Here is a 72,089-nt window from a genome sequence, read left to right as displayed (position 1 = left end):
CAAACATGTGGAAGAAGGTGCTCTGGTCAGATGAAACCAAAATCCAACTGTTTGGCCACAATGCAAAACGATGTTTGGCATAAAAGCAACACAGCTCATTACCCTGAACACACCATCCCTACTGTCAAACATGGTGGTGGCAGCATCATGGTTTGGACCTGCTTTTCATCAGCAGGGACAGGGAAGATGGTCAAAATTGATGGGAAGATGGATGGGACCAAATACAGGACCATTCTGGAAGAAAACCTGTTGGAGTCTGCAAGAGACCTGAGACTGGGACGATAAAGCCAAGTCTACAATGGAATGGTTCACAAATAAACATATCCAGGTGTTGGAATGGCCAAGTCAAAGTCCAGACCTGAATCCAATCGAGAATCTGTGGAAAGAGCTGAAGACTGCAGTTCACGAACGCTCTCCATCCAACCTCACTGAGCTCCAGCTGTTTTACAAGGAAGAATGGGCAAGAATTTCAGTCTCTTGATGTGAAAACTGATAGAGACATACAGGTCCTTCTCAAAATATTAGCATATTGTGATAAAGTTCATTATTTTCCATAATGTCATGATGGAAATTTAACATTCATATATTTTAGATTCATTGCACACTAACTGAAATATTTCAGGTCTTTTATTGTCTTAATACGGATGATTTTGGCATACAGCTCATGAAAACCCAAAATTCCTATCTCACAAAATTAGCATATCATTAAAAGGGTCTCTAAATGAGCTATGAACCTAATCATCTGAATCAACGAGTTAACTCTAAACACCTGCAAAAGATTCCTGAGGCCTTTAAAACTCCCAGCCTGGTTCATCACTCAAAACCCCAATCATGGGTAAGACTGCCGACCTGACTGCTGTCCAGAAGGCCACTATTGACACCCTCAAGCAAGAGGGTAAGACACAGAAAGAAATTTCTGAACGAATAGGCTGTTCCCAGAGTGCTGTATCAAGGCACCTCAGTGGGAAGTCTGTGGGAAGGAAAGAGTGTGGCAGAAAACGCTGCACAACGAGAAGAGGTGACCGGACCCTGAGGAAGATTGTGGAGAAGGGCCGATTCCAGACCTTGGGGGACCTGCGGAAGCAGTGGACTGAGTCTGGAGTAGAAACATCCAGAGCCACCGTGCACAGGCGTGTGCAGGAAATGGGCTACAGGTGCCGCATTCCCCAGGTCAAGTCACTTTTGAACCAGAAACAGCGGCAGAAGCGCCTGACCTGGGCTACAGAGAAGCAGCACTGGACTGTTGCTCAGTGGTCCAAAGTACTTTTTTCGGATTAAATCAAATTCTGCATGTCATTCGGAAATCAAGGTGCCAGAGTCTGGAGGAAGACTGGGGAGAAGGAAATGCCAAAATGCCAGAAGTCCAGTGTCAAGTACCCACAGTCAGTGATGGTCTGGGGTGCCGTGTCAGCTGCTGGTGTTGGTCCACTGTGTTTTATCAAGGGCAGGGATCAATGCAGCTAGCTATCAGGAGATTTTGGAGCACTTCATGCTTCCATCATGCTGAAAAGCTTTATGGAGATGAAGATTTCATTTTTCAGCATGACCTGGCACCTGCTCACAGTGCCAAAACCACTGGTAAATGGTTTACTGACCATGGTATCACTGTGCTCAATTGGCCTGCCAACTCTCCTGACCTGAACCCCATAGAGAATCTGTGGGATATTGTGAAGAGAACGTTGAGAGACTCAAGACCCAACACTCTGGATGAGCTAAAGGCCGCTATCGAAGCATCCTGGGCCTCCATAAGACCTCAGCAGTGCCACAGGCTGATTGCCTCCATGCCACGCCGCATTGAAGCAGTCATTTCTGCCAAAGGATTCCCGACCAAGTATTGAGTGCATAACTGTACATGATTATTTGAAGGTTGACGTTTTTTGTAATAAAAACACTTTTCTTTTATTGGTCGGATGAAATATGCAAATTTTGTGAGATAGGAATTTTGGGTTTTCATGAGCTGTATGCCAAAATCATCCGTGTTAAGACAATAAAAGACCTGAAATATTTCAGTTAGTGTGCAATTAATCTAAAATATATGAATGTTAAATTTTCATCATGACATTATGGAAAATAATGAACTTTATCACAATATGCTAATATTTTGAGAAGGACCTGTACCCCAAGAGACTTGCAGCTGTAATTGCAGCAAAGGGTGGCGCTACAAAATATTAACGCAAGGGGGCCGAATATTGCACGCCCCACTTTTCAGTTTTTTATTTGTTAAACAAGTTTGACACATCCAATAAATTTCATTCCACTTCATGATTGTGTCTCACTTGTTGTTGATTCTTCACAAAAAATTAGAATTTTATTTCTTTATGTTTGAAGCCTGAAATGTGGCAAGAGGTTGACCAGTTCAAGGTGGCCGAGTACTTTAGCAAGGCACTGTATGTTGCAAGACTACACCTTGCCAATTACTAACCTTCTTTTCCCACAAAGGTTCACATTTTAAGTTACTAGAAAATGTTACTTTTAGAGGCAAGCCCAAAACCCCTTCAAGAATACTGTTGTAGCTTAACATTGCCCCCTAGGTGAGTTCAGGTGCATTGAACACAAGCAGACGTTTACAGTGGAAAATACTGATAATGGTAGAAAGTCATCTTGAATCTAATAGGCAAAAGTGTATAAATATTATGTCCCCACTTCCCAGTCTGGAATACTGTACGTAACTCCTCTCCTCTCCTTTGGCTGTTGTTCGCTAACGTTAGCCCAGTACATCATATGCTTTGGAACCAGCAAACCGTTTGCCTGTGTTGGCAAACTTGAACGCACATCTGGCTTCAGGAAGTCTTATGGCATCCATAATGATAACCATCAAGTTGAAGAGGATGCCTTTACTTCATTTCAAACTGTAAACGCTACGTGTTTCTGTCATGATCTAAAATCTGATGGAGTGTTGAAACAAACCGGCAGTGGTGTACGTAAGCTACTAGGCTATGTCCGACCAACTGTATGTATTATTGCTAATAAGATATCTAGCAAATACTGTGGGTGATAAAGATAAACTACCCTACTCATGCAGTTTTTAATGCAACAATTTCTTCACATTCTTACCTTGGTCCTTCTCATGCTTTTCCTCATCATCTTCTCTTTTTTTGCTAAATTGTGCCTCTGATGGCTTTTGCTTCTTCATGATAGCAGTACTAGCAGTGACACTAAGAGGAGACCGTGGGGGAGGGGCGACAGGAGGGCGCAGCGGATTGGGAAATTTACAAGTGTAAATTGGCCTCTTGGTTACTAATCTAAATTTAGTTTACAGACGTCTTTGGAATTTTAGAACACGAGTCTTATTTACAGAATGGTTTAGGATGGTGTGTAATGTTTGTAGCGGTTTTGCTGTGCTAAATACCACAAAATTCTCATCACAGAAAAAAAATCGTAATTAATAAAAAAAAAGAATCCTCTAGCACCCTTTCCGTGGTTGCAGCCCTAGGCAATTGCCTATGTTACCTATGCGACAACATGGCCCTACCTCACCCAGTTATAAACCGGTTCCCAGTCTTTGCTGTAGCTGCATTTTCTTTTCCTTTACATACTTACATACCATTATATTCTGCATACTGATGTAAGCTACAAGAAAATCCTTTTTTTGTTCTGTCGTGACATAAGAATATTTATAGATTCTATTCTGTTGTCACGCAGGTTGGTCATGATGTGGGACGCTGCTGCGTTTTTTGATTGATATGGCTCTGTGATGAATGCAGCTCGTCTTTCTTTACATTTCAGAAAACCGCCTGTTGAATAATTTTTTTACTTGTCTGAATATGTCCAAGTCAAGTGTGGGACATTGTTTCTGAGGGACACTAGGGCACGAGTGACATATGCAGCACAGTTCAGTTGTGAAATAATGTTTGTTCTTACTCAAAAGGGGGAGATGTTGTGGAAAGAGTTAACTAACGTACAATGTATCAGCCAATACGAATGAATTGAAAAAGACCCGGATATTAACAGAGCTAGTGAAGCTAAATAAAGTGCACAGTCACCTTACTCCCTGCATTGTTAATAAGACAACATGGTGTCAAAAGTAACAACAGAATAAGCGGCTGACTCCTGACCATCGGGAGAAAGTGCAAGTTTCCGCCTTCGTGTGTTAGAAGAACGACACGAAAGCAGCTGGCGTGTGCTTGCTAGTCAGCGGAGGGTGAGTGCATGAAAATGACTGTGAAACGACACTGATCCCTGCCGTAGGCGTTATCCAGCTGGCTCCTCTAGGTAAATTTGACTTTGGTAACGCGAGCAAGTGGCCAAAATGGATAAGACGTTTTGAACTCTTCAAAATCGCATCATACCTGAATAAACAGTCGCAAGGATATCAAGTAAATACACTGATGTACACACTGGGGGATGAAGCTGAGGATATATTGAATGGCCTGCCTCTAGAGGAGGATAAAATGAAGTCGTACGAAGAAGTGAAAAGGGCTTTCGAGAGACAATGTGTGAGCAAAAGGAATATTATTTTTGAATGTGCATGGTTCAATAGAAGCAACCAAGAGCCAGGAGAAAGTGTCAGAGAAAGTTGTCAAGAGTCACTGGAGATGGATCCTGAACTCACACTAGCAAAAAGTGCCCCACTACGAGGAAATAAAAATCAGCAGCATATACAGGTGTTGGACAATGAAACTGAAACACCTGTCATTTTAGTGTGGGAGGTTTCATGGCTAAATTGGACCAGCCTGGTAGCCAGTCTTCATTGATTGCACATTGCACCAGTAAGAGCAGAGTGTGAAGGTTCAATTAGCAGGGTAAGAGCACAGTTTTGCTCAAAATATTGAAATGCACACAACATTATGGGTGACATACCAGAGTTCAAAAGAGGACAAATTGGTGCACGTCTTTCTGGCGCATATGTGACCAAGACAGCAAGTCTTTGTGATGTATCAAGAGCCACGGTATCCAGGGTAATGTCAGCATACCACCAAGAAGGACGAACCACATCCAACAGGATTAACTGTGGACGCAAGAGGAGGCTGTCTGAAAGGGATGTTCTGGTGCTAACCCGGATTGTATCCAAAAAACATAAAACCACGGCTTCCCAAATCACGGCAGAATTAAATGTGCACCTCAACTCTCCTGTTTCCACCAGAACTGTCCGTCGGGAGCTCCACAGGGTCAATATACACGGCCGGGCTGCTATAGCCAAACCTTTGGTCACTCATGCCAATGCCAAACGTCGGTGTCAATGGTGCAAGGAGCACAAATCTTGGGCTGTGGACAATGTGAAACATGTATTGTTCTCTGATGAGTCCACCTTTACAGTTTTCCCCACATCCGGGAGAGTTACGGTGTGGAGAAGCCCCAAAGAAGCGTACCATCCAGACAGTTGCATGCCCAGAGTGAAGCATGGGGGTGGATCAGTGATGGTTTGGGCTGCCATATCATGGCATTCCCTTGGCCCAATACTTGTGCTAGATGGGCACGTCACTGCCAAGGACTACCGAACCATTTTTGAGGACCATGTGCATCCAATGGTTCAAACATTGTGTCCTGAAGGTGGTGCCGTGTATCAGGATGACAATGCACCAATACACACAGCAAGACTGGTGAAAGATTGGTTTGATAAACATGAAAGTGAAGTTGAACATCTCCCATGGCCTGCACAGTCACCAGATCTAAATATTATTGAGCCACTTTGGGGTGTTCTGGAGGAGCGAGTCAGGAAACGTTTTCCTCCACCAGTATCACGTAGTGACCTGGCCACTATCCTGCAAGACGAATGGCCTAAAATCCCTCTGACCACTGTGCAGGACTTGTATATATCATTCCCAAGACGAATTGACGCTGTATTGGCTGCAAAAGGAGGTCCTACACCATACTAATAAATTATTGTGGTCTAAAACCAGGTGTTTCAGTTTCATTGTCCAACCCCTGTACTATGTGGCAGAATGGCTGAAGGGCAGGCTGGCAATTTGGATGCTATGACAAGGAGGAAGCAGTCACAAAAAGGGGCTTACGATCAATAATGCAGCACAAGTCAGAAAATAAAAATAAAGACTCAAGCTGTTGGAGATTTGGAAACGGACGACATCCATGGGAAAAATGTCCCACCAAAGCTGCATAGTGTTGCAAATGTAAGAGAAAAGAACATTGCACGAAGATGTCGTGCTGCAAGAGGTGTCAATGAGATCCAAGGGGATTCAACAGATGATCCGGATAATGTGAGATAATGATTGAGATCAACAGTGTAGATAATGAGTGGAGAGAGACTCTAGAATTAAATGGAGAGAAAAAAGAATTCAAGCTTGACACTGGAGCTGGAGTATCAGCTATACCAAAACACCACAACTCTACAGATAAGCATAGGACACTCCTGATTCATAAGTTTCCTTTGTATGGTCCAGGCAGACAGCGATTGGATGTAAGAGGATCTTCCAAGGGATAACTGGAAATCAGAAATAGGACAACTGAACACGATGTTTATGTTGTGGCCAAACAGATGAGACTGCTGTTAGGCCTGATAGCCATGGAGGCTTTGTCACTTTTTAAACATTTCTACACCGTACATGTGGGGGAAGACATGAGTAGTAGTTACCCCACTGTGTTCAAAGGACTCTGCAAGCTGGAAGATCCATACAAGATAAAACTAGAACCAAATGCCACAACATATGCCCTGTCTGCCCCACGTTGAGTACCCATCCAGCTAAGAGATAAAGTCAAGGCAGATTTGGATGGATCAGAGACAATGGGGGTGGTATCTAACCTCACTAAATCCACTCCATGGTGTGCAGGGCTAGTAGTGGTGCCCAAACCTGGCTTAAAAGAGAACCTCACACTGTGCGTTGATTTAACATCTGTAAACCAGTGGGTCAGAGCGAAAGAGACTTATTTTACCTGCTGTTGATGACACTCTACATACACTGTCACGAGCAAAAGGTTTTTCAAAACTGGATGCCACATCAGGATTCTGGCAAATTCCTCTTGCTAAGGACAGTGTACACCTAACAACGTTCATCACCCATTTGGTCGCTATTGTTTCAGAAGGCTGCCATTTGGGACTTCCTCTACCCCACAGGATTTTCAGTGACAGATGTCACAGATCCTGGAGGACTGTGCTTTGACGGTGCCATGCAGATGACATTTTGGTGTATGGCATGGATCAAGCTGAACATGACAGCAAGTTGCAAGAGGCTCTCAGGGGACTGAGGGACCAAGGACTTTCCCTGAACAAAGATAAGTGTGAGTTTTCCAAGAGCAAAGTCATGTTTCCTGGACACCGATTTACTGCTGATAGAGTGAACCTGGACCCGGGCAAAGTGAGGACCATACTGGACATACCAGAACCAACATGTGTTGCGGATGTAAGGAGAATAATGGGCATGGCTAATTACTTAGACATGTTTCTCCTGCATCTTTCATCATTCTCTCGTCCTCTAAATGAACTACTGTCAGAGAAAAGACAGTGGTGTTAGGGAGCACCCCAGCAAGCAGCTTTTTAGAAACTGAAGGCAGAGCTCAGCTCACCGAGAGTTCTAGCTGTATACTCATTCAATGCAGGGACAAGCGTGTCAGCAGATGCATCGTCCTTTGGCTTTGGAGCTGTCCTCCTTCAGAGACAGCCAGTGGGTGGAGACTGGCGATCAACAGTCTTCATCTCTGGAGCTCTGTTAGATGTCGAGAAACATTAGGCTCAGATTGAGAAGGAGGCACTGGCTGACCTGGGCAGGCAAGCGTCTTCAATCATACCTAGTGGGCATGAAGTTTACATTAGAGATGGATCACAAACCCCTTGTCCCTTTATTGAGCACCAGACCACTGGATGCACTCCCACCACAAATCCTGAGATTCAGAGAGCTGAAATTCACGTATGATATCATGCATGTTCCTGGAAAGCAGCTCCTTGCTGCAGACATCCTCTCAAGGTCACCTTTAGGCCACACAGCCACTCAGGCAGAGATACAGCGGGAAGCCGACATAAGAATATTTGTAGATTCTATTAGACAGTCCCTTCCAGCTACTGAGGCTAGATTGCAACAGCTGGCACAGAAATTGAAAGAAGACTCCATCTGCAGCAAACTCATTTACTACTGCCAGACACAGTGGCCTGATAAAGCTCATGTTCCACCTGACATCAAACAAAACTGTAAGGTAAGGCCGTATCTCTCCCTGGCTGGGGATCTTCTCTTGAAAGGACAAGGGATTGTCATCCCTGGCTCAATTAGAGAGGAGACACTCAACATCATCCACAAGGGCCACCGAGGAATAGTTAAGTGTTGTGGTATAGCCCGTGAATCGGTTTGGTGGCCAGGGGCTCTCTTCTGCCATCAGCCAGAAGGTTAAACACTGCCCTATGTGTACCAAACACAGAGCAACGTAGAGGGAGCCACTGTTGACTACTCCTGTGGCTGAGAAGCTGTGGCAACGTGTGGGAAAGGACATATTTATATGGGACAATAATACTTACCTTGTGGTTGGTAACTATTTCTCTTGATACATTGAGGTTGCCTACCTCAATGGTGCAACAGCCAGTACCGTAATGGCAGCCATGAAGAACATCTTTGGTCGGAAAGGGGGACAAGAGGTGTTAATGTCAGACAATGGGTAGCAGTACCCTTGTATCCTTCTTAGGGACTCTGCCGCTGAATACGGCTTCACTCATTTTACCAGTAGCCATCGCTACCCATTGGCAAATGGGGAAGTGGAACGGGCAGTGGGGCCAATAAAAGGCTTGTAGAAGGAAGGAGGTGACTATGCTAAAGCGCTTCTCATTTACCGAGCTACTTCGTTAGAGAATGGCCATTCTCCAGCACATTTCCTCATGGAGAGACAAATTCGACCCCCCCCCCCCCCCCCCCCCCCGCCAAAACTGTTGTCTCCACACTAGCATCATCAGTTTCATTGAAAGGAGACACTACATCAAACTCCATAGAGCACATCACCAACCCAAAGTTGAACTCAGGCCAGAGTGTGTGGCTCTACAGAGAACTCCTATGGAATAATTATACAGCAGACAGCAGCCCCAAGGTCATACCTCATTAAAACAGATGAGGCGAACTCGATCACCTCTGACAGCAACCCAACAGTCATCTGTAGAGGATGCGGTTTCTCAAAGTGCTGATAATAAGGCAGATACATATACAGGTCCTTCTCAAAATATTAGCATATTGTGATAAAGTTCATTATTTTCCATAATGTCATGATGAAAATTTAACATTCATATATTTTAGATTCATTGCACACTAACTGAAATATTTCAGGTCTTTTATTGTCTTAATACGGATGATTTTGGCATACAGCTCATGAAAACCCAAAATTCCTATCTCACAAAATTAGCATATCATTAAAAGGGTCTCTAAACGAGCTATGAACCTAATCATCTGAATCAACGAGTTAACTCTAAACACCTGCAAAGGATTCCTGAGGCCTTTAAAACTCCCAGCCTGGTTCATCACTCAAAACCCCAATCATGGGTAAGACTGCCGACCTGACTGCTGTCCAGAAGGCCACTATTGACACCCTCAAGCAAGAGGGTAAGACACAGAAAGAAATTTCTGAACGGATAGGCTGTTCCCAGAGTGCTGTATCAAGGCACTTCAGTGGGAAGTCTGTGGGAAGGAAAAAGTGTGGCAGAAAACGCTGCACAACGAGAAGAGGTGACCGGACCCTGAGGAAGATTGTGGAGAAGGGCCGATTCCAGACCTTGGGGGACCTGCGGAAGCAGTGGACTGAGTCTGGAGTAGAAACATCCAGAGCCACCGTGCACAGGCGTGTGCAGGAATGGGCTACAGGTGCCGCATTCCCCAGGTCAAGCCACTTTTGAACCAGAAACAGTGGCAGAAGCGCCTGACCTGGGCTACAGAGAAGCAGCACTGGACTGTTGCTCAGTGGTCCAAAGTACTTTTTTCGGATGAAAGCAAATTCTGCATGTCATTCGGAAATCAAGGTGCCAGAATCTGGAGGAAGACTGGGGAGAAGGAAATGCCAAAATGCCAGAAGTCCAGTGTCAAGTACCCACAGTCAGTGATGGTCTGGGGTGCCGTGTCAGCTGCTGGTGTTGGTCCACTGTGTTTTATCAAGGGTAGGGTCAATGCAGCTAGCTATCAGGAGATTTTGGAGCACTTCATGCTTCCATCTGCTGAAAAGCTTTATGGAGATGAAGATTTCATTTTTCAGCACGACCTGGCACCTGCTCACAGTGCCAAAACCACTGGTAAATGGTTTACTGACCATGGTATCACTGTGCTCAATTGGCCTGCCAACTCTCCTGACCTGAACCCCATAGAGAATCTGTGGGATATTGTGAAGAGAACGTTAAGAGACTCAAGACCCAACACTCTGGATGATCTAAAGGCCGCTATCGAAGCATCCTGGGCCTCCATAAGACCTCAGCAGTGCCACAGGCTGATTGCCTCCATGCCACGCCGCATTGAAGCAGTCATTTCTGCCAAAGGATTCCTGACCAAGTATTGAGTGCATAACTGTACATGATTATTTGAAGGTTGACGTTTTTTGTATTAAAAACACTTTTCTTTTATTGGTCGGATGAAATATGCAAATTTTGTGAGATAGGAATTTTGGGTTTTCATGAGCTGTATGCCAAAATCATCCATATTAAGACAATAAAAGACCTGAAATATTTCAGTTAGTGTGCAATGAATCTAAAATATATGAATGTTAAATTTTCATCATGACATTATAGAAAATAATGAACTTTATCACAATATGCTAATTTTTTGAGAAGCACCTGTAATGTACAGCTACCTGAAGGCAATGTATATGTCACAAAAGAAGTAGAAAACCTGCAGGGATTTTGAGTATATAGGAACCGAACCAGCCATTTTTTTCATTTTAAGTTTTTATGGTTCAGTAAGATTTATGTGGGTATTCAGTAATAAAGAAACATAGGTGTATTGTTAATTGGTTGGGGCAAGTGTTTGTTCTTACTCAAAAGGGGAAATTAACTAATGTATCAGCTAATAAGAATGTATTGAAAAAGACCCAGATGTTAGCAGAACCTGTGAACTTAAATAAAGTACACAGTAACCTTACGCCTCGCCTCTTTATTATGGTAACACAACAGGCACAAACATAAAGCATGTGCTCACACAGAACAACTTCAAACTCAGCCTTCGCACTGCGAGGCGCCCTGTGCAACTGAACAACAGAGAAGAAATAATCTCTGGTCAGGGTGGAGGCTGAGATGGCAGACCTGCTGCTGTGAACAGTGACAACAAAGGTTACAAACTGTAAAGGTCTAACGATGAGCAGAGCAGATCAGCAACTCCTGAGGAGGATCATAATAAAAGGAAACAAATAAGCGGCTGGACCACGTGTAAGGGGAGGATAGAAGAAGCTAATTATCACCGAGCCTCTCTAAATGCTCCCGCTCAGCAGCCAATCCCAGAGACACGGACCTGTCTCTGGGTAACTCCTGATAGCCCCTCACGTCTGGAGGAACATCCTCCCTCCACAGTAGCTGCCACGGGCAGCCTGATACCAGCTACTGCATGTTCGGGAACCACTGTGCGCCAGTGCGCTTTGAGAATCAATGATACCTGTTCCTTCTGAACCAATCTTAGAGCCATGGGATCAGCAGAAAAGGAGGAAAAGCACAAATGAACATCTTCGACCACGGACTGTGAACAAAGGCGTCCACTCCTACAGGTAGAGGTGGCAAGAGTACTCACATTCTTTACTTAAGTAGAAGTATTGATACCTGTGTAAAAAAGGTAGGATTTAGTTCAGGACACGCTCCCAGGCATGGGATGCAAGCAGGAAAATAAGGACGACACAACTCTAAGGCCTAAAATATCTATAACTTATATAACAATAAGAGGCTTTTGTACAAAACCAGCCTCAGCAGAAGCTGGTTCTCAAAGTTCATAGAATCAAAACGTGCCCCTTTGGTTGTGAAAATGAGTCCTGTAGTCCTAAAAAGCCTCTATCAGGAATCTGAGACAGGCAGGGATGGGTTGAGCTTCAGTGACAAACTACACACTGCTAGGAAAGCCTTAAGAATATCCATGGTATCGGCTGGGCAGGCCAGGCCAGTGTGACACATTTCAGTCTTTAGATGAGGGGGACTTATTTTCCATCATCTATCAGGGCAATCCAGCTTTACCACAAGTTGCTCCTTCAGATGGCTTTTGATGAAGCCAAGTCCTGTGGAATAAAAAACCAAAGGAGTTTATGATTTCCCACCAACTGCATCATATTTGCAATACCTCAACCAAATGATCTTAATGTAATTAGATTACAATACCTGTCAATTCTTAATGTCTGATAAAACTGATTTAAATGACTGAATTCATGGTCTACTAAGTGTGAAATCATTACATGAATTCATAATGACTTGATCATTTAACTTTGTTGTACTTCATGATATATCCTATAATAATTCAGTCATTTGGTCATACACAAAGAGAAGAGTGAAATAGTTCAGTGGACGGTGTTGTACATGCTAGTTGTACTTCCACTGAAGTAGAAGTACAACTAGCATGTTTTCATTTTAGGGAATTGAAACAGATGACTACTACTGGAACATTTTATGTTAGCATTCTTTTCGGTATGAAAGTCCTTTCTGTCAGAAAACATTTTAAAATCCAAATCACCATTTCAACCATAAAAAACGTTCGGATCTCCCAACAGTGGCATGTTAGCAGTGAATTAGCACTAGCTCCGGTCTATATGCTGCTAATGTCATCATAATAGCCTGTCCATTTAACATTACCAACATTGCAAACCGACCAACTTGCTAAATTAGCTCGTAATACATAAAAATGCACGCTCACCTGCTATGTGTTTTTAAAGATTTGAAGGGAAATTTTTGAACGCCAGAGGCTTAGTGCTTGGATCGGCACAAAACACTTTTATTCACCTTGAATCATTATTGGAGCCGACAAAATAATAAGACCATTGATGGGAAATGTCATGCTTCTCGGAAACTCTTCTATCATCGTTAAGGTCCCTCAGGGCACTGTCCTCATGTGTGATTATCTGTCACAAACCGTGCTCCTGCTGGACGCCTTCTCTCTGCACAGTTGATTTTCCCTCTGTTTTGTTGCGGATTTTACTTCATGTCTTTGACAGAAGTAACGCGCCTGTTTTGAGAAAGTAACGAGTAGAAAGTACATATATTTATGTTAAATGTAGGGAGTAAATGTAAAAAGTCTTCAGAAAAATAAATACTCAAGTAAAATGCCGGAAAAAGCTACTTAATAACAACGAAGTAATTATACTTCGTTACTTGACACCTCTGCCTACAGGTGGGTCCTCCCGTGGGCTGCCACAGCTGGCACTGCGTGGTCTCCTATGTAGCGAACAGATCCACTCCTGCGCGGCCAAATCTTCTCCAGGTCTGAGATCAGGTCAAGATGCAGGCTCCAGGCACTGTGTCGAGGACCACTCCTCTGTTCAGGAGCCCAGGAATGTACGCTACTCTGATGGAGAGCAGATGTGCTTGCGCTCAGCACAGCAGAATAAATATAAATATATATATATAAAAATACACAACATTAAGCACACACAAAAATAAAAGAATCAACAGGGATTGGTAATATGTACACTTGGAATGTATATTTAACAATTATCAACCGAGGATAAATTTAGTTTGCTTCTGACGTTTAATAATCTTTTTGATCTGGGGCTTTAGCCCAGGAAGCCCATGTAATGACACGCCTGGTTTCCACGCCAGCGCATATCATCATATGAAATTGATTAGTATTATGTCTTCAGTACAGGGGCCAGGACCCGTTCTAGAGGAGGCCTTGGCCCTGTTGGCCCCTGTGTAGAACCACCCATGCAACACAGGGCAGGTGGCATAGACAAGCAAGGGTTGCGACTACCCCAGTTAGTAGGACCCCAGGTAAACCCACAGAATAATCACATGCTTGACACAGAGAAGATCTTGAGGCAACACAAAGGAACAGCAGCTCCAAGGCCAGAGATGCATGGAAAGACACAGGACACTAAGCCCCCTCTAGAGGTGGGTTGCTTTATTCAGATACAACTTTGCTCACCCAAGTGGTGCTGCCATATTATTTGTAGAGAGCAGAGATTTCCTCCTTCAGCCCCTCCAAACAAGCCATACTTGCTCAGTATCTTTCTAATTAAGCTGTTGTGAGGTTGGCATGCTAGCTGAGGCCTGTAGAACTTGAGGCTTTGCCGTTTCTCAATGCATTTCAGTTTGACCTGAGAGTGAACTTGCTGTAACAATCCATTTTGATGAAGATTGGCAGCTCTCTCCACATTGAAAATGATAGATGTCAAATTGAAATGGCATCTTTACCAGGATCTGTCCAGATTAATAATCACCAACAACTGCTTCTTTGATGTCATTGCGAATTAGGAAAGACAGCATTATCAGCTCATACAGTGGGGAGAACAAGTATTTAATACACTGCCGATTTTGCAGGTTTTCCCACTTGCAAAGCATGTAGAAATCTTTAATTTTTATCATAGTTACTCTTCAACTGTGTGACAAAATCTAAAACAAAAATCCAGAAAATCACATTGCATGATTTTGAAGTAATTAATTTGCATTTATTGTATGACATAAATATTTGATCACCTAACAACCAGTAGGAATCCTGGCTCTCACAGGCCTGTTGGTTCTTCTTTAAGAAGTCCTCCTGTTCTCCACTCATTACCTGTATTAAATGCACCTGTTTGAACTCGTTATCTGTATGAAAGACACCTGTCCACACACTCAATCAAACAAACTCCAATCTCTCCACAATGGCCAAGACCAGGACACGGAGAGCAGCGTGCTTGGGGTAGGCCCCTTCGAAAAAGGAGATTGGGGAAAGCTAGGTGCTTGAACCGGTCGGCGGAGCGCGAAACTTCGATCTGAAAACGTTGGTCTACTTAGAACCCCACAGTGGTAGAAATTATTTACTTTTGGAAGTGGCAGTAAAAGGCATAAACTGGTATGTGAATGGTTCAGAATGGATACACAGGAGGATAATATGGACTTTGATGAATGGACGCCAGTAAGTAGAGGGAGAGGACACGGAAGAGGTAAAGCAGAAGAAGGAAAAATGTTAGACAGCCAAAGGAGTAAAAGAGAGTTGGAAGAAAACAGTTCTGAAGAAGAGAGAGTAGTTAGGAGGAAAATCAGAAGGGAAGAATGTAAAATAATATTAAAGATAAAAAATGAAGAAGAAAAAGAGAACCTGAGTCCTATTTCACTATCTAGAGAAATTAAAAAAAAGATAGGAGATGTTGAAATGGTGAAGGTCTTGAGAGATGGAAATATACTGGTGGTGTGTAAAACTGAAGAACAAAGAAGAAAGGCTTTACAAGTTGAAAACATTTGCAAGAAAACGGTGACAGAGAGGAAGATTATAGGAGAAGATAAAATCATTCGGGGGGTAATTTATGGCATTCCTATGGAGGAAGATATAGACAAGTAAAAAAAAAGCATTGTTGGTGCAAAGGTAAAAAATCTCAAAAGACTGACAAAAAATGTAAATGGTGAAAGAGTAGGAAGCCTGTCAATTTTAATAGATTTTGAAGAAAAGGTATTGCCACAAAATGTTAAAATAGGATATCTGAGTTTTCCTGTGAGGCCTTTCATTCCTCCACCACTAAGATGTTTTAAATGTCAGAGATATGGTCATATAGCAGCTGTATGAAAAGGAAAACAAAGATGTCCAAAGTGTGGAGAAGATCACAGAATTGAAGATTGTGGGGAAGAAGTGCAGGAAAAATGTTGCAATTGTGGAGGGAAACATAGAGTTACATTCAGAGGATGTGAGGTAAGGAAGAAAGCAAAAGAAATCCAACAAATTAAAATGACTAAAAACATAAGCTATGCTGAAGCAGTTAAAAATGTACAGAAAGAAAGAACAAGGGATGAAGGTCAAATTAGGATTCCAGATTATCAGCAGAGAAAAGTAGAATCAGAAGAAAATTTTACAATGTCTGTGGAAAAACTGATATTATTCATAGCTTATGTCATTAACTGCACTGAACAGGCTAAACACAAAACAGAAAAGATTAAAATAATAGTCAGAGGAGCAGAAAAGTTCTTAGGATTTAAAGAAGGATCTTGGGAAAACATTAATAAAAAGTTGGAAACAGATGGAAGGCAAGGAGGAACCCCAACTGATAGAAATATATGATAATATTACAGTGGAATGAAAGAAGTTTAATCGCTAATGGACAGGAATTTAAATGGTATATAGATGGAATTGAAGAAAAACCAGAAATTATATGTATACAGGAGACATGGATAAAGCCAAACCTAGATTTTGTGTTTAAAGGTATAATAGTATCAGAAGGGATAGACTAGAAGGAAGTGGAGGAGGATGTGGAATATTTATAAAAGAAGGGATACAATATCAGATATTAGGAAAAGGCAAAGAGTTAGAATATATAGTAGTTGAAATTTACAATAAAAAGGAAAAATGTAAAATAATAAATTTTTATAATCCATGTAAAATATTATCATTTGAGTTGATGGATGAATTAATGGGATACTTAGAAGGAAAAGTAATCTGGTGTGGAGATTTTAATGCTAACAGCACATTATGGGGAAAATGTAATGATAAAAATGGACAAGTTATTGAAGAAATAATGGAAATAAAAAATTTGGTATGTATAAATGATGGAAAAGGAACAAGAATTAATGTAAAAACAGGTACAGAATCTGTGATTGATTTAACAATAGTATCAAATTGTTTAGCTAATAACTGTGAGTGGAACATTGACAAAGATACAACAGTAGGTAGTGATCATTACCCCATTAAAATCATAACAGGAATATTAATAAATAACAGGAATACAGGATTATATAAAAGATGGAACTTTAATAAGGCTGATTGGGAAAAATTTAAATATTTAAGTCAAAAGAAATTGGAAGAAATAGATGAGTCAATTGATATAAATAGTTTAAATATAAATATCTGTAAAAAAATATTACAGGCTGCAGAAGAATCAATAAAAAAAGGAGGAAGAAAGAACGATAAAAAAATTGTGCCATGGTGGACAAAAGATTGTAGTGAAGTAATAAAATTAAGAAATAAAGCATTTAAAATGTTAAAAAGTAACTCAATTTATCAGAACCTAATTGAGTACAAAAGAAAGCAGGCAAAGGTAAGAAAGATCATTAAACATACAAAAAGAGAATATTGGACAAACTTTTGTAATACCGTAGGGAGAGAAACAAAAATTGATCAAATTTGGAAAACGATTAAAAGAATGAAGGGTATTAGAAAAGAATATGGATATCCTATATTAAAAATAGATAATGCATTTATAACGGAAGATAAAGAAAAAGCAGAAATATTAGCTAAAACATTTAGTAAAATTCATAGTTCAAATAATATTAGTGAAGAGGGAAAGAAAGGTAGGGAAATCACAAAGATGAAATATAAAGAATTAATGCAAAATAATGTAGATACAAATAAATTAATAAATGAACCATTTACACAAGGAGAATTGAACTTTGTAACCAGGAAAACAAAAAATACATCACCTGGAAAAGATCAAATTTACTATACAATGATAAAACATCTCAATGGCAAAGCAAAAGACAAAATATTAGAATTATACAATAAAGTCTGGGAGGAGGGAGAGCTGCCACAGAGCTGGAAGGAAGCAATAATTATTCCAATAGCTAAACCAGGAAAAGATAACACAAAACCAGAAAATTATAGACCGATCGCATTAACATCAAATATTTGTAAAATAATGGAAAAAATGATTAATAATAGATTAACATATTATTTAAATATTAATGGGTATATATCTAGAAATCAAAATGGGTTTAGAAAAGGGAGAAGCACAAATGACTCTGCATTATGTTTAGAATATGAAATTAGGAGAGCACAAATAAACAAAGAAAATGTAGTAGCTGTATTTTTTGATATAGAAAAAGCTTATGACATGATGTGGGTTGAAGGATTATTAATTAAATTAAATAAAATGGGTATTACTGGAAAAATGTATAACTGGATTAAAGATTTTTTATCAAATAGAACAATACAAGTAAGAATTGGTCGAGAATTGTCAGGTAAATATATAATAGATAATGGTACTCCTCAAGGAAGTATTATAAGTCCGTTATTGTTTTCTATAATGATAAATGATGTATTTAAAAATATTGGTAAGGAAGTCGGTTGTTCACTATTTGCAGATGATGGAGCTATATGGAAAAGGGGTCGTAATATCAAACTTATTGAAAAGAAAATACAGGATGAGATTATTAGAATAGAACAATGGGCAAATCAATGGGGATTTAAATTCTCAGTGGAAAAAAATAAATTATGGTGTTTACACAGAAAAGGAAAAGAGAAAATATAAAACTAAAATTATACAATCAAGTTTTAGAACAAGTAAAAAATATAAAATTTTTAGGTATATGGTTTGATGAAAAAATTATATGGAAAGTACATATAGAAAAAATCATAGATAAATGCCAAAAAATATTAAACATTATGAGATGTATGGCTGGTATTGATTGGGGAGCAGATCGAACATCATTAAAAAGAATTTATACAGGATTAATTAGATCAAATATTGATTATGGAAGTATAATTTATGGATCAGCAGCAAACACACATCTTATAAAATTAGACAATATACAACATCAAGCTTTAAGAATTTGTACAGGACCAATCAGAACCAGTCCAATAGCAGCACTTCAGGTAGAGATGGGAGAGATGCCATTAGATCTAAGAAGGAAACAGTTAGTAATAAATTACTGGATAAACTTACAAAGCAATAATCCGGATCATCCCACACTTGATATTTTAAAACCATGCTGGGAAAAAGAAAAAAAACAAGTTAAGAGTTTTGGTTGGATTATCAATAATATAGCAGAAAAATTTCAAATATATGAAAAAGAAATAAGTTCAAGGTTGCCTTTGCCAGTAGTGCCACCGTGGCTGTTACTAGAAGCAGTGGTGGATATGGCATTGATGGAAAAGAAAAAGGATCCAAAATGTAGATTAGATTCAAGTTTAATACAAGAATATATAAACAATTACTATCATTATGTCCAGATTTACACAGACGCATCAAAAACAGATGAGAAAATAGGAGTAGCATTTATAATACCAGAATTTAAAATAAAAGTAGGAAAAAGAATTACAGATGGATTATCGATATATTCAGGAGAATTATTAGCAATATTGTTAGCAGTGCAGTGGGTGGAGGATATAAAACCATTAAAAACAATCATTTGTTCAGACTCAAGTTCAGCATTAATAACTATAAAACATAATCATTCAGAGGGTAGACCAGACATTTTGTTGGAAATAAAACTTACTTTATTTAGAATACAAAGAATGGGATTAATATTAGTGTTTTTATGGGTACCAGCACATGTAGGAGTTGGAGGGAATGAGAAGGTGGACAGGATGGCAAAGAAGGCAACACAAAACATTAGCTTTATAATAAATATTAGTAGGTCAGAGGCAAGAAATATAATTAAACAGAGAATCAGGAAAGAGTGGCAAAAAAGGTGGGATGAAGAAAAGAAAAGAAGATGGTTTTACAGAATCAACAAGATAGTAGGAGAAGTAAGAACAGGAAGAAGGAGTAGAAAAGAGGAAAGATTAATTACAAGATTAAGACTAGGACATACAGGACTTAATTCTACATTGTTCAAGATAAAGAAACATAATACAGGAAAATGTGATTATTGTGGAGAGGAGGAAACAATAGAACATGTAATATTGAAGTGTCAGAAATATGAACAAGAAAGAACAATTTTAAGGAGAGAATTTGTAGGTATTAAAGAAAATTTTATATTGAGAGATACTTTGCAAAGAAGTTTAGGTAGCAAACATATTCAAATTATAATTAGATTTTTCAAAAGCACTAAATTAATAAATAAAATTTGATTGTTGTAATAGTAAATAAGATTTAAAACCATGAAGAACCACACTCCATACCAGTCGGTGGCGGTAATGCACATCTTCAAGTTATTTGCCAACTGCCAAAAAACAACACAGAAGAAGAAGAAGATGGCCAAGACCAGAGAGCTGTGTGAGGGGATCAGGTATAAAATAGTAGACCTGCACAAGGCAGGGATGGACTACAGGAAAATAGCCAAGCAGCTTGGTGAGAAGACAACTGTTGGAGCAATGATAAGAAAATGGAAGAAGTTCAAGATGACGGTCAGTCTCCCTCCCTCTAAGGCTTCATGCAAGATCTCACCTCGTGGAGCATCAGTGATCATGAGGAAGGTGAAGGAGAAGCCCAGAACTACACGGCAGGACCAAGTCAATGACCTGAAGAGAGCTGGGACCACAGTCTCAAAGAAGAACATTAGTAACACACTACGCTGCCATGGATTAAAATCCTGCAGCACACGTAAGGTCCTCCTGCTCAAGCCAGCGCATGTCCAGGTCCAACTGAAGTTTGTCAATGACCATCTGGATGATCCAGAGGAGGAATGGGAGAAGGTCATGTGGTCTGATGAGACAAGAATAGAGCTTTTTGGTCTAAACTCCAGTCACTGTGTTTGGAGGAAGGAGGAGGATGAGTAGAACCCCAAGAACACCATCCCTACCGTGAAGCATGGAGGTGGAAACATCATTCTTTGGGGATGTTTTTCTGCGAACGGAACAGGACGACTGCACCGCATTCAGGGGAGGATGGATGGGGCCATGTATCAGGAGATCTTAGCCAACAACCTCCTTCCCTCAGTAAGGGCATTGAAGATGGGTCGTAGCTGTGTCTTCCAGCATGACAACGACCCGAAGCACACAGCCAGGACAACTAAGGAGTGGCTCCATAAGAAGCATCTCAAGGTCCTGAAGTGGCCTAGCTAGTCTCCAGACCTGAACTCAATCGCAAATCTTTGGAGGGTGTTGAAAGTCCGCATAGCCCAGCGACAGCCCCGTAACCTGAAGGATCTGGAGAAGATCTGTAATGAGGACTGGTCCAGAATCCCTGTTTCAGTGTGTGCAATCCTCGTCAAGAACTACAGGAAACGTCTGATACCTGTAATTGCTAACTAAGGTTTCTGTACCAAATATTAAGTTTAGTTTTTTTGTTGTATCAAATACTGATGTCATGCAATAAAATGTAAATTACTTCAAATCATACGATGTGGAAGCAAATCATTATCATATTTCAAATGAAAAAGCATTTCCAGAATGCTTTTTCATTTTAAGAATGTGGCTGCATTATTTGACCCATAAATTAAATTAATAATCAATCATCCTATTTGCTTTTTCTTCTTCATGACTGCACATTTTATGCCATAATCAAAAAGAAAACAAAGCAGACATTGCTTTTCCATTTTCGTGGTCTGACCGCAAAGTACTGCCCAGAACTCGAAAACGAAAAAGCATTCCGAGCGGCGGGCGCAGCAGAGTGACGTCAGCAGCCGCTCTTCCTCAGCTCCCTGCTGACCGAGCTACCCATCTTGTTCGGTAGGGGGCGCTGTGCACATCTGCATTGCATTACATTGCAAACGTGCCGAGAAATTGATTGAATTGCAGCAGAGCTGAGCTCAATTTGTGGCAGTGGCAGGAAGAACTGGTAGTTCCGCCATAGCCTGCCGCAGGGTGGCACGGGATTCCGCGAGGATGCCAGAAGGTGCCAGACCGGCCGTAAAAGTTGCCAATGCAGTTGCCGCTGTTTTTGTGGAAGCTGATGCTGATTATCGGCAAATGGGTTGTCATTATTGTTATAGCCTGTTACCTTTAAATAATGATTTCATTATTGATTATTATTTAATAAACAGCTTTAGACCCATAACATAAGGTGATTGTATTTACTTGACATGGAAAATAAATAGCACTATGTGTATGTGTGACGTGTTGAAAGGATGACGAAGATTTATTGCACAAACAGCCGGTTTATTATAGAGCATGAGCGGCTATTCTGAATTATCACTCTCAGAAAAATATAAATAAATGCTTAAAAACACGCTGGATGTCTCAGGCCATAAGGATGCCACAGCCTGCCACCGGAACTACCAGTTCTTCCTGCCACTGCCACAAATTGAGCTCGGCCCTGCTGCAATTCAATCAATTTCTCGGCACGTTTGCAATGTAATGCAATGCAGATGTGCACAGCCCCCCCTACCGAACAAGATGGGTAGCTCGGTCAGCAGGGAGCTGAGGAAGAGCGGCTGCGGACGTCACTCTGCTGCGCCCGCAGCTCGGAATGCTTTTTCGTTTTCGAGTTCTGGGCAGTACTTTATGGGCAGACCACGAAAATGGAAAAGCAATGTCTGCTTTGTTTTCTTTTTGATTATGGCATAAAATGTGCAGTCATGAAGAAGAAAAAGCAAATAGGATGATTGATTATTAATTTAATTTATGGGTCAAATAATGCAGCCGCATTCTTAAAATGAAAAAGCATTTCTGGAAATGCTTTTTCATTTGAAATATGATAACGATTTGCTTCCATACCTGTGTGCTCCAGAGAGGCAAGCCACAAAAATTCCTGCTTTTATATAAGTGGTCTCACTGATAATCAGGTCATCACATTTCTCTTTAATATCTAATGAAAACAGCATGCAGCATGCAGGGTAAATCTACTGTTTTGTAAACCTTAGTCATTTTTACTGTCCTGATAAATAAACCCTTAGATGTTACTTTCTTTTATCCCTAATTATGGGATTATTTTTTGTCCATTATTCATCTCTATGGTTTGAATCGAATTCAATAGCAAAGACTATTGTTGGCCTCCTCAAAGGTGAGCTTTTAAAACAGATCAACGTTTAGCCTCCAGGGCAGAATGCAAGACAGTTTTAACACTTAAGAATCAAAGGGTCATTATAAGCCGTGTAATATAAGGTGCTCACAAAATTGCTGGCCACTGAATGATGGTGTCCTACACAGCACTGCAAATGGAAAGGAAAATTTATTAATTTACATCTTTGTGGTTAACTTACAGTTTCACACAGATCAGTGACTTATGCCATAGAAGGAAGGAAAAAACAGGCAGCAGCAGCTTGGGTTTTACAGCCACAAATACAGAGAACAAGACACAGCAGCAGTATGTATCCCCCTTTACTGACACAAGGGTAAACTGAATGAGTTAACAGTTATTTGGAAAGGTTCATTGAATAAATTCAGTTTTGTCTATAACCTGACATAAATAACCAAGTACACCAGGAGGCGCTGTTGTACAGAGGTTTACAATCAATAAACGATCAATCAGCTCCATTTTACAAGTGCCAAAACAAACAGCTTTCTGTGGACTTTCTGCAGTTGGACACAAATGTGTGGCTGTAACATCTTTAACATCATTAAGGTGCCGCCACGTCATAAGGATCTGTTGTGACTTCAGACAGCGATTCCAGAAGCTTGAAGTAGTTGTATTTGATGTCGTACTCCATATCATACCAAAAATTCACTGCAACAGAGACCAGAAGGAAAGCTGTGAGATTAGTCAGGAATAAAACATTGGGTTGGTTATTGATCATCCAGTTGAGTGAAATTTTTTATCAGAGAAAATCTTATTCAGCTGTGTGTATCTACTCCAAGCGGGAATATGGTGGATGTAGATAGACTAAAGATGCCATCCCTCCCTCCATCCATCCATCCATCCTCCCTCCTTCCTTCTGTGGTTTTCAACATTAATATCTAACAATATCTATCTATCTGTAATATAGTAGATATCTAGACACAGAAAATGTGTGGGAACCATGTTTGTGGATTCCAACAAATAGATGCAGATTATTTAAATTCAATCTGTGAGGAGCCAACAGATTTATCTGCAACTGTTGGTGTGCTTTTACAAATCTGCATCAATAAAGAGTGTATGCTGCTCACAATATTTCCTGAATCCACAAGAAAACCAAAAAGAAAACTGAAACATTAAAAAACATTAAAGAAGAACATTGTGGATGTATCGTTACAGAAGAATGGCCATTATCCATGCCTCTGCAACCTCTCGACAGAGTTCAAAAACAGCTTTTTACTAAATGCAATCAAATAATTTTCTGAACATTTGGTAAACATTTCAGCATCATCAACTCTTTCATAAAAGAGGAAATACAGTAAAGTGGAGAGAAAGATCCATCTTTTGAATTGTTCTAAAACTATATGACTAGTACTAGGATTAACCACCTTAAAGCAGAAATTCATGCAATAATTCACTTGATGTTGCTGGGCTGTGTAGATGTTGATAGTGAGGTTATTTTGTACAGTCTGTGTAGAATATAAACTATCTATGTGTGTAACCTGTGTGCAGATAGAGGAGAGGGGAGTGAAAACATAGAAAGTGCAAAGTCATAAATTGGTGAATGACAAGGGAGGAAAGGGTAGAGAGAGGGCAAGGTCGTAAATGGATGGAGGACAGGGAAGGCCGGAGACAGGGGAGGATGAGTTTGCTAGAAGAAAATAACCAGAAGCACTCCTTATTTGGGCACTAAGGAAATGTTATGCTATATACATGAGTGACATGATATATGTACAGGTCCTTCTCAAAAAATTAGCATATTGTGATAAAGTTCATTATTTTCCATAATGTCATGATGAAAATGTAACATTCATATATTTTAGATTCATTGCACACTAACTGAAATATTTCAGGTCTTTTATTGTCTTAATACGGATGATTTTGGCATACAGCTCATGAAAACCCAAATTCCTCACAAATTAGCATATCATTAAAAGGGTCTCTAAACGAGCTATGAACCTAATCATCTGAATCAACGAGTTAACTCTAAACACCTGCAAAAGATTCCTGAGGCCTTTAAAACTCCCAGCCTGGTTCATCACTCAAAACCCCAATCATGGGTAAGACTGCCGACCTGACTGCTGTCCAGAAGGTCACTATTGACACCCTCAAGCAAGAGGGTAAGACACAGAAAGACATTTCTGAACGAATAGGCTGTTCCCAGAGTGCTTTATCAAGGCACCTCAGTGGGAAGTCTGTGGGAAGGAAAAAGTGTGGCAGAAAACGCTGCACAACGAGAAGAGGTGACCGGACCCTGAGGAAGATTGTGGAGAAGGGCCGATTCCAGACCTTGGGGGACCTGCGGAAGCAGTGGACTGAGTCTGGAGTAGAAACATCCAGAGCCACCGTGCACAGGCGTGTGCAGTAAATGGGCTACAGGTGCCGCATTCCCCAGGTCAAGCCACTTTTGAACCAGAAACAGCGGCAGAAGCGCCTGACCTGGGCTACAGAGAAGCAGCACTGGACTGTTGCTCAGTGGTCCAAAGTACTTTTTTCGGATGAAAGCAAATTCTGCATGTCATTCGGAAATCAAGGTGCCAGAGTCTGGAGGAAGACTGGGGAGAAGGAAATGCCAAAATGCCAGAAGTCCAGTGTCAAGTACCCACAGTCAGTGATGGTCTGGGGTGCCGTGTCAGCTGCTGGTGTTGGTCCACTGTGTTTTATCAAGGGCAGGATCAATGCAGCTAGCTATCAGGAGATTTTGGAGCACTTCATGCTTCCATCAGCTGAAAAGCTTTATGGAGATGAAGATTTCATTTTTCAGCATGACCTGGCACCTGCTCACAGTGCCAAAACCACTGGTAAATGGTTTACTGACCATGGTATCACTGTGCTCAATTGGCCTGCCAACTCTCCTGACCTGAACCCCATAGAGAATCTGTGGGATATTGTGAAGAGAACGTTGAGAGACTCAAGACCCAACACTCTGGATGAGCTAAAGGCCGCTATCGAAGCATCCTGGGCCTCCATAAGACCTCAGCAGTGCCACAGGCTGATTGCCTCCATGCCACGCCGCATTGAAGCAGTCATTTCTGCAGAAGGATTCCCGACCAAGTATTGAGTGCATAACTGTACATGATTATTTAAAGGTTGACGTTTTTTGTATTAAAAACACTTTTCTTTTATTGGTCGGATGAAATATGCTAATTTTGTGAGATAGGAATTTTGGGTTTTCATGAGCTGTATGCCAAAATCATCCTGTATTAAGACAATAAAAGACCTGAAATATTTCAGTTAGTGTGCAATGAATCTAAAATATATGAATGTTAAATTTTCATCATGACATTATGGAAAATAATGAACTTTATCACAATATGCTAATTTTTTGAGAAGGACCTGTATATGTTGAACACACCCTTAAGACTGAATAAAACCAGCTGGAAACAGAGGATAGCAGAGTTGGGCTCGCAGGTTTTGACTGGAGCATCTTTCTCTCACTCTGCAGAGGCGAACTTAAGCTGATTGTACTTGTGTTTGTTTCACTCTTTGAAACCTGTAACCAAATCAACGGACCCGGGGAAGCAGAGACGGCTTCAACAATTGGAGGCTCGTCCGGGATTTGGAAGAATAGGTAAAGAATTGGGACCACTGACAGGGACCAACAGACATCAGACACAGGCTAGCCAAAAACTACAGAACAGGTAAGCAGAACCTCTTTAATCAAACTCTGCTTTTGGATTTTCGATAGGCTAAATTAATATTGTGTCCGATGTCTAACTAAGTCTGAGTCTGCCAAAACTTAAGAAAAAGAGTGTTATAAATGTTGACCAGGATTTAAACTGGTGAATAGGAGGTTGTTTTAAGAGAATTACAAGACTTAGTGTTGGTGTTGTGTGGAAAATATAGTAGTTTCTCGAACGTGGCGGTTCAGAGTACGTCCTCGACGGAGGTCTACTGTTAGCTGGGTCAGAGGCCCGGGAGAGTGAGAAACCTCAAATTCTATAGAAAAGTAAATACACTGAGATCAGGCACAAACACTTGGGTGTGAATGCCGTGTTTTACGTGAGTTCTGCCTCAGTAAAACCGGATTACAGACGTGATAAAAGCACAAACACATAGTCTGAGAATAAGTCCTGTGAAGTGATAAAACTGTGAGTTGGAGGAAATAATCCAACAAGATCAGGTTTGTGATAAAATAAATGAACTGTGAGCTGAATACAGGAATTCAGCAAGACCAGGCTTTTGGTAAAAAAAAAAACTCATGAGCTGTGCGTAGAGGAAATAATCTGTGTTACAGACTTGTTAGGAGGAGTGACTGGAAATTTGTGTGACAGGAGAACAGCGGCTCTCGTAGCAGGTGACTGAATGCAGTTTTCTGTCCAGTAACCTAACGGTGATAACAAAGACAGACTGCTGATTGCTGCTTTTGATGAGTAACGAAATATTTATCTGTGAAAACTCAGATTACAGACGTCTGCATAAACACAGAAGGAACAATATAAGCAGTGGAGATAACATTGTAAGATATAAAAATGTATTGAGCTGAGAGTTGGACAAATAACCAACGACATCAGATGTTGTTAGGGTTAAAAATGAATGAGCTGTAAAGTTGGAGATGAATAACCAACAACAGACATTGTTAGAGTGAATGAGCTGGACACATATACACTCCGGAAAAAATTAGACAAGATTTATGGTTTAAGTCCATGAGCTGTGAGACACACACACACACAGGCCACTAAAAACAGGCTTCTGGGGGTTGAATGTGTTCTGGTGTCTTGAAAGTTGGTCAGAATTGAATGAGTGAGTGACTGAGATAACGCATTACGACTATATCTTTTTAAAAGAAAGGATAGTCATTGTTATAAGATGGAAGGTGAATTTGATAATAGTGGAGAGAAACAGAATAATTCATGGAAGACAGAGAATCAGCTGTTAATAATGAAGACTGCTATTAAGAAAACATTTGAATACAAAGAGGAACAGAAGTTGGTTAAACGTATGGACTCTAAAATAAATGAAGAATTGTCAAAAGATGGAAAGAGCAAGACAGATAGAGAGAATCTTGGCAAGTGGTTTTGGTTTAAGGTGAATAAATTAAAACAGGAGAAAGACTTGGCTGACAAACAGTGTAGAGACAGCAGGTGGTTGGGCAGAGGGAAATGGAAGCGACTTGCACAAAGAACAGAAAGTGATGAGAAATTTTGGTCACAAATGGGTTTGTTATGGCAAAGTAGCGACCATGCGATGACTGACAGGAAAAGCAGACAGATTAAAGATAATAGTGCAGTTGAAATGCCACCACCTTATGAACGTTTTGCATATCAGCCCACTACAGCCCCCACTTTTCCTCTTACTGGTTTATATCCCACGCTGCAAGTTACTGGGGGAAAAGTGAGCGTGTGTGATTTACCGCCAGTAACTGCACCCCCCCCTCATGGCCCATCACCGCCTGACCCCTCCTCCTTGGCCCCCACCTCTGTCTGCTCACATTCCAGTGCTGGGTCTGTACTCTCCTCCTCCTCATCCGGAGGATCATTCATATCACAGGCCCCACTAACTGATCCATTTACTGACCGGGTATTACGGGACAAACTGCGGCCAGTTTCTGGCCCAATAAAGTGTTCCACCCCGTATATTTCCCATTCATCTAGTGATATGGAATTGGTCACACCTCTGAAAGCCGATGTAACTGAGGGCTCAGTTAATATGTCAGTGTCAGGGAGATGGATGAGAGACGAACCACCGACTGCAGTAACTTATCATATGCAGGCACCACCTATTACAGTACAGAATCAGACACCAATTGAAAATGAGGAAGCTATGTTATCTTCCTCAACCCCAATGCCACTAGTACCTGAGGCTATGCCTCCCCCTGATGGACATGGCTATAACATGAGACCCCGAACTCAGTCCAAATCTTCTTATATGGGTCCACTGTTCCAACAACAATTTGGAGCAAATAGATACAAACCTTTTGCACTGGGAGATCTTACCACTTTGTGTGACAAATTGCCTCCCATCTCAGAAGGAGCGTCTATATGGTTACAGACTCTAGACTCCCTGACAGCAGGTACCACATTAGCTCTAGGTGACTATCGGGCCATTACTGGACGATGCATGAAGCCACACAGCTGTCGGGACATAGAGCTTGCTGCAGGTACAACACCAGTACCAGATGAGGTCCTACTTACTGAATATTCCCCTCAAATAGGCACAGCTCTTAGACAAATGTATTCAGTATCCAGAGGACGTACCATTCCAAAATTTGAGTGGAACGCAAACACAAATCCTAGAGAATATTTAGATCAGTGCAAATCCGTGTGGCAAACACAGACAGGAACTAATCCAGACGGAGCTGGTCCCCAAAGGGACTGGTTCCGGGATGCTGTCCTACGAGGGTTACCGCTGCAGGTTAAAACTAACATTGAGGATAATCCAGATCTGCCTGGATCAGAAATTGCAGTATAGGATCGACACCTGATACATCATTTATCTAAACTCAAAGAGGCAAAACAAGATGAGGAGAGTGAATTAAAAACATTACAAACTCAGCTCCTGAAAAAGCAATTAGCAGAAGCTAAACTGAAGGTCGGGGAAAAAAAGAAGGAGGGTAAAACATCTAAAATGATGTATGAAGGTGCAGTGTCTCAGTCCCCTCAGGCTCCTCCATTTCCTGGAAATCAAGAAATAGCAGGCCAGTGGCATCAGGCCTCGGTCCCATATCAGGGACATGCTGGTCGTTTTGGGAGACGAGGAGGGCCAAGAGCAAGGGGATTTCAGAGAGGACCACAGAGGAGGCTGGGTAATGCTGATGTGTGTTATTACTGCAATGAGCCTGGACACTGGGCCCGAGATTGCCCCCATAAGAATGGTCCACCCGGTGTTATGGTCCCGCCATGGCTCCTCCGGCCCGTCCATACAGAGGCAGAGGTGGCCCAGCACGCGGTGCACACGGACCACAACTCCAATTACCGGCCTGGGACGAACCTAGTCGCTGGCCTGAGCACCACTGACGGTCCCCACCGACCCCAGAAGACAGCGGGACTGCGGACCCCCTGCTGTCTGTGACTGTGTCCGGAAATAGCCTTCCTTTTCTGGTGGACACTGGGGCCACATGTTCAACCATCAAACAGGCTCCTCCAAACACACTCTCCACCAGGACTACAACTGTCATGGGGTTCTCGGGGGCAAAACAGGTCCTGCCATATACCAAGCCCTTAAAGACTGAAATTGGTGGACAGACACTTAATCACAGTTATCTAGTCTCCACTGACACACCAGTAAATTTACTGGGTAGAGACATGTTAATAAAACTGGATTTTATGTGGGACTGATGGACTGCAGGTTCACCTGCCCAATGGCACCCAGTTATTTTGTAACAATAACACTTCTTTTCACATGGACAGTACCTCCTCCAGCCACTGCAGGACTCAATGGCTGATATATACTGGGCTTTGCTGCAACCTGAAACCACCGCGCACAGAGGCATTCTCTCGGCTTTCCATCGGTGGAAATCCTGGGTCTCCACTCTGGCGCCCTATATACCTCCTCCTGACCCCCCGCATGTCACCTTGTTTTATGATAGAAATAATTGTGAATGCTACCAGGAAAGCTTTGCTGACGAGTTAGAGGGTACGCACTGGGACATTGTCACCACAGACATTTATGTAGCACCAGGAGTGGTGGCCGAGGTTCGCTTGACTAGGGAGCAGGAAGTGTGGTTTAGGATGTGGTCTGATGGCGTGCCTCATGTTTCTCTGACTCTGCACCAGGTCATGAAGCACGTGAACTTGGAGGTGTGTTAAAATGCTCCCTGAATCTACAGGATTGGCAGCCTTTGGCAACCCCTGACCTTTTTTACTCGCCCTCAGGGAACACTTATCGCATATTCAACCACTCCATGGATGTGGGCACAATGGAGCATGTTCAGTTAGACAGACACCATGGTAGGGAAACAGACCATCCGCTGGCAGCTGCTATTGTGGAAAAAATGCCTTCCACCCTCTGGGCAGAGGGGCCCACGGATGTAGGCCTGATTAAATGTTCCCCCATTACTTTTCAGTTGACCACCGACCAACCAATATGGAAGCCCCACTACCCTCACAAACCAGCAGCAGAACTAGGCATTAAAGATACAGTGGAAGGCCTCTGGAACTCAGGTGTTTTCGAGTCTGCACATTCCTCTTCATGGAACACACCTATTCTGCCGGTGGAGAAAAAAGGGACAGGTAAATGGCGCATGGCACATGATTTACGGGCCATAAATGCAGCTTTGGCCACCCCTAACGTTCCCGTGTCCTGTGGCTCTGACAAATCTGAACCCTGACCATTGCTGGTTTACCTGCATTGATCTGGCCAACGCATTTTTCTGCCTTCCTTTAGCTGAGGAATGCAGGGATATTTTTGCATTTACCTATAAATCTCATAGGTATAGATATACTCGTTTGCCGCAGGGATTCGCGCTTTCTCCAGGGATTTTCAATCAGGTTCTAAAAGACTCTCTCCAAGATTGCCTATTACCACCAAACACCACTCTGATTCAGTACGTGGATGACATCCTTCTTGCAACACCCACTGTGGCTGAATGCCTTGAGGCAACAGCAATTGTCCTGTCACATTTGGCAAAAAAGGCTACAAGGTTAGCAAAGCCAAACTCCAGATCTGCAGACACCAGGTTGACTTTTTGGGCTGAGTTGTTTCCCAGCCTGGCACGGGGATGTCCCCAGCTCACCAATCTGCAGTTTTGTCCCACCCAAAACCACTCCTGGTTAAGGACATGTTGTCTTTCCTAGGACTCACAAGGTATAGCAGATCTTTTGTGCCTGGCTACACCGACCTCACTGCATCCCTTAGAGATCTTGTAAAAAAACAGGGCATGAGAAATCTCACTGCCCCGCTTGAATGGACCAGAGAGGCTGAAGAAGCGTTTATTAACTTAAAAACCAGCCTCTCGCAAGCTGCACATTTGGCACATTCAGATTACACGTTGCCCTTCCACTTGGATGTTTCTGTTCCAGAAAAAAGGGGGGGTTAGGACAGTCCTCATGTACATAAGTGTAATGTTGGACAACATGGAAAAAAGACATCATGAGTGCACCCGACATGCAGCAGGGATGGCTGAAATAATCCAAAAAACAGCTCATGTAGTGATGGGACATCCTCTTAACATATTAACATCACATGGCGTGGTGGCCTTTGTGAACTCTCAGGCTTTCACACTCTCACCACTGAGACAACAGAGTAAGGTGCTGGAGGCGCCAAACATCACATACACACATGAGGGAATAAACATGGCAGACAGAATGACATCAGGAGAACCACATGTCTGCGCAGAAAAAGTGGAGTTTAATGAAAAAATCAGACCAGATCTACAAAGTACATTCCTAACAGACGCCCGAAACCTGTACACAGACGGGTGCTGCTTCAGACGTGACACAGAAGGACTTAAGGCAGCATACGCGGTTGTGGAAGACACAGGGACAGATTTTGTCACAGTACTGGCAGAGGAACTGACAGACGCACAATCAGCGCAGAGAGCAGAAGTTTTGGCAGTAATAGCTGCTCTGGAACTAGGAGCAGGACAGAAGGTTAACATCTACACAGATTCCGCATACGCTACAGGAGCAGTACATGTAGAACTCAAACAATGGCTGAGGACAGGATTCAGAACTGCAGGACAGAAACCCATTAAACATGAACAGGAAATGAAAAGGCTGGCTGAAGCTTTGTTGCTCCCTCAAGAAGTAGCCGTCATTAAATGCAGAGGACATGACAGCAGTAACACCAGAGTAGCGCAAGGGAACCAGGCAGCTGACCGGGCACCTAAACAGTGTGCAGGATATCAGCCCAGGCACATAATGCTGTGTTCAGAAGCAGGGTGGACACCAGAACCCACCCTGGAAGAAGTAATGAAACTACAAAAGGGGGCCTCTCCTGAGGAAAAATCAGTTTGGAAGGCACGAGGGGGCTCACAAGATCAGAATGGTCTCTGGAGAAGCCCAGATGGACGTCCCATCTTGCCACCAGGTCTTACCAAAGTAGCCCTAGAAGAAGCGCATGGAGTAGGACATGTGGGAACAATGTAAATGTTGAAAAATCTTGAACACTGGTGGCATCCTTTTTTGAAACCAATGGCAGTGCATTGGATTAATTCATGTGAGATGTGCAGGCAGTTCAATGCCAGACCAACCTTGAAGCCAGCACCTGGAAAGTTCCCACTAGACCCAATAGCAGGAATCGAGGTTATTATTGATTATACAGACATGACTGAGAGAGTGAATCGGTTCAAATATCTGTTGGTGTGTGTGGATGCATTTACTGGATGGCCGGAGGCGTGGTCTACAAAAAAGGAAGACAGCAAATCTGTGGTGAAGTGTTTGATAAATCATTATATCCCTAGACACGGTTTTCCAGCTAAAATAAGGTCTGACAACGGAACACGTTTCAAAAACGAGGAACTCAAGGAAGTGGAAAGATTTCTGGGACTAAAACACTCATTTGGTACTCTGTATCATCCACAGTCACAGGGGAAGGTTGAAAGAATGAATCGAACCCTTAAGACCAAATTGGCTAAGATCTGTGCACAGTCCAAAATGAATTGGGTTACGGCCTTACCATTAGTTCTGATGTCTGTACGGAGTTCTATAAATCAGAAACATGGTTTGACCCCACATGAGCTGCAAACAGGGAGGCCATTCCCAGGTCCACAAACAAGGTTACCGTTTCTCACTGAGTGTGAACAATCTATGTCTCATCGTGATTATTACAGATCTCTCCACAGTCTTGTTACAGCTTTCTCCAAACAGATCCCAGCAGAACCAGAGACCAGGGTTGGAACTAACACATCAGAAGCCGAGTGGGTCCTCCTGAAAGTCATCAAAAAAAGTGGTCAGAGCCAAGGTGGACCGGTCCATTCCACGTCACAGAGAGGACAACCCATGCAGTCAGGCTGAAGGGCAAAGGCGCTACTTGGTATCACTGGAGCCAGTGTGCAGGAGCAGAACCACCTCAACGATCCCTTTTTCAGGTCCAGGAGGATCTGAGCGAAAACACAGGAGAAGACAATCTCACTTCTCTCACCCAAGAAGGGGCAGAATAATCCCCGGGTGAGAGAAATTAGCTCTAGGTCAGTCTACACCTGAGAGCTGAAGACAGAAGAAGAACAGCAGAAGAAGAGGCGGAAGTGATTGACAGAGAAACATGAGACTTGAGTGGGACTGATTGGATGCTCTGTTGCTCTGGGTAACGTCACTTCCTGTTTTCGCTGTTGGTGAATTGTTTGGTGTCTGAAGCTCTCTCGTTTGATCTGATTTCTCTCTACTGTGATATCTCTTACTTGTTCTAATACATAAGCACATTAAAACACTTACTTTCTGTTGCTACTTTTAACGTTTGGGGACTCTCCGTGTTTTACACGGTTTTTCTAGTAGTGGTAAGGGGTCGCTAGCTACCGAGGGTAGCTCCCCGTAGCAGTCCTCCAGCAGAGCCCGCGCAGCCGGGGCCTCAGGCCGGCTGGGTGACAGTACGTAGAAAGCATAGTTCTAGATCCCAGCCCACAGGTCACCACCAACCCGTCTGCATTTCTAACAGATTTTCCCCGCTCAGCGACACACCTGCTGAGACGCCAACTCTGGTAATTGGCAGCTCCATAGTCAGAAACGTGGCACTAGAAACACCAGCGACTACAGTCAAATGTCTGCCAGGGGCCAGAACGGGCAACATCAAATCCTACCTGAATCTGCTGGCTAAGGATAAGCGTAAATACAGTAAGATTGTTATTCACGCTGGCGGTAATTACACCTGGTTACGTCAATCGGAGATCACCAAAGTTAGTGTTGCTTCGGTGTGTAAATTTGCCAAAACAATGTCGGACTCAGTAATTTTCTCTGGTCCCCTCCCCGATCTGACCAGTGACGACATGTTTAGCCGCATGCTGTCATTCAACCACTGGCTGTCTAGGTGGTGTCCAGAAAACGATGTGGGCTACATTGATAACTGGTGAACATTTTGGGGAAAACCTGGTCTGATCCAGAGAGACACCATCCATCCCACTTTGGATGGAGCTGCTCTTCTTTCTAGAAAACTGGCCTAATTTATTAGTCCTCCAAAACTCTGGTAACCCAGGGTTCACACCAGGAAGCAGGGTCGTAGTTTAATACTCCTCTTTGCAGCTTCTGTACTGCTACCCACCCATTACCCTATTAAGACAGTGTCTCGCCCACAGCCAAAATTGAATAGATTAAAAAATAATCTAAAAGGAGGAAATCATGAAAATCTAATAAAAATAAACAACTCAGACTGAAAAGAAAAATAAAACAATTAAATGTGGCTTACTGAAGATAAGATCTCTCTCTTCAAAGACATTGCTAGTTAGTGACCTGATTTGTGACAATCAGATTGATTTATTTTGCCTCACAGAAACCTGGCTGCAGCAAGAGGATTATGTTACTATAAATGAGTCAACTCCTACTAATTATTTAAATTTTCACATTCCTCAAAATACTGGGCGAGGAGGAGGAGTAGAAACCATCTTTCAGTCGGATTTATTGATTAGTCCCAGACCAATCAATAGCTACAACTCTTTTGAATATTTAATCCTTAGTTTTCCTCATCCAAATTGCAAAGCACTAAAACCTCTTCTGTTTGTTGTTTTGTACCGTCCACCAGGCCCTTACTCTCAATTTTTAGATCAGTTTTCAGACCTTTTATCTGATTTAGTGTTAAATACAGATAAAGTTATTATAGTGGGGGATTTTAACATTCATGTAGATGCTGAAAGTGATAGCCTAAATATAGCGTTTAATGCTATCTTAGACTCAATTGGCTTTAATCAAAACATTAACAAACCTACCCACCTTTGTCTTCATTCTCTGGACCTTGTGCTGACATATGGCATTGAGTGTAAAGACATAACAATATTCTCTCATAACCCTGTCCTGTCTGACCATTTCTTAATAACCTTTGAGTTTAATTTAACCGAGTACTCCACACCTGAAAGAAAATTTCATTATAGTAAATCATTATCAGAAAATGTTGTAACAACCTTTAAAGAATCTGTTCCACTTTTAATTTCCTCATTATCACTGAAAAACACAGTGGAGGGCAATAATTTTGTTTCTTCCCCTTCACAAATTGATTCTCATGTTCATAGTGTTACTTCATCATTGCGTGATGCATTAGACAATGCAGCCCTCTTGAAAAAGATGGTAATTATTCATAGGCGGCTAGCTCCTTGGTTTAATTCAGAGCTGCGTACTTTAAAGCACAATGTTAGAAAATTGGAGAGAAAATGGCGCTCTACACACCTAGAGGATTACTACCTAATCTGGAAAAATAGCCTACTGTTGTATAAAAAGACACGTCGCCAAGCTAGAACAGCTTATTTCTCATCATTAATAGAAGAGAACAAGAATAATCCTAGGTTTCTCTTTAATACAGTTGCTAAACTTACACAGAGTACTCCACACCTGAAGGAAAATTTCATTATAGTAGATCATTATCAGGCAGCATGGGATAGCTTTACTTATCCATAAATCCTGATGAGCCCAACCAGTTAGATAGGCTACAAGCATGTGTTGAAGATATAAAAACTTGGATGACGTTAAATTGTTTGCTTCTAAATTCAGACAAGACAGAATTTGTCATCTTCGGACCGGAGTCTTTAAAAAAGAAACTGCTTAGTCAATCACTCAACCTGGATGGCATTAAATTGACCTCCGGTAATAAAGTAAAAAACTTTGGTGTTATTTTTGACCAGGACATGTCATTTAAATCCCATATTAAACAGGTTTCTAGGATTTCCTTCTTTCATCTCCAGAACATTGCCAAAATTAGAAATATCCTATCCAGGAGTGACGCTAAAAAACTAGTCCATGCATTTGTTACTTCAAGGCTGGACTATTGTAATTCTTTACTATCAGGATGTCCACAAAATGCAGTTAAAAGCCTTCAGCTGATTCAAAATGCTGCAGCAAGAGTTCTGATGAAAATTAAAAAGAGAGATCATATTTCTCCTATTTTAGCTTCCCTTCATTGGCTCCCTGTTAAATCCTGAATAGAATTTAAAATTCTCCTCCTCACATATAAAGCCCTTAATGATCTAGCTCCATCATACATCAGAGATCTGATTGTTCCATATGTTCCTAACAGAGTACTTCGTTCTCAGACTGCAGGTTTACTGGTGGTTCCTAGAGTCTCTAGAAGTAGAATGGGAGGCAGATCTTTTAATTATCAGGCTCCTCTCCTGTGGAACCAGCTCCCAGTTTTAGTCCGTGAGGCAGACACCCTGTCTACTTTTAAGGCTAGGCTTAATACTTTCCTTTTTGATAAAGCCTATAGTTAGAGTGGCTTAGTTTATCAGGGAGGGAGCCTTCCTCCCTCCCTGTTGGATGGAGTAAGGGGGAGTCAGGTTTAGCCTAAACCGGCTCAGTTATGGTTGAGGTGCAAACACACCCTCCATTTCTGCTACCTGTCTGACCCCTTCTCTTTTCCGATGGTTATAATCAGTCTGACAGAGGGAGGTATCCCAATCATTGTGGTTTTTAGTATAACAATGACCATCAGTGGGACCCTTTGTGAGGTGCCTTGAGACGACATTGTTGTAAATAAGCGCCGTTTAACTAAATAATCTGAACTGAAACTATCTGTGTAGTTATGCTGCTATAGGCTTAGGCTGCTGGAGGACATAACGACCACTTTCACCCTCTTCGCTACATTCTCACACTACTCTCCAATTTTGCATTATTTGCTGTTGTTTCAGCTTTTAACTTTATGTTCTCCGTTTTCTCTTCCTAGAAGCTACACCTGGCCTGACTCTGTGTCTGCCTGTGACACCTTTCTGGAGAGGGGAATCATCCGAGCTTCTGCTGGCAACAACTTAATGCTCACCTTCTACCGATGATCCACATAGCCCTGTCTTTTAGTGTTTAACCCTTTCTCTCTCCTAGACATGGAAATTGACTGAGCTTTTACTGTAACTAACTCTATGTTCTCTCTTTCAGACTCTAACCTTGAAAACTGGATCAGAGTTTATCTGTTCTTTCTTTCTAGGTGAAACGACTAAAGGAGCTACATCCATTAACATTTACTTTTCCTTCCCATAGAAAGTACTCCTGGATCAGTGCTTCTTTGTTCTCTTTGTGTCTCTGCTCTGTTCTCTCAAACCCCCAGTCGGTCATGGCAGATGGCCGCTCACACTGAGCCTGGTTCTGCTGGAGGTTTCTTCCTGTTAAAAGGGAGTTTTTCCTCTCCACTGTCGCTACATGCATGCTCAGTATGAGGGATTGCTGCAAAGTCAACACCAGTGACTGTCCACTGTCTCTACATGCTCATCCAGGAGGAGTGAATGCTGCAAGTCACTGACTGGATGACATCTGCTGGGTTTCCTTAGATAGAAAAACTTTTTATCCAATTTGAATAAAAAGCTAACTCCGACTGCACTGTTCAATTGTTAGGATTAATTGGAATGTCGTGAAGTGCCTTGAGACGACATGTGTTGTGAATTGGCGCTATATAAATAAAACTGAATTGAATTGAGTTTCCCTCTCAATAGGAGTGGTAAAGTTTCCCTCCCACCCCAGAAGACACTGCTCGGCGAACATTTTATATTACATTTTGATTTTTTGGTATCTTTTTTCAGGTTATGATTTAACTTTATATGTTTATGTTTTAAGTTTCATAAGTTTAAAAAAAAAATGAGTGCCCAAAGTAAGGGAACTAGACTCTCTAGGAGTTTCATCATAGGTGGAGTGTTTCTCTCAGTATTCATTGTTACGTTTATCTTATGGTATTTTTGTGAACTTCCATTCCAGATATGTTCTGAAAACCACTCCGGGAAGGTGTCCAAAAGGTCTAGGGTAACTCCATCCAAGGACGTATGCGTTTAATATTATGGGGGATTAGAACTAAATTACATGTTAGGGGCAACTACCACTTTTCGGTTTGACCTGTGTGATGTCATGAAGTGTGGGAAGAATCCGACTGCCTGGTTGGGGTATGATGTGTATTTGTGTGCCAATGTCGACGTGTCCACCCAATGCGCTGCAGGCAGGACCATGAGTTTATATGGGGGAAACGAGCTTTGCGGAAACTGGGGTCACGCAGTGGGGTATACGGGTAGGTGGACACCCACCCTGACATATATAAATTTACAGAATCGAGAAAAAGCCAAACAAATCAGCCTGGTACGGGCGTTAACGCATAGCACACTTGGGGGTGAAAATCCACTATTTTTGTCCTTAAAATCGTTACAAGAAGGTTTGCATCGCACCTCTCACAAGTGGGATGAGGTGATGTATTTCACTCTAGGGGTAGAGGTAACAGGGACCAACCCCCAGGTACTAATCAAAGTCAATCTAAATAAACCAACCCCTCAGGTACAGGCCACCAGCACTTCTATAGTCCCAGAACACCAACTAGAAGGGGTGATGAAAGTAGATTACTCCACCCTGCAGCCTCTAGAAATAATCCAGATGGCCACAGGTTATGCAGATGATAATCTTTGGTTGCAATGGATGACCCAAACTGCAAAGGAACAAAGTAGGTCTGACTGCATTGCATGTGCATCTGCAAGGCCACACTTAACCACTGACCCAGCCCCTTTATATCCGGAAGATGCTTGGGGGTACAGTTGCATGTTACAACTAACTAAAGAAGCCACCCCAGCCAACTGTACCACGCTAGCTAGCATCTTTCCTCCCATTCCAAACAATACTAAGACAGGACCATTCACTCCTCAGAGGCTGAATGGGACATATTCTTGTTTCAAGTTCACCTCAAACACCCCAAAGGTGAATGTAGGACAAATTCCCTCGGACTGGTGTAATACCACCACGTCTGGAAAAGTGATTGGACTTTGGGCACGATCAGGATTATATTATTACTGCGGAGGATATAGACTTCTCACTAATATACCAAATAACACCATAGGAGTATGTGCAATGGTTAGATTGCAGGCCCGGTTGGTCCTAATATTACCTCTGTGTCATATCAACAAGATAAGGCACTGGCACTCACTCACAGGAGGAGAAGACATATTATGAGAAGAAGCGATTCAACCTCTTTTGACCTGAGTCAGGGTTCCCCCACCTATATAGATGCAATCGGAGTTCCGTGAGTAGTCCCAAATGCGTATAAACTTGCGGACCAAATTTCAGATGGATTTGAAAACATTATATTCATTATAATGTTTTGTTATAATGTTTTGCGTCTGGCCAATCTAACTCGAGACGCTGTAGAAGGTTTATCTGAACAATTGGCCCCAACTTCCCTCATGGCAGTACAAAATAGGATGGCATTGGATATGTTGTTAACTGAGAAAGGGGGCGTGTGTGCCATGTTTGGAGATATGTGTTGTACTTTTATTCCCAATAACATTGCACCGGACGGTTCAGTGTCAAGGGCCTTAGAGGGACTTAAAACCCTCTCCGCCACCATGCATGAACATTCTGGAATTGATAATTCCCTGGAGGAGTGGATGTCAGGGATATTTGGACACTGGAAGGGTTTGATATTGTCTTTGATGATTTCTATTGCAGTATTTGTAGCTATAATGGTAACCTGTGGATGTTGTTGTGTACCATGCATTCGTTCTCTGATGGTGCGCCTCATCACCTCTGCAATTGAGCAGACGGATCCAAAGACAACGATGCCACTGTTGCAAATTGACCATAACCAGGATGAGGACTCAGAGTGTGAATTCATGGATGCATAATATGATGCATGCATGTTGTTTAATGATTTTCTCGTTTACAGGTGGTACAGTAATATTTTTACTTATTCTTAGAAGTACTTAGTTAAAGAAAATTTTAGATCGTGAATTCTTTTTAAAGAGTTCAAAAGGGGGATTGTAGAATATAAACTATCTATGTGTGTAACCTGTGTGCAGATAGAGGAGAGGGGAGTGAAAACATAGGGAGTGAGAAGCATAGAAAGTGCAAAGTCATAAATTGGTGAATGACAAGGGAGGAAAGGGTAGAGAGAGGGCAAGGTCGTAAATGGATGGAGGACAGGGAAGGCCGGAGACAGGGGAGGATGAGTTTGCTAGAAGAAAATAACCAGAAGCACTCCTTATTTGGGCCTAAGGAAATGTTATGCTATATACATGAGTGACATGATATATGTATATGTTGAACACACCCTTAAGACTGAATAAAACCAGCTGGAAACAGAAGATAGCAGAGTTGGGCTCGCAGGTTTTGACTGGAGCATCTTTCTCTCACTCTGCAGAGGCGAACATAAGTAGATTGTACTTTGTGTTTATTTCACTCTTTTGAAACCTGTACCCAAATCAACGGACCCGGGGAAGCAGAGACGGCTTCGACATCTGTTATGCTTATGACCCAGGAGCTTCTACGCCACTAACCAACTTGACTAACAAAGACAAGCACGCTGACCAACAAACACTCCTAAAAGGCTACTGTACAAAGGACCCTTACAGATTTCTTCTGTTTTTGCTTTTTTCTCCCAACTAAAGATTCAAAATCATCTAACTAATTCTATATCCGAGAAAGATAACCTGAGTAAATAAGTAAATACAAAATGCAGTTTTCAAATAATAATTAAATGTTTTAAGGATAAAAGCTATCCAAACCAACCTGGCCCTGGTGAAAATATAATTGTCCTTCTTGTTAAATCACAAACTACCCACATTTTTTGGTTCAGTTTCACAAATCACTAATGATATTCTCCTGGCCTCAGATAATGGTCCTGTTAGATCTCAGTGCTGCATTTGATCCAGTCGACCATAATATTCTCTTAGAAAGGCTGGAATATGCTGTAGGGATCAGGGGAACAGCGCTAGGCTGGTTTAAATCTTATTTGTCTGACAGATTCCAGTTTGTTCATGTAAATGATAAATCATCTTTAAACTCCAGGGTTAATTGTGGAGTACCACAGGGTTCAGTACTTGGGCCAATTCTCTTTACTATATATATGCTTCCTCGTACTCGTCGTCTTCCGCTTATCCGGGACCGGGTCGCGGGGGCAGCAGACTCAGCAGAGACGCCCAGACGTCCCTCTCTCCAGACACCTCCTTCAGCTCCTCCAGGGGGAGCCCAAGGCGTTCCTGAGGCGCCGGACGGTTTGTCAGAATCGCTTTGAGGCCAACCGGTAGTCCTTCTCCATGGCCTCACCGAACTCCTCCCAGGCCCGAGGTTTTGCTTCTGCCACAGCCCGGGCCGCAGCATGCTTGGCCTCACGGTACCCGTCAGCCGCCTCAGGAGTCCCACAAACCAACCACAGCCGATAGGACTCCTTCTTCAGCTTGACAGCATCCCTTACTGCCGGTGTCCACCACAGGGTTCTGGGATTGCAGCCGCGACAGGCACCGCAGACCTTACGGCCGCAGCTACGGGCAGCAGCATCAACAATAGATGCAGAGAACATGTTCTACTCGGACTCTATGTCTCCAACATCCCCCGGGATCAGGTCGAAGCTCTCCCGGAGGTGGGAGTTGAATACATCCCTGGCCGAGGGCTCCGCCAGGCGTTCCCAGCAGACCCTCACTATGCGCTTGGGCCTGTCAAGTCTGTCCGGCTTTCTCCTCCTCCAGCGGATCCAACTCACCACCAGGTGGTGATCAGTGGACAGCTCAGCCCCTCTCTTCACCCGAGTGTCCTAAACATGCGGCCGAAGGTCTGATGATACGACAACAAAGTCGATCATCGACCTCCTGCCTAGGGTGTCCTGGTGCCAAGTCCACTGATGGACATCCTTATGTTTAAACATGGTGTTCGTTATGGACAATCCGTGACTAGCACAGAAGTCCAATAACAAAACACCGCTTGGATTCAGATCGGGGAGGCCATTCCTCCCGATCACGCCTCTCCTGGTGTCACTGTCGTTCCCCACGTGGGCGTTGAAGTCCCCCAGCAGAATAATGGAGTCCCCGGGAGGGCCAATATCCAGCACCCCTGACAGGGACGCCAAGAAGCCGGGTACTCTGCACTACCACACGCCCGTAGGCTGAAATGATAGTCAGAGACCTCTCCCCAACCCCGAAGGCGCAGGGATACGACCCTCTCATCCACTGGGGTAAACCCCAACACGAGACGGCTGAGCTGGGGGGCAACAAGCAAACCCACACCAGCCCACCGCCTCTCCCAGTGGGCCACTCCAGAGTAGAAGAGAGTCCAACCCCTCTCAAGGAGATGGGTTCCAGAGCCCACGCTGTGCGTGGAGGCGAGCCCGACTATTTCTAGTCGATATCTCTCAACCTCCCGCACCAGCTCAGGCTCCTTCCCCCCCAGCGAGGTGACATTCCACGTCCCTAGAGCCAGCCTAAGCATCCGGGGATCGGGCCGCTGAGGTCTCCACCTTCGTCCGCCACCCAATCCTCTTTGCACCGGTCCCTCAAGGTTCCCCTTGCAGGTGGTGGGCCCACTGGGGGATGGCCTCGCGTCTCTCGTTCGGGCTTGGCCCGGCCGGGTCCCGCGAGGAGCAACCCGGCCACCAGGCGCTCTCCGACGAGTCCCGACCCCAAGCCTGGCTTCAGGGTGGGACCCCGGCTCCGCCGTATCGGGCGACGTCACGTGCCTCGATATTTTGGTCCTCATGAGGGATTCTTGAACCACTCTTTGTCTGACCCATCACCTAGAGCCTGTTTGCCATGGGAGACCCTACCAGGGGCATTTAGGCCCCGACAACATAGCCTCTAGGATCATTTGAGCACTCAAACCCCTCCACCACGTTAATGTGGCGGTTCAATATGCTTCCAATAGGTCAAATTATCAGGCAGCATAGGATAAATTTTCACTGTTACGCTGATGATACTCAGCTTTACTTATCCATGAATCCTGATGAGCCCAACCAGTTAGATAGACTACAAGCAAGTCTTGAAGACATAAAAACTTGGATGACCTGAAATTCTTTGCTTCTAAATTCAGACAAGACAGAAATTGTCGTCTTTGGATTGGAGTCTTGGAAAAGAAACTGCTTAGTCGATCACTTAACCTGGATGGCATTAAATTGGCCTCTGATAATAAAGTAAAAACCACAAAATGCAGTTAAAAGCCTTCAGCTGATTCAAAATGCTGCAGCAAGAGTTCTGATGACAACTAAAAAGAGAGATCATATTTCTCCTATTTTAGCTTCCCCTCATTGGCTCCCTGTTAAATCCAGAATAGAATTTAAAATTCTCCTTTTCACATATAAACCAACAGTCAAACATGGTGGTGGCAGTGTGATGTCTGGTGCTACTTTGCTATAAGTGCTATAAAGTCGTCAAGGAGAATCTCTGACTATTAGTTTGTGACCTTAAGCTCTACCTGGGTTATGCAGCAAGACAATGATCAAAAGCACAAAAGTAAGTCCACATCTCACTGGTTCAAAAATAAAAACCTTTCAGAGTGGCTGAATTAACACAATTTAGCAATGAAGAATGGGCCAAAAGGTCTCATTACCCGTCACCACCAGCTTAAAATCAGACATGATGGATTGAGGGTCTGTACCTGCGATGCAGCCGTGAGACTGCTGGACATGGTGGAACCACAAAGACGGCAGGTACAGCATCTCTCCAGCTTTCACCGTGCACCAAAGTGGCCGGCTCAACCGGTACTGTGGAAAGCGCTGTAAGTCCGGGTCCAGAGGGTCCAGAGGGATCCAAGGAACCTAAAACACAGAGGGTGAGTGAGGTCAGGTGTATCTTAAATGGTTCCAGCAGAGTGCTGAGATCAGGAAATGAGCACCTAAACACACCTTGTGTGAGTCACTGTTATCGACGACCTTAAATTCACCGCTGTCCTGCTCTTGGTAAACAGCTGACTGGTACAGACCTGACAAAGATGGTTACCGTGGTTACTGCAAGAGATCAGCACTGAGGGTTATATCAGGTGGATTGTTACCACATCAAGATTACGTGACTGTTTCTATCATCTTACTAACATAAACTGGTGGTTCCTGTGGTTGGCCCAGAGCAGCTGTCAGCTCCAACAATTCTCCAAAGGTACGAATGTTTTTCTTTCTAATAATGTGGTGATTAATCTTTAATTAGACATGATGGTTCCACCAGCTAATCATTGCTGAGGAGGATATAGAGTGGATCCTGTGGTAACTACAGTAGACTACAGTGTTTGCTGAGGGTATTTGAATGGTTAATACATGGTTGTTGGACTTATTTCTGTGTAGTAATCATGGGATACTGAAAGGCATGTGCGATCTTTCTCTAAACACACTGGAGAAGAGTAGTTATTGTAGTTACAACAAGCAAAGCAGATATGAAGAAATGGATGGTTTCCGTGGTTACCATAAGGGATGAAGGGTCGGTCAGTGGGCGGCAGCAAGATGAAGTGTTTTTCTCCAGAAATGACACAGTACAGATTCTCGTAGGGATCTTTATGCACTAAAAGATAAAATACAGAACAGCTGAGCCAGAAAACAATCTGTTCGGCTGCTTCAATGGATTAACGACTTTTCTGCCCTTAAACTTCAATCTCATTTGTCCTGGTAGATGCCACCAAGATTTCATGCAACACTTCATGGAGAATCAGAGACTGACCGCTAACTCAAAAGTTATTTAAAGATTTGTCTAAAATGTTGCTTTCATATAGATGTTTTGCTAAACGAATCTTTAAAAAAACACTAAACTTTGATATAACAGTTCATGTTTCCTGATAAATTATAGAGTTGTAAAGTTTAGCCCATAAAGTTATTTGTTCTTCATGAATAAAGTATATTTTTAAGATTGTCAAACACATTTAGGCCACTTATGAAAATGAAACTGATATCTTACTGGATGTGATGGCATTTGCTTCTCCTAGCCAAAAATTGACTGCATCCGGTGACTTTCCTACGAGAAGAAAACAAACACAAAACGTGACTCGTAATGTTTAAGATGCCCAAGGTAAACCTACACAAAACACCTCCTGCACACTAGTGATGGCTGACACCCAGTACTGTAACTAACCACCACAGGATGTAAGTGATGATGTAATCAGGCAATGTTGGATCCTCCAGTGTTACTAAGTAAATGAAGGTCAGCAGACATGGAGGATGTTTGCTGAATTACCAGGACAGGATAGAGTTTGATCGGGGTCCCAGGGAGCAGAAGTCCTCACATACCAACTGGTCTTGCTGTGACACGTTGTACACCCCCAGATGACCTGTTTCGCTTCACCTGTTTTGTAAAGTGCCTTGAGATGGCATGTGTTGTGAATTGGTGCTATATAAATAAACAAAATTGAAAACCAAATCGAATTTACTGCTAACTCCAGCCTGGGTTAAGCTGCTCTGCTTCCACCTGTTCCTGTGTGCACACAGCCCAGGCTCCCACTCTCCGGATTGATCCAGGGCTGCTCTGAAATGAGCCGTCTCCCTTTTGTAGCCCTGTTTGACACACTCAGTGTAACTTTTTGGGTAATGAAAGAGGCTGGCAAGTGGCCTTAGACTTAAAAGGAGTTTTGGACTTCTCCAGAATGGACAAATTGCCAGTGTCTCTACCTGTGAGAGTAGCGCAGACAATATCTTCTTTTTCTTTTGATTCATGGTCAGTTTAGGTGGAGAGGGCAGTTATTGCAGTACAGACCAAAAGTTTGGACACACCTTCTCATTCAAAGAGTTGTCTTTATTTTTATGACGATGAATATTGTAGCTTCACACTGAAGGCATCAAAACTATGAATTAACACATGTGGAATTATATACTGAACAAAAAAGTGTGAAACAACTGAAAATATGTCTTATATTCTAGGTTCTTCAAAGTAGCCACCTTTTGCTTTGATTACTGCTCCGCACACTCTTGGTATTTTGTTGATGAGCTTCAAGAGGTAGTCACCTGAAATGGTTTTCACTTCACAGGTGTGCCCTGTCAGGTTTAATAAGTGGGATTTCAAGCCTTATAAATGGGGTTGGGACCATCAGTTGTGTTGTGCAGGAGGTGGATACAGTACACAGCTGATAGTCCTAGTGAATAGACTGTTAGAATTTGTATTATGGCAAGAAAAAAGCAGCTAAGTAAAGAAAAACGAGTGGCCATCATTACTTTAAGAAATAAAGGTCAGTCAGTCCGAACAATTGGGAAAACTTTGAAAGTGTCCCCAAGTGCAGTCGCTAAAACCATCAAGCGCTACAAAGAAACTGGCTCACTTGAGGACCGCCCCAGGAAAGGAAGAGCACGAGTCACCTCTGCTGCGGACGATAAGTTCATCCGAGTCACCAGCTTCAGAAATCGCAGGTTAACAGCAGCTCAGATTAGAGAACGGGTCAATGCCACACAGAATTCTAGCAGCGGACACATCTCTAGAACAACTGTTAAGAGGAGACTGTGAATCAGGCCTTCATGGTAAAATAGCTGCTAGGAAACCACTGCTGAGGACAGGCAACAAGCAGAAGAGACTTGTTTGGGCTAAAGAACACAAGGAATGGACATTAGACCAGTGGAAATCTGTGCTTTGGTCTGATGAGTCCAAGTTTGAGATATTTGGTTCCAACCACCGTGTCTTTGTGCGGCGCAGAAGAGGTGAACGGATGGACTCTACTTGCCTGGATCCCACCGTGAAGCATGGAAGAGGAGGTGTGATGGTGTGGGGGTGCTTTGCTGGTGACACTGATGGGGATTTATTCAAAATTGAAGGCATACTGAACCAGCATGGCTACCACAGCATCTTGCAGCGGCATGCTATTCCATCCGGTTTGCGTTTAGTTGAACCATCATTTATTTTTCAACAGGACAATGACCCCAAACACACCTCCAGGCTGTTTAAGGGCAATTTGATGAAGAAGGAGAGTGATGGGGTGCTGCGCCAGATGACCTGGCCTCCACAGTCACCGGACCTGAACCCAATCAAGATGATTTGGGGTGAGCTGGACCGCAGAGTGAAGGCAAAAGGGCCAACAAGTGCTACGCATCTCTGGGAACTCCTTCAAGACTGTTGGAAAACCATTTCAGGTGACTACCTCTTGAAGCTCATCAACAGAATACCAAGAGTGTGTGGAGCAGTAATTAAAGCAAAAGGTGGCTACTTTGAAGAACCTAGAATATAAGACATATTTTCAGTTGTTTCACACTTTTTTGTTCAGTATATAATTCCACATGTGTTAATTCATAGTTTTGATGCCTTCAGTGTGAAGCTACAATATTCATAGTCATGAAAATAAAGACAACTCTTTGAATGAGAAGGTGTGTCCAAATTTTTGGTCTGTACTGTATATATATATATATATATATATACACACTACCATTCAAACTGATAGATTGATCCGAGTTATCAAACAATACAGTCATGTAGTTATTTATTCAAATTGGTTAAAAGTTTTTCTATCTAAGGAAACGCAGAAGTTTGCATCCAGTCGGTGACTTGCAGCATTCACTCCTGGATAAGCATGTAGAGACAATGGAGAGTCGCTTGCTTTGACTTTGCAGCAATCCCTCATACTGAGCATGCATGTAGCAGTAACAAAAAGGAAAACGTCTCCCTTTATAACAGGAAGAAACCTCAAGCAGACCCAGGATCAGTGTGAGCGGCCATCTGCCACAACCATCTGGGGGTTTGAGAAGACAGAGCATACAACCCAACAAAAGAAACACAGAAGCACTGATCTAGGAGTACTTTTTGTGTTAAAGAAAAGTTAAAAGTTAATGGCAGTAGTAGTTCCTTTAGTAGCTTCATTTAGGAGACAAACAGAGCTAAGCAAATCAACTCAGCCAGTTTTCAGGTCTACAGGATAAAAGAGAACACATATAGTTAGTCACATGATTAATGCCATTCAACTTCAGGCACATTGAAGAGAGGCGAGAGGCCCCCAAGTGTCACATTGTTGGCTACTGTTCCAATACATTTTTTGAGATGAGGAAATCCCCACTGCATGCTTCTACGTAAATGCCCTTACTTGCATGATATAATATCACTGTAGCGTGAACGTTTTACATTTTCCATACATTTCACCCGAGAGCCCAATATTCCTAACCCCTTGTGAGTAATGTATGTACCTCCATGGGTCTCGCTTACTGTGCACCTGAAGGTACCACGTTCAAACAGTTATATGCAAGTATGAACAGCATGGGTATGGCAATGTCCAGCCATCACAGACAGATGGATTCTGTATCTCAAAGATGGTCATGTTCTGGTGTGAAATGTGTGAATCAAACCCAGAACCAAAACAAAAGATCTTGTGAAGATGTTGCTGAAGCTGTTAGGAGAGTGTCATTATCCACAGTGAAACAAGTCATGTACCAACATAGACTGAAAGGCCACTCAGAGAGAAAGAAGCCATTACTCCTAAAGTAACATAAAAAGGGAGATTACAGTTTGCAAATACACTCAGGTGCAAAGAACTTGACTTTTAGAGATATGTCCTGTGTCCAGCTTGAGCACAAATGGGTCTTCTAGATTAACAAGGAGCCCAAGCATACCGCCCAATTAGTAACAAAGTGGCTTAAAGAGAAAAAGGTCAGTGTTCTGGATGGACCATCACCAAGTCCTGATCTCAGTCCCATAGAAAGTGTGTGAGCAGGGCTGAAAAGTTGTGTGTGAGTACAGTACCCTATAAACCTGACCCAGATCCTGACCCAAGTTATTGTGAGAAGGTTGTTGGAGGAAACCCAAAACATTTGACCCAAGTCATAAGAAACTTCTAGCAAACACTAAGGAATGTAAACTTAAAAAATTTGAAGGCTTTTTTTGTGGCATTGATTCTTTTTTTAATTATTTTTGAAAGTAGACAGACGAGACTTGAACCAGAGACAGCTGTGTGGAGGACTGAGGCCTCTGTGTGTGGGTTGCATGCCCTACAGCTATGCCAAAAGCCGTGCCCAAATTTGACAAAAGTTGAAACATTCTCTATCATCTTATTCTAACATTTAGCAAATACACCTAAAACTGTCAGACAATGAGAACAAGAAAGGCTACTTGACTTTTTTCTACACTGTACATAAATATTTGGTTTCAACGGTCTCTAAGGTATGAACTCACCGAGGGCTGTGCTCATCCAGGGAACATGAGGCTCCAGGTCACCCACGAGCTCAGGCAGCTCCTGCAGCAGGTTAGAACACTGCTTCTGGATGTAGAACACTCCATTTTTCTGCACCTAGAACACTCAGTCCAGCAGAGAGTCAGAACAGAAGTCACCCAGGCAGCTCTACAGCATCCTGGAGCAGGTCCTACACTGCCTCACCTTTCCTTCTATTATGTCAAGCACAGAAGAAAAGCTCATCTGTCGTTCCTCAGGCATGACAAAACGATCTCCCACCACAGCATCAGCATAGCCGTTAGGAGTCACTGCCACACTGATCACCTTTGACCCGATCTTCTCCCTGCAGATAGCAAGGCGAGTACATTTCCTATTGTTTTTGACTAGAAGACAGTTAAATATTCTCCCCACAACACCACTCTGACTGCCTAACCGCAATGGATTCAATAATCAAGTAAATGTTTAAGATTTTACACTAAAAGGAACTGCAAAGCTGATTTAAATACGTCCTTTTCATTAAAGGATCCTCCCAATGTTTTCTGAGCTAAAGGAACAAAATTCCATCAAAAATCATCTTTCAGATAATCGTAGATTCACCACCCTGTAGGTGGACAGCTCATTGTCACCTGAGATACTTTGGTGTCCACCTGGACAGAGCTGGCCAATGGCTGTAGGCATTGCGAATGATGCAGGGCTTGTTTGGGCCAATCCAGTCACGGTAGAACTGCAGCGGCTCAGGTGGTCCATCCAAGAGTGGCACCAAGTTGTTCAGGTAAAGATCTGGTGGGTGATCAGCAATCAGTTACTGATACAGGAAAAAACAGCCTACGACCAGTGTACGATAAAGCAAGTATGACTTGTAATGACAACAATGAAATTAGCATCTGGCTCCACACATGGAGAAAAGTAGAGATGCATCAAGCAATCTCCTTGAGATCAAAATCAAGTAGTTTCTCCTTGTTTGGCAGGTGAAATACCAAAAGTCTGATTTTTTTTTACTATTAAATTAATCAAAGCTAAGAATCCCTCTATTTGTGTCTATAAATGTACCAACCAACAGAATGTGCTCGGATGCTTTTTTGAGTTTAATAAAAACAAGATAAAAGTTAGAGACAGATGCCCCTGATCTATAAGTTTTACATTTAGAACAGCACATCCTTTCTCTTTTATATGGTATAGTCTTAAGAAACAAAATATGTCAAAACTGCATTATCAGATTAGACCTTAACGAAAAACTGAAACTGGTATGGGCCAGGAGATGGTTGATCAATGCATCTTCACATAAAAGGTTACTTATATACAGTACTGTGCAAAGGTTTTAGGCAGGTGTGAAAAAGTGCTGTAAACAAAAAATGATTTCAGAAATATGAATGAGGATTGTTTATTTTTATCAGTTTACAAAATGCTAAGTGAGTGAACCCAAACATACAGCCAAAGTTATTTAGAACTATCTTCAGCGTAAAGAAGAAGACTTAGTGGAAGTGATGGTGTGCCCCCACAGAGCCCTGATCTCAACATCATGGAGTGTTTTTGGGATTACATGAAGAGACAGAAGGATGTGAGAAAGCCTCCATCCATAGAAGATCTGTGGTTAGTTCTCCAAGATGTTTGGAACAACCTACCAACCGAGCTCCTTCAAAAACTTTGTGCAAGTGGACCTAGAAGAACTGATGCTGTTTTGAAGGCAAAGGATGGTCACACCAAATATTGATTTGATTTACATTTCTCTTTTGTTCATTCACTGCATTTTGTTGATTGATGAAAATATATGATTAGCACTTCCATTTTTGAAAGCATTCTTGGTTTACAGCATTTTTCACACCTGCCTAAAACTTTTGCACAGTACTGTATGTACATGTTTAAAATCTCCTCTAAAGTCTATATATTTTAATTGATGTCAGTCTGAAACCAAAGTCATATTCTGTCCTTTTGTGGACAAACTTGGCAAATAAATCTGACACTGATTTTAAAAGTAATCTGGTCAAGTTTAAATCATCTTAGAGACTGGACTGGATTATGGCAAAGTGAAGAAACATTCTTTAAAATCACAGCTTGGGATCTGTGACACCTTTTGTCCATGTTTTGAAAATGACAAAAAAGTGTTTCAATACTTTTGACCTTTTGCATCCCCTTGAAAACAGTAAATCCTACATGTGATTTCATATAACTGAAAGTAAAAAACTGTGTTCTAGACATTACCTTTGAGTTATTATTAGCTAAATCATTTATTTTTTTAGAGTTGATGAAGCATACCATGATAAAATGGAATAGAAGATCTACAGAAAACCTACATTAAGCAGTTACAGAGGAACTATGGTACTGCACGTGGTGTATGATGATACAGGGAAATCTGAGGGTGGTGCAGGATGTGTAAAAGAACAGCGGTGAGGTGTGTGGTATGAATGATAGATATATTCAAGGTGGAGGTAGGATTACATTAGGGTTCAGCTCTGAACCCCTTCTTATTTTTTAGTGATGATGGAAAGGTTGACAGATGAGATCAGGCAGGAGGCAGAATGGATTGTGGTGTTCACAAATGATCTGCAGTGAAAGTAACAAGCAGGGGGAAGAGAGCCTGAAGAGGTGGATGTTTGCTCTCAAGATACAAGATCAGCAAGACTGAATCCAGGCAGGTGGATTAGTGAAGCTGCATGTACAGGTCCTTCTCAAAATATTAGCATATTGTGATAAAGTTCATTATTTTCCATAATGTCATGATGAAAATTTAACATTCATATATTTTAGATTCATTGCACACTAACTGAAATATTTCAGGTCTTTTATTGTCTTAATACGGATGATTTTGGCATACAGCTCATGAAAACCCAAAATTCCTATCTCACAAAATTAGCATATCATTAAAAGGGTCTCTAAACGAGCTATGAACCTAATCATCTGAATCAACGAGTTAACTCTAAACACCTGCAAAAGATTCCTGAGGACTTTAAAACTCCCAGCCTGGTTCATCACTCAAAACCCCAATCATGGGTAAGACTGCCGACCTGACTGCTGTCCAGAAGGCCACTATTGACACCCTCAAGCAAGAGGGTAAGACACAGAAAGACATTTCTGAACGAATAGGCTGTTCCCAGAGTGCTTTATCAAGGCACCTCAGTGGGAAGTCTGTGGGAAGGAAAAAGTGTGGCAGAAAACGCTGCACAACGAGAAGAGGTGACCGGACCCTGAGGAAGATTGTGGAGAAGGGCCGATTCCAGACCTTGGGGGACCAGCGGAAGCAGTGGACTGAGTCTGGAGTAGAAACATCCAGAGCCACCGTGCACAGGCGTGTGCAGGAAATGGGCTACAGGTGCCACATTCCCCAGGTCAAGCCACTTTTGAACCAGAAACAGCGGCAGAAGCGCCTGACCTGGGCTACAGAGAAGCAGCACTGGACTGTTGCTCAGTGGTCCAAAGTACTTTTTTCGGATGAAAGCAAATTCTGCATGTCATTCGGAAATCAAGGTGCCAGAATCTGGAGGAAGACTGGGGAGAAGGAAATGCCAAAATGCCAGAAGTCCAGTGTCAAGTACCCACAGTCAGTGATGGTCTGGGGTGCCGTGTCAGCTGCTGGTGTTGGTCCACTGTGTTTTATCAAGGGCAGGGTCAATGCAGCTAGCTATCAGGAGATTTTGGAGCACTTCATGCTTCCATCTGCTGAAAAGTTTTATGGAGATGAAGATTTCATTTTTCAGCACGACCTGGCACCTGCTCACAGTGCCAAAACCACTGGTAAATGGTTTACTGACCATGGTATCACTGTGCTCAATTGGCCTGCCAACTCTCCTGACCTGAACCCCATAGAGAATCTGTGGGATATTGTGAAGAGAACGTTGAGAGACTCAAGACCCAACACTCTGGATGAGCTAAAGGCCGCTATCGAAGCATCCTGGGCCTCCATAAGACCTCAGCAGTGCCACAGGCTGATTGCCTCCATGCCACGCCGCATTGAAGCAGTCATTTCTGCAAAAGGATTCCCGACCAAGTATTGAGTGCATAACTGTACATGATTATTTGAAGGTTGACGTTTTTTGTATTAAAAACACTTTTCTTTTATTGGTCGGATGAAATATGCTAATTTTGTGAGATAGGAATTTTGGGTTTTCATGAGCTGTATGCCAAAATCATCCATATTAAGACAATAAAAGACCTGAAATATTTCAGTTAGTGTGCAATGAATCTAAAATATATGAATGTTAAATTTACATCATTACATTATGGAAAATAATGAACTTTATCACAATATGCTAATATTTTGAGAAGGACCTGTAGATAATGTTCAGATCTTCTCTGGGAGAAACCAAAATAGACAAGATGAGAATTAAGTATATCAGAGAGCCTGTTCAGGTTGGGATGTTTGGAGGCAAAGCTGAGATAGTCTGGTCGTGAAAAGAGGAGGGATAATGGACATGTAGGACAAAGAAGAAGGTTTGATAGGTGTCCTGAAGAAGGATATGCAGCAGGGTGGTTTGACAGAGCAGTCTATAGAAGAAGCTGCCCAAATCGTTTTTTTCTTTGTAGTTTCACAAACTGAAATAAGGTTTGCCAAATCACAAACAGCAATCTTTAGAACATGTATTCAGTGCAGAATAATCCAGTCCAGGTTTGTCAAAGTGGTTATGTGGCTGGCTTTCATATTGGGCCTGGTCTGTGCTGGTCTAAGTGCGTTTTTATTGGAATTATTTTCACATAAACCAAAGTTTTAAAAAATCAAAAGCTGAATTTGAAATAATCTGTAGATGGTTCAGGTAAAGTTGCAGCAGTCACTCTTCTGATCCCTGTAAGTAAACCGCAGTATATAAGAAGCGAACAGTGTAGTGATCCTTCTCACCGTGAGCCTCCAGGGAAAACTCAGCTAGTCTTTGCTGAACAGACTCCATGAAGAGCTCCTTCTCGGCTCATCACAGAGATCAGAAAGGAGGAGATGTTCTTTCCACACTGCATGCCGCCATGTTTGCATTCTTTTTTGTATGTGCGTGGTTTGTCTAGTTTTACCACAGCGCCCTCTCATGGGAGGAGGTTTAACTGGCCCTGAGCCAAATAGATGTTTCTACGTAGTTTTTCAAAGATGTCTCTCTTCATTCATTTGTTCATCCAGCGATTAGTCACTGCGAAGCACTTCTATAGGAAATCCCAAATACGGTTTAACTCAATACTATTACAACACAAATCCAATACAGTGTCTTCAACATTAAAGAAGATTCATTAGAATTATTCTATTAAAGCTGCATGCTGTAAATTTATGAACGCAAGTAAATACATTTTTAACGTTTCATAAACTTTTTCATAAAAATGTAGAAAAGCATCGAAAAATTTTTTTTACTGTCACATTTCTGTTATTTAGCACCAGGGCTGGTTCTATGAGAGGATGATGCCTCCCTTCAAGGGGGCATTGTCATTCGTACACATTATGCCATGGCAGGTTTATTGTTGTTGGTGATTAGTGTTTTCTTTACGGGTTTGGGGTAAATTGTGTAGTGCTGTACAATTTGCCAGACTGCACTGGTTTTCCCACAGTTGCGCTGTAAAAAAAATAGCTTTGGGTGGGTTGTTGTTGGGGGGTTTTGACTGAAAACTCCTGGACTGAACAGCCGTTCTGGACTTCTCCAGAACGGCTGTTCAGTCCAGGAGCGTTGGCCTTCCTCGTTAAGTACCCGAAAAGTTTGATACACTGAGTGCATCAAACAGGGCTACAATAGGGGAGATGGCTCATTTCAGAGCAGCCACAGAACCAACCAGAGAGTGGGAGCCTGGTGGGTGTGTTTACCCAGGAAAAGGTGGAAGCAGAGCAACCTAACCCAGACAGAAGTTAGCATTAAACCTGAGAGCTAGCTCAGAATGGGCTAATTGTAAGCTAGCGCCAATCACTGATTCACCCAGCAAGACATGAGGTGGACATGAGGTTCACTAATGAGCATCATCAGGGTCATTATGAGGGACTTTCACCTGAGTTACAGGTGAAGTTGGATGGTCTGGCCGTGATAGAAAACTGTAGGAACCCTCTCTGTGAGCTTCTAGATGGATCTGCACCATGATGTGAAAAATACCTGATCCTTTACCATAGTCAAAATAAAAGCATTTAATCTTAAAGTTACTAAACACATTAAAAGGCCCTTCAGATCAACACATTGCATCTCATTGTTGCAGCCGGTCCTACAGTCCAGTTCTACATGTAGACAGAAACAGGTGTTGCTCAATAAACCAGGAAAATATCTCTGGTGCTAGAAAGACATAGTAGAAAGAGCAACAGTAAGCCTCCCTCTTCTCTTTCATATCTTCTGATCCTAAACATTCAACTCTGGGTTGTTTAAAGGAGCAGAATCAATAAGAAATAAATCATAGCAATTAATCACAGGTGGACCATTAATTAGTTAACTGTTTTAGTTTTCTGAATAATACATGTAATATGTAATATTACATAAACTAAACTCATTAAACGAGGATACAGTTTTACTCAATGTAATACATACATACATACTACATTGTGTATACATTTATTAATAACTGTAATAGTAGTATTGATAACAAAAGTTAAGAGGCTAAGAAAGGTTCAGGATGAGGCTCCATGTTCTATTTGAAACATCCTTTTCTCTACAGAAAGTGTTTAATAGTAAATACTGAAGTAATGGCTCAGTGGAGAACAACAGACTAAGTGGAATGAAGGGCTGGAAAGATGGCAGTAAAACAACAGGTTCATGAAAGAAAGAAAATATTTTAATGAAATGATAGGATAGCTCACAGTATATCAATTTTATACCAGTTTTCTTTCTTTCTACAATCTGCTGGGTTTCCGTAGATAGAAAAACTTTTTATCCAATTTGAATAAAAAGCTAACTCTGACTGAACTGTTCAATGGTTAGTATTAATTGGAATGTATGAACCTGACTGTTGTGAAGAACCTTGAGACAACATGTGTTGTGAATTGGCGCTATAGAAATAAACTGAATTCAATTGAATTCAATTGAATTTTTAGAAATGTAAGAAAGAGAGAAAGGAAAAGAGAGTGACAGAGTAAAAGTTTACCAAGTCATTTTTATAGATGACAAAAGCAAATTTTTTGAGCCACAGTAAACATAGCTTCTTTGAGTTTAACAACAACTTTAGTTCGACAGACTGAGCAGAAAGTATTTTATAAATATAACAAAATGTGTCATTCTGCTTCAGCCAAATGATTTTGTCATGTCTTGTGTTACTTTAACTTTAAGTGACTTAGAAACTGGGCCGCTGTCTGATGAACGTCTGATGAAAATGAAATAATTTAGTACCTGGGCTAAAGATCCCAATGGTTCAGACCCTGAAAACGACCCTGGTGGTGCCTCTGCTTTATAAGTTCATTTGTTTCACGCTGGAGCTCTTAACTTGAATTATTCATAAGTGGAATCCATTTTCCTCATTGAAATGAATTGAAATACAATTAATCCATTCCAAACCCTGAAACACCGCAATGCAGCATTCATGAATATGAAGGTGCTCTAAAAATGTAACATATTTGGTTCTGTGTTAGAAAAAAAATGAAATAAAAGTAAGCCTTTTATTAATTGCTGAACTGATGTGGAACAGAAAAACTTCAGAGTAAAGCAGTATACATTATTTGACTGTTTTCTGACAGAGTTGAAGCATTACACTAATAATAAACCTTTACCAATATCAACATAACTCACCATACTTCATGTAGCTCCACTTAAGACCTCCCTTTTATTTCAAATCACAAACCTACTTTTGGTAGTTAACATTAACATTGGATCTATTATTATGCTAATAAAACCAAACAGACAGCTAAGTAACATTTTCCTATTTATTCATCATCTCTATATCATAGAGCATATTTAGCCTTTGGCATATATTAGCCAGTAATGTTAAATGATTCCTCAACTGTTGGAGAAGAAATGCTTGCATGAAAAGGCTCCTTGAGTTAAAATGACTTTTACACAGCATGCTTTAATTATAAAACACTGTATGTTAGTTTCTATTATCAACACTTTATTGTGAGAGTTACTAGACAGGGTTGTGCCACGCCTTTTCTTTTCTTCTTCAGACATTAACATCAAAATAATGAAGTGAAATTATTGAAATGATCTAATTTGTCTCTTTGTATATCCCTCTCTTTCTCTCTCCATTAAACCTGACAAACATCAGTCAAGAGCTCACAGATTTTTTTCAGCACAAAACATGTAGGCAGTGCATTACGCAGCCATGCATGGATGCTGATTGGAAGAAAATTCAAGCGCTTTTCAGCAGGTGTCGCTATGAAATGCCCCTCCCCCCAATCCCCTCTCCGACCTGTAATATTTTCAGCAGCGCTATAATGTTAACCGTACGTAGTCGTAAAAATTGAGGTTTGCGAGGACATGTCCGGCAGACATCCGCTTTGAGTCCGCGGAGACAAGTACAGGCAACTATGTTTTCCCTTTAAGTGTTGGAGGAGGAGGCAGAGGCAAGGCAGGGGGCTTGATTGTGTGATTGAGAATTGATTTGAGGGGGGATTGCCCCCTCTTGCCCCTGGGTAAAGCCGGCTTCGTTTAGTGCACTTTCTTCATATTTAGTGAATTTTTCTGGCAATTACTGGGAAGTGCTAGATATAAATGTTCTAGCTTTGGACCTCACTGTTCTTCTCATTCACGGCCCTATGAGCTCAGGGTGTAGTCGGGGGGTGGGACGTTAAAGGGGTGTGGTTAATTAGCAAATCTGAAGATTTTAATCCGAGATGTAAGATATTTATTTAGATTTAAGATGTAAAGCTTTTAGATATACATTTAGAATAAAGATTTAGATATAAGATATGCATTTAGATATAGACATAACATCCAATGTATAAAAAGATTTAACATATATATATATATATATATATATATATATATATTCGGTCGTAAACACTGCAAAAAGAAGGCTTCCAATAATTGAGAGCATTTGTTGAGGTACATGAGTAGGTAGAGGAGAGTGGGGTTAGATGACCCAGTCCAGTGTCCTCTGGGGTCTTGTGACCTTGCTTTCAGGTGGCAGCCATCATTTCAATCAGACTAAAAAAGGCAGGACAACATGTGACAAGTGGTAAGATTGTTTTAACACAAAAAACACTTTTTTTTTTGTCAAAGTATATTTTTAACACTTTATGTTTAATAAAAGTTACATCAAGGTGAATTTATTTGAAGGCATCATTGCGTATGGTATACGTTGTTTTGGAACCTATAGAATCATGTGAATCATTTTGCTAAAGATTAGTTGTATTTGCTAAACATGAACATTTTGTCCAAAATGGTGTCTATGGGGCAAAGTGAGCTAAAGGCCATGAGTTAAATTAAACCACTGGTTCAACCTACCGCTGCCAAGAGCCGATAACTGCCAGTCATGTTTTCACATTGCAGAAGAGATATTATGCCAAGAATGTATAAGAGAAGGGCTCAACACTTTTGGAAGACATGGCGAGAATTCACTTACTGATGTTGAGGATGGAAAATCCATCAGATCTGTGCAAACATTGATAGATCAACACTGCGAAGGTTCATCAGGAAGAGTGAGATTAAAAAACTAAAAGCAGTAGGCTACAGTGGAACAGCAGAAACAAAGAGGGTCTTTACAGTGGAGATGAATAAGGAGCTGGCTGACCACATCAGAATGTTGTCAGACTGATTCCATGGCCTTACTCCAAAGAAGTGTTGTGAGTTGACATTTGAGTTTGCAACATATAACAGCATTGCTGTTCCTAACAACTGGACACTTAATGGTCAGGCAGGCACAGAGTGCAGGACATCACATTACTGAGTAAGAAAATGTTTATGGGTTGATGTTGTTTCTTAACAGGATGAATTTCATTCCTTTAGGTCGAGTTTGAATAAAGAATTTTTTGACATGCCACTGTCTCTCTTGTACACCTGAAGCAACCTCTTTTTGTCGAGCTTTAGTCTTTAACAAAACTACAGCTCAAAAGTTCTTTGACAATCCGATCAATGTGATGGACAGGTGACAGATTAAATAGCCTACAGTTTATAACAATAATATATGTTGATTAAATTTGTTGGTCATACAATAGTTAAGGACATTTACAAAATATTTTGATCCTCATCATGACTCGTTCTTTTGTTTTGTAGGTATAAATTCCCTCTGAACACCATAATGTTTATGAAACAGGTGTTACAACAGTTCAGAGACCAAAACATCATCACATTTATACCCTCATCTTAAAGTTATTGTTTACCAATGGTAAATAAAAGAAATTATACCATACCCAGCTGGCTTTGTGCTGTTTCAGTTAACCTCAATTTAAAAGAAAAAATAGATGACTTACTTTTCCTTGTGAATTTGATCAACTTACCCAAAGACTGGGGCAAATTGAGCAATTGTAGCACTTTTTTGTGATGTTATCATTTCAAAGCTATTTGTTAGATAACCATCCAAATTAGAAGTTGATGTTTTCATGGTATTCCTGTGTCATTAAAGTTTGTCTGTAGAACCAAAAAAGTAAAAAGTGGCTCATCTTACCCAAGTCTCACCTAATTATTAATCAGAAAATGTTTGGTGGTGGTGATGGGTGAGATTAGAAGATGGAAACAAACAGGAACAGAAAGATGAAGACTTCGCAGCAAAACTAGTTAAATAAATGCACAGGGAACAAAAACACAGGTGGGAGTGAAAGAAAAAAATATTCAGTCATGTTTTATTGAGAACAATGCTCAGAACACAGACATACAGGTCCTTCTCAAAATATTAGCATATTGTGATAAAGTTCATTATTTTCCATAATGTCATGATGAAAATTTAACATTCATATATTTTAGATTCATTGCACACCAACTGAAATATTTCAGGTCTTTTATTGTCTTAATACGGATGATTTTGGCATACAGCTCATGAAAACCCAAAATTCCTATCTCACAAAATTAGCATATCATTAAAAGGGTCTCTAAACGAGCTATGAACCTAATCATCTGAATCAACGAGTTAACTCTAAACACCTGCAAAAGATTCCTGAGGCCTTTAAAACTCCCAGCCTGGTTCATCACTCAAAACCCCAATCATGGGTAAGACTGCCGACCTGACTGCTGTCCAGAAGGCCACTATTGACACCCTCAAGCAAGAGGGTAAGACACAGAAAGAAATTTCTGAACGAATAGGCTGTTCCCAGAGTGCTGTATCAAGGCACCTCAGTGGGAAGTCTGTGGGAAAGAAAAAGTGTGGCAGAAAACACTGCACAACGAGAAGAGGTGACCGGACCCTGAGGAAGATTGTGGAGAAGGGCCGATTCCAGACCTTGGGGGACCTGTGGAAGCAGTGGACTGAGTCTGGAGTAGAAACATCCAGAGCCACCGTGCACAGGCGTGTGCAAGAAATGGGCTACAGGTGCCGCATTCCCCAGGTCAAGCCACTTTTGAACCAGAAACAGTGGCAGAAGCACCTGACCTGGGCTACAGAGAAGCAGCACTGGACTGTTGCTCAGTGGTCCAAAGTACTTTTTTCGGATGAAAGCAAATTCTGCATGTCATTCGGAAATCAAGGTGCCAGAGTCTGGAGGAAGACTGGGGAGAAGGAAATGCCAAAATGCCAGAAGTCCAGTGTCAAGTACCCACAGTCAGTGATGGTCTGGGGTGCCGTGTCAGCTGCTGGTGTTGGTCCACTGTGTTTTATCAAGGGCAGGGTCAATGCAGCTAGCTATCAGGAGATTTTGGAGCACTTCATGCTTCCATCTGCTGAAAAGCTTTATGGAGATGAAGATTTCATTTTTCAGCACGACCTGGCACCTGCTCACAGTGCCAAAACCACCGGTAAATGGTTTACTGACCATGGTATCACTGTGCTCAATTGGCCTGCCAACTCTCCTGACCTGAACCCCATAGAGAATCTGTGGGATATTGTGAAGAGAACGTTGAGAGACTCAAGACCCAACACTCTGGATGAGCTAAAGGCCGCTATCGAAGCATCCTGGGCCTCCATAAGACCTCAGCAGTGCCACAGGCTGACTGCCTCCATGCCACGCCGCATTGAAGCAGTCATTTCTGCCAAAGGATTCCCGACCAAGTATTGAGTGCATAACTGTACATGATTATTTGAAGGTTGACGTTTTTTGTATTAAAAACACTTTTCTTTTATTGGTCGGATGAAATATGCTAATTTTGTGAGATAGGAATTTTGGGTTTTCATGAGCTGTATGCCAAAATCATCCGTATTAAGACAATAAAAGACCTGAAATATTTCAGTTAGTGTGCAATGAATCTAAAATATATGAATGTTAAATTTTCATCATGACATTATGGAAAATAATGAACTTTATCACAATATGTTAATATTTTGAGAAGGACCTGTATAGCCTCCAATGCCTTTTATTGGCAGAGAGACAGTGACACAGCACAACACAGTTTTCTGTGAGATTAGATATGTTTATATTGTATTGTAACATACAGTACGTTGATATAATTTAAGTGTAATTCATTGTACAAAATCGTTCCACATAAAACCCGTTTTTTAAATATCTTAAATATTTCACTCTGGAGAACATTCTCCTTTAAAGGTCTTTGAAGGTGTTTGGGACATGTGTCTGGATGGGAAAAAAGTGTGAGCTGCTGGAGTAATGTTTTCTAACAGCAAAGCATCCTGATACAGTCCATTTATTGGATTGTTTTTCATCCCAGAGAGTGGCTTTTCTTTCAGATTGGTCCAAGAACACTGCTGAAAGAATATAGTGTGGGGTCTAAACATCCTCTAATAACTTCCTCAAATAATACAGGAATAATTTGGTGATCATCCGTGGATTTTCCAGCATGATGGAGCACAAGACAAAAGTTGTAACAAAGGTAGGTGAAAGGTCAGAACATTGAATTTTTGGTGATGAACAACATTTAATTGACCATTTTAAAAAGAAAGATGCTTGGTGCCAGGTTGTAGCAAATATGGTAATTTCCACTTGTAGTCTCTGAACAGGTTGATGAATACAATTTAACAGAGATTGTGAATGCATGGTAAACCAGTGTATAAAACTAATTACATTTCATTACACACTATACATATTCAATTAATCATGATCCTCATCTCACTATATTTTCACATTCATCACTAGTGGGTGCAAATTTACTTAAATAATAGCGATTTCTTTGCCAGATGTGCAGACATTTTAAAACTAATACATCTTATTTGACCAACAATTCCTGTGACTCATGACAACAAAAGAGAGCAGTTTCATTAGAAAGGTCCTACATTTTGGGATGCTGCACTCACATTTTTGGACATTTGCTCAGGAAACTCCAATGAGTTTAACTCCAGTGAGAAAATTTGATCAGTTCTCAGAAAGCAGCTGGAGAAACAGAAGCAAACAAACTAATCAACCCAAAACCCTATGAAGAAAAGAATGAGTCCGTGTCACCATTAGGGGATTTGGTCCATAGTTGATATCTAGCATGTTGGAGAGAATTACAGAAGTTATGAAGAAGGATGTATTACACTTGATCTAATTGCTAGTAAAACATTTCAAATATTATTCAGTATCCCATTCAAATATGAACAGACAGAATAAACAAAACAACTGAAGTCATAAAAGAACATTTCGCCTGGTCTCAGGAGTGTCATGGCCAGTGCTTTTGGTTTGTTTTCATTAAACCAGTACATTTGAACTTCAGGTAACTGCTACACTGACCCCTACTGTCCAACAAATGTTGTGCAGTGTTGTGATTATGAATATGAATATATTATTTAAAATGTAATATTAATACTTTAATATTTTATTAAATAATATTTTGTTCTGTTAAGGGTTGTCCTGTGAATACCAGCCCAATAAGGGGATGAGCCAAGCTCTGGGATTATTGAACAGCAAAACTCAGTACACACAGAATGAATTCACGCAATTTATTCAAATACAAGAAAAATAACAACATAAATAAGTCAACTCAAAGTCAAACGTATTTCAATCAACAAACTCTTTACTATGTTAATACAACCCAACTAAACTAGCAAGTAGAATGAAAGAATGAGGAAGACTAATGGTATGTACAACATAAACGAGTGACTCAAAGATGGTTGACAACCATGACTGAAAGAGTGATGCAATATTTATGTTTGAGAACCAAGGATTATAATGAAGAATCTGGAATTGAAGTTACATTAGCCTTGGAACTAATTTAGGCAATAATTTATATATATTTATATTATATATAATATTTATGGAAATATTATTTTGAATAAGTACCAAACCTCTGGATAAACAGGTCTTAATGGTGTTTAATTAGCTGCTTTATTTATTAAAATAATATTTATGGAAATATTATTTTGAATAAGTACCAAACCTCTGGATAAACAGGTCTTAATGGTGTTTAATTAGCTGCTTTATTTATTAAAATAATATTTATGGAAATATTATTTTTGAAATAGAACCAAAACCTTTGGATAAAAGGTAAGTTTATTTATATAGTGCCTTTCAGCAACGAGACACTCAAAGCGCTGTACATACAATTACAATGAAAATAAACACAGAAACAAACACAGAAAAACAAATCAAATGATAAAATCAAACAACAGAGATAATTTAAAAAAGTAAAATAAAATAAAATAAACAGAATAGAATGATGGACAAGAAAACGAAAGGAAAATTGGACTGAAAACGCAACTAATCATGCCTATCATGTGTTATCATTGTTGTTGATGCTCCATGTTCTCTGCTGAAGGTCGAAGCTGCTGGCGGATTATTTACTGAATAGAAGAGATTAGATGTGAGACGTCTGGTTCCTGGCTTGTTCAAACAGAAACCATCTTGCTTGAAGAGTTGTCTTTTTTCCCAAAAAATATTAAACATAGTCAAATGCCTTCTCCAGGTCCACAAAATACATGTGGAGCAGCTGGGCAAACTCCCATGAACCCTCCAACACCCTACACAGGGTGTTGGAGGGTTCTGTGTTCCACGGCCGGAACAAAAACCACACTGTTCCTCACGAAGCCAAGGTTCGCCTTACCAGGGAGGCTGAGGACTATGATCCCCTCGTAGTTTGAACAAACCATCAGGTCTCCCTTCTTGTGAAGGGGGACCAGTGCCCTGGTCTGCCAGTCAAGAGGCACTGTACCTGACCAACGCGTAATGGTGAAGAGGCGTTTCAGCCACGACAGCCCCACAACATCCAGAAACTTAAGGTACTCAGGGTGGATCTCATCCACCCCTAAAGCTTTTCAACCACCCAACCAACAGAGATAACTTTTAAACACTAGTTAAACACAAGTTATTTAATTGTATTGCATAGAGCCATCATCCTCCATCAGTGCTTAGCTTAGGGAGGGCCTGCAGCAGCTTGGCCACTTTGACCTGATGAACCAAAACCAGTTACCTGCCAGGTTCTCTGTGGAACACACAGTTGCCATTAAAGGATTGTCTGTATCACCTATGTTATACAAAAAGCTGCCGTTGGGATAAAAACGAAGTGCAGTTGTTGTGTTATTGAGATAAACTATGTATGATGAAAAATAGTAATGCACAAAAATAGGTTAATAAGATATCTAATTGCGATCTAATCACCCCCTCCTGATGGAGATTTCTTAGGAGAATTTGTTGTCAAATGTCTACAGGCTCCTCCAGAAATGATCACACCATTTCCTTGCTCCAGGTCTCAGCTAAAAAGCAGACAAAACGCAGACTTAGTTCAATAAACTTTGTTACCGAGCAGGGTTGGTTCACAGAGTAAGTTGCAGGGGTAACTTGACTCAGTGTTACGCCTACCTGGCTTTCTGAAACCGAAAGCTCGGGGTATGCACATAGTTACCCCATAACTTACTCTGGGTTCTCACTAGTCCTGCTTTCTGAAACAGGGCCCTGTCTGTCAATGAACTAATGAAAAACTTCCGCAGTTGTCTGCAGTTGTTGCTTGCACTAGGGTCTTACACATCGCCAACATGACAAAAAGGTTACCTAAGCAGCCATATTCATTAAATATTTAATCTTGAACCACAAATATGTGTTTCTATCATCTCCCCGTTCAGATAAGCTTTTGATAACACATCCAAAAAAAAGAGGACTTGACCAACTTGGTGCCAAAATTAAACAACCTCCATTTCCTTCACGTGAGATATGGAAGTGCTTATATTGCCATAAGAAAATTGTCTTTCATCAGTGATTGCCTTCTACGGAAATGCAGGGATGGTTTCGGTTAAAAATGTGTCACTTCCCAGCAACCCAATGTCTCCAAATAGAGACAACAAGGGCGTTGTGTAGTGTTGCGGTAGAGTGAGCGCCCCATATACAGAGCCTATAGTCAATGATGCAGCCGCCCTGAGTTCAATTCTCGACCTTGATACCTTTGCTGCATGTCTTTCCCTCCTCTCTCTTTTCCTGTTTGGTTACTGTCAAAAAAGACCACTAGTGGCAAAAAAAGAAAAAAAAGCCAAAGGAAAGAAAGCAGCATATGTTGATGTTAAGGCTTGTTGCTGCGTCGCTGGGCTAATTACAACTTGAAGGAAGACTGTGGTGTAGTTTCAGGTTGTTGTGTCAAAAGTGCAGGTGTTAGTTTTTAACACACAGTCATCCCATGTTGGTGCAAAGTCATCCAACACTTTGCTGGACATTACTGTTGTACCTGACATGTTTGTCAAGTTCCTAGCAAAATAAATTAAGTCCTTGCTTCTGCTTCTCTGTCACCAATTCCAGTAATGGGTGAATAATTTGGTTCCAGTTCATTCTGAAAATTCGTGTTTCTAGTAGATTTACTGAAGCAGTGCCCCTGTTGAGGATCACTGCTTCCTTCATCAACAATGCTCTGATGATGTTATTCACAGTGTTTGTTCTTCCTAAAGTAGTCCAAACTGATCAGGGAACTTACTTTAAGTCGAGGACCTTTGCAGAGGCACTAAAATAATTGAGTGTAGACAAAATTACATCAAGGTCTTACCATCCGGAATGTCAGGGTGCACTTGAAAGATTTCACCATTACAGTCCATGTTACACAAATACTGTTTGGACACAGACACGGACTAGGATAAAGATATTCCATTTCTGTTGTTTGTTGTGCATGAAGAAGTGCAACAGTCATTGGGTTTCAGCCCTGCTAAACTTGCGTTTCAAAAGTCAGTCATTTTCTACTGCTTATTCCATAGGGGGTCACAGGGGAGCTGGTGCCTATCTCCAGCAGTCTATGGGCAAGAGGCAGAGTACACCCTGGACAGGTTGCCAGTCCATCGCAGGGCAACACACAAACAACCATGCACACACTGATTCATACACCTAAGGGCAATTTAGAGTGACTAATTAACCTAACAGGCATGTCTTTGGACTGTGGGAGGAAGCCGGAGTACCCGGTGAGAACCCACGCATGCACGGGGAGAACATGCAAACTCCATGCAGAAAGACCCCTGGTCAGGAATTGAACCCAGGACCTTCTTGCTGCAAGGCAACAGTGCTACCAACTGCGCCACCGTCCAGCCCACATTTCAAAAGTGAGGTTACCAAATTTATATGTCCTTATAGAACAGCTTTTCTACTGTTAAAAACAATTTGCCAAAATGAGGGGTTGTCTTTAGTCAGCATGCTCTTTGGACAAGAATAACTTGACCTTCTGTCAAGTAAAGATAAAAAAGCACAACAACCTCAAAGCTCTTGCTTGTGAGTTTTTACCTGGTTTCTATTGTTTTGGTATGCTGCCCATACTTGGTTCCTTCCTGAAAGCAACGTTTCATGGGCCATACATTGTAGAAAAGAAACTCTGAGACACAAACGACTCCGGTTCCCAGACGCAAGACTAGAGTTTGTCATGTTAGCATGATCAAACTTTACCTTTGAAGAGAAAATAAAGACAACCTACCCACTGCAAGCAAGGTTATATCTATTCCCCTGCAACTTCCATTACTTCAAATTCTGCTCATAAAATGAGCTATGAGGACCTGGTCATGTGCAAAGATGTACCACCAGGTGCAGGACTTATAGGTACATCTGAAAAAAATTTAATTTTTGTGAAAAGGTTTAATATTTTTTGTCACTCGCTACACTAGAATAATGTGTTTTTTTCTTGTAATTGTGATGATTATGTTTTACAGATAGTGAAAACTCAGAATCTTTCTCAGAAACTCAGAAAATTTTAATATTACATAAGATCAATAAAAAAGAATATTTTAAACAAACATTTCAGGCTTTTGAAAAGCATGTTTATTTAAACACACTCAATACTTGGTAGGGCCTGCTTTGGCATTAACTGCTGCATCAGTCCAGCGGCATGGAGGCAATTAGGCTGTGGTTCTGCTAAGCTGTAATGGAAGCTCAGGTTGCCTTGATAGCAGCTTTCAGGTTACCTGCATTGTTGGCGTCTCTCATCTTCCTCTAGTCTAAACAATACCCCATAGATTCTTTATGGGGTTCAGGTCAGGCCAGTTTGCTGGCCAATCAAGAATAGTAACACCATGGTCAATGAACCAGCTTTTGGTAAATTTGGCAGTGTGCCACATCCTGCTGGAAAATAAAATCAGCATCTCCATGAAGCTTCTGAGAAGAGGGAAGCATGAAATTCTAAAATTTCCTGGTAGATGGCTGTGTTGACTGTGGATTTCAGAGAACGCAGTGGACCATTACCAGGAGATGAAATGGCATCCCAAATCATCACTGACTTTGAAAACTTCACTCTGGACTTCAAGCAAGGTGGATTCTGTGCCTCTCCACTCTTCCTCCAGACTCTGTGACCTGGATTTCCAAATTAAATGCAAATGTTGTATTCATGAACTGTCAAATTCTTTTACTGCATAGCCCAGATAAGACACCTGTAGCACATGTGTAGGATTTGTCTGTGCGTAGTGTGTATTGATCTGATGACTCCAACCTCAGTCTGTCATGATCCACACAGTTGTTTGGGTTTTGGTTTTCTTTTGTGTTTGTGATTAGATCATTTCCTTGTTTTTTATTATGTTCTTAAGATCTTGCCATACTTAATTTATTTTCCTGTGCTCATTATTGTTAGAAAGGTGTTGCCTATTAGTTGATTCCTTTGTTTTTAGTTTCCAAGTTTATTCTTGTTTTCTGTTAGTACTGTTGGTTTTTTTTTTTTTAGATCTTTGTTATACTTTTATCTTTGGTTGGGTAGTTTTTGTGTCTCAGTTCTACGGTGGCCGTGGGGTGCAAAACACTTTTACAAGTACCGAAACAAATTTACATTTCAGAAAAGGGAATGTACCAACGCCGAGGCTGACCCGGAAGTCAGCCTCAGGGCTGCATCCTTCGAAGGCCGTATTTGTAGGCCGATTACGTCACAGCGCGGCGACGAAGGCTGTCCCAATTCATGAATCATTCCGAGCAAATGCTGCCGACAAATGTGTCCTTATTTTGCCTGATTTGAAGGATGCGTTGTGAGTATCCTTCGCGGCCCATCATTTCCCATCATTCATTGCGGGTCGAAGCGGATTGGTCAAGCAGGGGAAGCCATGGCGGACCATAGCAACAAAAGCTGTGAGTAAATTGTGAAAAATTACACTTTCTGTGACACAAATTAAGTTCTACAATGTTTTTAGTGCGGGAATATAACTATGTAGACGTGAAATATCTGCTTGATTTATCTAGACATCGCTTAATTTCAAATATGCTCTGACGTGTTCGGAGTTTTCCGTTCCTGGCGTAGTAACCGGCTCGCCTCGCCAGCCCTACCGGCGGTGAGGTGAGCTAGCCCGGTAGAGATCTGACCGGACTATCGGCACTAAGCTCCCGCTGGCAGTCATCACAGTGAACGTTTAACACAATTGATTTCTAACAGTTTATGTTATTATTTTAATTGTTACTGAAAATCAATTTAACATTTCAGGTGATATTAAGGTTAACCAGAATAAATGGACAGTTTTATGTAATCCAACTGTATCGCTGGAGAGTGTGATTGAGAATAAATAAGCTTTACAATATCAATTTTTAATGAAGAAATGTTCTATATGTTTTAAAAGTTTATTTATAATTCAGTTAGCATTATAATTTCTGATTCCAGGTATAATCCAGAGACAATCATGTTCAGGTAAAAAAGATGTTTGATTTAACTAGCCAATAAACAAAGAGATAGCAACTTTATGGCTAATGTATGTTGACATATTTTATATATATATATATATATATATTATAAACAACAACTTTAAATTTTAAGATAGATGGGAATTATAAAGTATTTGATCCCCTCTGGCTGTTCTTAGATAATTATATAATAATGCAGTGTTTTTGGTGTATTGGTATCTTCTTGCTTTGATCACTTAAAATATCCAGAAGCATGCCTTAAAAATAATGTGTTTTTCCATCTCCATTCTTCCCTTTTCTAGACCAGACCCCTTTACTGCAGGATCAACCTGAGTGTCCCAGTCCTGAAACGCTTCTTCAACCAGGAGGACACCAGGCCTGATTTTCAGCTGAGCAGGGAGTCTCTGGCAGTGCTGCTTAATCTTTTGCACCAGGATAGGCAACATAGATGAGTGCTACTATTGAGACCTTGGTTTTTCTTTTCTTGGTGGCAAGTGGCACATCCTACAGAGTGGTCTGCAGAGTGTTTGTTATGCCTCGCTCTACTGTCCATCGCATCGTCCACAGAGTTACAGAGGAGATGGTGGCTATTCGTCACCAGGTCATCTACCTTCTAAAGACCCCTGAGGACTTAAGGCAGTGTCCCGTGAGTTTGCAGGGCTGGCACGCCACAGAGCTTTTCTTAAAGCTGTGGGTGCAATTGACGGCTGCCATATCCACTTCAGGTGTCCAAGCAGCCCTGATGGTCAGTGCTACAGGAACAGGAAACTCTTCCCTTCCATAATCCTGCAAGCAGTTTCTGAGAGCCATTTTATTGACACGTATGTGGGCTGGCCTGGGTCAGTGCATGACTCTAGGGTGCTCCGCCACAGCCCACTGTACAGTTTATCCTCCTCCAGGGCATTTTATCCTTGCTGATGGAGGATACCCATGCCTCCAATATCCACTCCTCCTCATCACTCCCTAGAAGAGGACAAGACAAGGTGTGGGAGCCCAGCGCTTTAACAGCTCTATAATAGAGCGTGTTTTTGGAATGATGAAGACCAGATTCAGGGCCATCTTCCTGCAAGCGCTGGAGGTGCACGACACCTTTGTACCTCATGTAAGTCTTGACCTAGATCCATTTTATATATACATTATACATAATATATACACATATATGCACCCTCTTTTAAATTGTTTTCAGGTCATAACAGCATGCGCCATCCTCCACAACATCTGCCTTGGTGCTGGGGATGTCATGGCCCCAGAGGATGACCCAGAGGAGGCTGTAGAAGAGGATGAGGGTGAGGTGAGGACTGAGGCAGTCAGTGTTGCTCTCTGGCAGGACCAGTTTTCAGCTGAGGTGTCTGCCCTGGAGGAGGTACCACCAGAACATGACTACTGTATCAGCCAAGTATAATATTATAGATGTGATTAATGTTTGAGGGGTATAACTAATTGTAATATTTTGTGAGCACCATCTTCTAATTCTGCATTTTTCCGATTACCTCTTAGTGATGCGGCAGCCGTCAATTCAGCCAGCCCTTTAAACCCACTTGATGGACGATGACGTGGACAGCGGAGAGAGGCATCACAAACATCTGCAGACCACCTGTGTGATGCTTCGCTCACCATCCAGAAAGACTAACCACAGATCTCAGTTGCAGCATCCATCCAAGTCTCTGACCTTGTGAGAGATTTAGCCACACCACCAGACTTTCTGTTCAGAAAGACATCTGCCTCTTTGTTCTGTTCAAGAGGTTTTTCCAGGAATCAGTCACTCAGGTTGATCCTGCTGTCTCCATTGTAAATACTTGTACATAGTTTTATTTTATGCCTTTTGTCTTATAATCTTGATCTGTTTGAATGTTTTCTTCCCTCATTCTGTTTAAAATGCTGTTTGTATTTTTCATAATAAATTCTGTTTATAACTTTAAATGAAGTTGATGTATTGTTAGATCAAATGGAAATAACTAGTGACAAAAACAATTTTGAAATTTATTAGAACACCTTAAAACTTTAAGAAACAATCTGAACAAAACACATTTATTTATTTCTTTTATAGCATCTTATTTTGGTGCCATTCTTTGGAAAACAGTCTGTCCATTCTCTGTGCCCTCTTCTCCTCTGCTTCTCTCTGTGCCCTCATGTCCTCCCTGATCAACTCCATCATATCTGTCCCTCTTTCTTTTCTGACCCCTTCCTGCTGGCTCACTGTCTTCCTTCTCCATCTGGTTGCCCACCGCTCCGCTTGGCCCTGGAGTGTCCTCAGGGATGGAGGCAATCAGGACAGGAGGTGTTGTGGAAGACCTCTGTCCCAACACCTCATCCATAAGGACAAACCAGGGCCAAGTAGCAGCAGTGGGCTTTTCAGTGACTCCCTCTCCTGACCCTGGATACTTACAATCCTAAAGTTAGATGGAATAAAAGAAGAGTTGACTAAACAGAGAAACCAACAAGACTTTTAGAAATATTTTTTTATTTGTGTGTGACATGAGAACTTCTGAACATAATCTAAATTCTTTTTTTTTTTTCAAGTTGTCCCACATTGTTTTGGCCTGCAAAGTGGGTGACCTTCCCCTGTTGGTCCATCTTCTCCAGAATTGTCCTAAACCGAAAGAAGTATGTTAATCACTGGATGGATATTTATGAAAGTTAAAAAGATAGGAGTTATTGAAACTGGACAGAAACTGACTGTAAAGAATGTTGTTATTGTACCTCCAAGCCACGGTGGCTGAGTTTTTAGCTCCAGT

At 41.6% G+C, this 72,089-nt stretch overlaps 1 protein-coding gene across 1 annotated transcript; it reads right to left on the bottom strand.

Annotated features, from left to right (window-relative positions):
• Positions 1 to 22,745: 22,745 nt before the first annotated feature.
• jmjd7 (jumonji domain containing 7) lies at positions 22,746 to 54,400 on the bottom strand. The gene is made up of 9 exons (XM_047393025.1): positions 54,259 to 54,400; positions 50,057 to 50,210; positions 49,635 to 49,773; positions 49,433 to 49,547; positions 45,257 to 45,313; positions 44,771 to 44,866; positions 44,224 to 44,300; positions 43,977 to 44,136; positions 22,746 to 23,259 (listed from the first exon to the last, which is right to left on the bottom strand). The coding sequence occupies exons 1-9, from the start codon at positions 54,305 to 54,307 to the stop codon at positions 23,153 to 23,155; spliced, it is 954 nt and encodes a 317-aa protein (XP_047248981.1). The 5' UTR covers positions 54,308 to 54,400; the 3' UTR covers positions 22,746 to 23,152.
• Positions 54,401 to 72,089: the final 17,689 nt, after the last annotated feature.

The sequence above is a fragment of the Girardinichthys multiradiatus genome, chromosome 19 (genome assembly GCF_021462225.1).
Source record: "Girardinichthys multiradiatus isolate DD_20200921_A chromosome 19, DD_fGirMul_XY1, whole genome shotgun sequence".
NCBI lineage: Eukaryota > Metazoa > Chordata > Actinopteri > Cyprinodontiformes > Goodeidae > Girardinichthys > Girardinichthys multiradiatus.
Note: the sequence above shows the minus strand (reverse complement) of the source record. Positions and strands in the feature narration are given on the sequence as shown.

Excerpts from the sequence above, each read along its gene's own strand:
- jmjd7 (XM_047393025.1), bottom strand. The coding sequence starts at position 54,307 with ATGGAGTCTGTTCAGCAAAGACTAGCTGAGTTTTCCCTGGAGGCTCAC. Across the intron at positions 49,548-49,634 it reads TTGACATAATAGAAGGAAAG|GTGCAGAAAAATGGAGTGTT; the intron begins GTGAGGCAGTGT and ends TGAGTGTTCTAG. Across the intron at positions 44,137-44,223 it reads ATAACAGTGACTCACACAAG|GTTCCTTGGATCCCTCTGGA; the intron begins GTGTGTTTAGGT and ends TCTGTGTTTTAG.